General features: G+C 40.7%; 3 protein-coding genes and 1 non-coding gene across 7 annotated transcripts; 2 read left to right on the top strand and 2 right to left on the bottom strand.

Annotated features, from left to right (window-relative positions):
- Window positions 1-7,687: 7,687 nt before the first annotated feature.
- On the top strand, window positions 7,688-7,759 carry trnap-ugg (transfer RNA proline (anticodon UGG)). The gene has a single exon. It is a non-coding gene; the product is annotated as a tRNA-Pro (tRNA).
- A 3,760-nt stretch (window positions 7,760-11,519) lies between these two features.
- Window positions 11,520-30,522, bottom strand: nt5c3a (5'-nucleotidase, cytosolic IIIA). 2 transcript variants are annotated; one of them, XM_033980911.2, is made up of 8 exons: window positions 30,305-30,522; window positions 17,721-17,819; window positions 16,572-16,641; window positions 15,976-16,108; window positions 15,360-15,449; window positions 15,095-15,257; window positions 14,767-14,967; window positions 11,520-13,574 (listed from the first exon to the last, which is right to left on the bottom strand). In XM_033980911.2, exons 1-8 carry the CDS (start codon window positions 30,440-30,442, stop codon window positions 13,473-13,475), a joined length of 996 nt encoding a protein of 331 aa, XP_033836802.1. In that variant the 5' UTR covers window positions 30,443-30,522; the 3' UTR covers window positions 11,520-13,472. The 2 variants fall into 2 exon arrangements, with proteins under 2 accessions (XP_033836802.1, XP_033836803.1); XM_033980912.2 differs by lacking the exon at window positions 30,305-30,522 and adding an exon at window positions 20,598-20,661.
- Window positions 30,523-31,042: 520 nt separating this feature from the next.
- On the bottom strand, window positions 31,043-36,153 carry dctn3 (dynactin 3 (p22)). Its single transcript, XM_033981327.2, has 7 exons — window positions 35,966-36,153; window positions 34,769-34,853; window positions 33,936-34,022; window positions 33,352-33,435; window positions 32,810-32,868; window positions 32,676-32,735; window positions 31,043-31,566 (listed from the first exon to the last, which is right to left on the bottom strand). Exons 1-7 carry the CDS (start codon window positions 36,053-36,055, stop codon window positions 31,480-31,482), a joined length of 552 nt encoding a protein of 183 aa, XP_033837218.1. The 5' UTR covers window positions 36,056-36,153; the 3' UTR covers window positions 31,043-31,479.
- Window positions 36,138-65,272, top strand: atg5 (ATG5 autophagy related 5 homolog (S. cerevisiae)). Of its 3 annotated transcripts, none has more exons than XM_033981326.2 (8): window positions 36,138-36,214; window positions 37,506-37,690; window positions 38,948-39,075; window positions 39,581-39,659; window positions 40,014-40,176; window positions 43,267-43,361; window positions 54,961-55,078; window positions 62,354-65,272. In XM_033981326.2, exons 2-8 carry the CDS (start codon window positions 37,583-37,585, stop codon window positions 62,488-62,490), a joined length of 828 nt encoding a protein of 275 aa, XP_033837217.1. In that variant the 5' UTR covers window positions 36,138-36,214; window positions 37,506-37,582; the 3' UTR covers window positions 62,491-65,272. The 3 variants fall into 3 exon arrangements, with proteins under 3 accessions (XP_033837217.1, XP_033837216.1, XP_055084107.1); XM_033981325.2 differs by having other exon boundaries at window positions 36,145-36,214; window positions 37,503-37,690; XM_055228132.1 differs by having other exon boundaries at window positions 36,145-36,392; window positions 62,354-65,271.
- Window positions 65,273-71,768: the final 6,496 nt, after the last annotated feature.

Genomic DNA, 71,768 nt, shown 5'->3' with positions numbered 1-71,768 from the left:
TTCAGATGAATGCCCACTGCTCCTGACAGATTTGATACTCAATACTGACTCCAATACTACAATGATAATTAAAAAACACTCTTTCTTTAGACAATAAAATGTAATTTTCAACATTAAATCATAGTAGTTTCTTTTCTGTTCCCATGTGGCTTTATATCTGTGTCATCCAGTTGGTGGTTCCATCGTGGTCGTAGTGTGTGGTCTTATACTTGTTCTGATACAGCTCAAGATCATTCTAAAGCTTTTCAGGAAAGATTCATTTCTGTCATGTGAATGTGACATTTTTAGATACCTACACAAATGAGTATCTAGTTTCAATACTAGTTTTAGCATCAGTATCTGAGTTTTGATACTATTGACAACCCTAATACGTCATAATTATACAAAAATAGACAAACAAATTTTTATTGTTTTTAATGCTCATCAAAGGTAAAGATGGTCTCTGTGTGTTTACGTCCTCTGCTTCTTGTTGTTGGAAGTCTGAGGCCGGTTAGAACTGTGAGAGGCAGACCTCCTCTGCTGAAGGATCATTCCTATTTTTACAGCCTGAGCGACGTACCGGCCTTTTACACCCTCAGGTAGACGCTCCCACTGTGGAGAACACAAGCACATACATTTGTTAATATCATTTCATGCATTTCTGATCACTCCAAGTTTTGCAGTCAATGAACTTTGAAAGTGGGACTAAACACATAAACTCCGCCCACAACCACAAACAGAAGCTGAGGGTAAAAGGAACAGTGTGATTGGTCAAACAGGAGTGCACACTTCAAACCTCGCTCCTGCAGAGAGGTGTTTGTGATCACACACTCCTGGCATAAGTGTTTAGTTCCACTTTAAAGGCCCCGTACCTGATCATTTTCATGTATTAGAGCAAAATTCATACGGATAAATTGTTTGAGCAGATCTTGAGGTCAAAATAAGTCTGCTGTCTACTTATCTATCTGCATCTAATTATAAAGCATTATATTGTCTGTTAATCAGGAAGTACACAGTACACATGCTAGTTGTTGTAAATGTGATGGCGAAACTGAAAAGCGGGTATAAATTCATCGTGGTGAATAATTAGGATGTTCAGAAAGTATAAGGTAAGTGAGGAATAACTTTGGATTGCTGCAAACAGTTTCAAATGAATTAGTTCTGTTTTTCTTGTTTTTGGACAGTGAAAATCAGGTACAGCGCCTTTAGCATTTGTCTTTAGGTTAAGCCTGATTGTAATAATCTTTCACTCATCACATTAAGTTTTACATAAGGTTCTTCAGCACTTTGAATTATTTTGTATTAGCATGTTAGCATTAGCAAAGGCATTTTATAGGAAGAACATAGAAAAGACTTGTTTCAGACTTACTCTTTTTTGCAGCACAGCGTTCAGGACCATCGTGTTTTTGGTCCGGAGCTCAGTCTTGACCTTCTCCCACTGATGCTTTTTGAAAACAGAAAAGGCTGTGGGGGCCTCAGCAAGAGGTGTGGGGCCCATGGATGCAGGAGCAGGGGCTGTGGGGGCCTCAGCAAGAGGTGTGGGGCCCATGGATGCAGGAGCAGGGGCTGTGGGGGCCTCAGCAAGAGGTGTGGGGCCCATGGATGCAGGAGCAGGGGCTGGACGCTTTGACTCTGTAAGTTTGGCTGTCAAGGGTCTAGAAAACGCAGAGTCCAGCCGGTGGAGAGGAGGGGTGTGAAGTATGGAATCTGTGGGCTCCAACGCAGTATCATGGGCCTCAACCAAAGAGCGAGGCTCCTCAAACATAAAGTCCAGGACCTCAAATCCAGGGGTCTCAAACACAACAGTTGGGTCCACGGACACAGGAGGAGGGTCGATGGACAGAGGAGTGGGGTCCACGGACACAGGAGAAGGGTCGATGGACACAGGAGGGTCCACGGATACAGGATTGGGCAGAGAACAGATGGCCTTAAACATAAAGTCAAGGACGTCAAATCCAGCGTCCACAGACACAGGAGCGGGGTCCATGGACACAGAAGAGAGGGCCGGGCGTTTGGACTCAGGACCCTCATCATCAGAAATTTCACGTTTTCTTTTCCCTCGACAGTGCGGAGACTTGGGAGGAGGGACGTCAAACACAGGAGTAGGGTCCATGGACACAGGAGCGGGGTCCATGGACACAGGAGCGGGGTCCATGGACACAGGAGCTGGGTCCATGGACACAGGAGCGGGGTCCATGGACACAGGAGCGGGGTCCATGGACACAGGAGCGGGGTCCATGGACACAGGGTTGGGTCTCATGGACACAGAAGAGAGGGCAGGGCGTTTGGACTCAGGACCCTCATCATCAGAAATTTTACGTTTTCTCGTCCCTCGACAGTGCGGAGACTTGGGAGGAGGGACGTCAAACACAGGAGTAGGGTCCATGGACACAGGAGTGGGGTCCATGGACACAGGGTTGGGGCTCATGGACACAGGAGTGGGGTCCATGGACACAGGAGCGGGGTCCATGGACACAGAAGAGATGGCCTTAAGCATAGAGTCAAGGACATCAAATCCAGGGTCCACAGACACAGGAGCAGGGTCCATGAACACAGAAGAAAGGGCCAGGCGTTTGGACCCAGGACCCTCATCATCAGAAATTTTACGTTTTCTCGTCCCTCGACAGTGCGGAGACTTGGGAGGAGGGACGTCAAACAATGGAGTAGGGTCCACGCACACAGCAGTAGGTGGAGCAGTAGGTGGACTGTCCTCTGTACGTATGTCCTCCTCCTCATCGCCAGGCGTAGGGATAATACAGGCGTCTTCATCCTCGTTATGGTCTACCCATGGATAAGATAGAGGGTATTTAGTAGCGCAGAAGACGTCAAGCAGGCGGTCTTCTACCACCTCGGGTTCGGCCAGTGGTACCTGAACATAGTCAGGTACAGGGTTTGGTTCTGGAGGACATGGGGACCGGAAATCACGGTCCACCTCAGCTTTGAGAAAGTCCTCGATGTCCAACCAGTGGTCCAGCTCTGTGGTGGACTCAGTATGGCCCATTTCTGGGATGAGTTCATTCTCTCGCGGGGCACTCAGGAGAGACATGATCTCTAACCTCAGGTTGAAGGAGGCCATGTTGGGCTCTTTGAGCGACAGACAGAGGTGAATCTGCAATGGAAACAAATGCATTTTAATACTGTGTTTAAAGTAAAGACGATGTTGATGTGTTTTGTGTTGTTTTAAGGTCAAACTTGTAGTAGTATGCACATGTCGTTCATGATTAAAGTTATAAAAAGTGAATCTAAGCTGTATCTTGTACATAAGACAGTAAAGGGCCTGCAATCAACTACACTTCAAGATGTGTTACTGTTCATTTACATAATTGTCAAATTCTAAATATAACAAAAATCGTTCTAAAATAGAAGAAATAGTAGGTTATTCAAGTTTAAGTTAAGTTAAACCAGGCTACAATTGTAGCTTTAGTTCACATTTTGATCTCAACTTTCTGCAGTAAACACTAGATTACTGTAAACTAAATGAATTTTAATGAAATGTACTGCTATGAAATTCCTAAAACCAGTCTAAAAATGTGCTCACAACACTGTCAACAAAGTTAAAATTGATATGGCAAAGAAATATCTGAGAAATTTGCGTTCACGTCTTTGGTACACTTCAGATCATGGTTAACAGTTTGCACTAAGTCAACGTGTATGTGCATAAACAAATGCAACAATCATATTCACCTGTAGTACTCAAAAATCTGTTTAGGAAGCTGAGGAGTTTTGGAGGAGTTTTGAACTAATGCTGTGTAAAGTCAGGAGCTGACGGGAAAAGGTGCTTTCAGTTCGCTGACTAGTCGAGAAATGAGCCAAGTCTGTGCCGTACAGCCCCTTATAAACTTTTAGGATTCTAGAATCCGATGCTGATGCACATCACCATAGCAACCCCCCCCCCCCCCCCCCCCCCCCGCGAGAAACTACTACTGCTACTACCTGCACATCACCATAGCAACGCTCTGACACAGCTGTGAGGGTGTGTGCAGGTGTGCACCCCCCCCACACACACACACGCCCCCCCCTCCCCCACACGCCCCCCCCCCACCCCCACACACACACATATATATATGTAAAATATAAAATGTGTTTTCCACACTTCACTATAATATTATTGTGGTTGGAGGATGGAATTAAAATGGGAATGCGTAATCTAAAAACATTTTCACAATTTCCATCTTTAATTTTTTTGAGCCTGTCTATTTATATATTCTAAATAAATGTATTTAATACATGATTTGCCTGTTGTTGAATAAATTGCAGTAACCTGAGAGTTGAAAAGAGACGTGACGCTGAAGTTCAACCCAGGACAAGTTTGTTTAGCATCAGTACAAGACCCAGCACCTGCAGACATGGACCCTCAGCACACTGAGATATATATATATATATATATATATATATATATATATATATATATATATATATATATATATATATATATATATATATATATATATATATATATATATATGGTTGAAGGTCACCCCCTGTGTTGCTTTGCCTGGGATGTTTCACAGTATGTTTTTACTGTAGTTTCCCTTCACTGGCCGCCTGGGTGTTTTAGAATTGATTTTAAGATTTTACTTATAACTTTTAAAGCACCAATTTTCATTTACACAGTTTATTAGCAACCAGAGAGTATACAACATGAAAGTACAATAAAAAAGTCCATATTATGTTTCCTGAATCACCACAGGGGCTAACTACATTTAAACTTGTTTAAAACAGCCAAGCAGACATGGTAGATCGAGAGGATGCGCTCGCAGCCATATAAGACGATAAATGAACATGTTAAGTCAGCGCCACCATCAAAGAACTTAGCACCTGCATAACTCCAACCAAAAATGTGCAGCGCCGCCCCTGCCTGTGAGCCCTCGTGCAGCCTCACATCCTCACATCCTCAGGCAGGTCTCTGGAGCTGTTCCAAAGTCAGATTTGAAACAATCTACCTGAAGAGATAAGGCTTGTGCCATCATTATCATGTTTTAAATTACTCTGTAAAACTCACTTATTGCCAGGCCTTTTTTTAAATTGTCCGGTTTTATGTGTGCATCTTTTCTTTGCATTTCTCTGTTTTGCATTTTATTTTTCCTTATTTTTATGTATTGTGTTTTTTTTACTTTGTTGTGAAGCCCTTTGTAACTCTGCTTTTTTGGGATGAGGTGAAGCCATTGACGACTTGGCCGACATCCAAACTAACCCTAACCCTAAACAACATCCATGGATATGACAATGAGTCTTATCACACGCACACAGAGGAAGAAAATAGGCCTGATGAGCAATCCTTAAACAAGGCAATGAAATACAGCGCACTCATGGATGGACTGTAAAAACACTCTTAAAAACTGTATAATGCTGTGGTTAAATCTTTTCTGAATCGCATGGGAGGGATGCGTCTGAGGGGCGTATTATGCATGTTATACCAACACAAACATATAAAATATAATGTTATCCTGTGGTTGCTATTTGTTAAGGTACTGTACTAGACATTATCTAAGCCCCGAGTGTCATGACCCATTTCCCCCTGAATTTTAACTTCAACAGAGGTGGGAATCAACTGTCCTTAAAAAAGCAAGCCAAGCAACATGGATACAAAACATCTGGATGTGTGTTACATTTTTTCAGAACATTTATAAACAATTGAAATCCGTTTTGTCTGTTAAACATCTTATAAACATCTTATTATGAACTTTCAACCCCGACTCCGTTTGTGAACTCTTCTTTTAAAGGTCTCAAAGAACTTTGATTAAAAACAAAAATCTGGCCATCAAATGTTTAAAAAAACATATAACTTATCAATAAATGTGCCTTTACAGTTTTGAGGTCACATAAAAAAAACAAAAAAACAATTCAAACCCTATCAAATAGGTGTTCTTTAGGTACCAGTGGTCGCCCCTATAGGCCTGTTCAGTTACTTCACTGTCCTGCATTCCTGTATAGGCTCGTAAGGGCAACCACTGGTACCTAAAGAAGAGCTTATTCTGCATTAGACCGACTGTACAGGCCACAGAACCTTATAGATTCTCTCTATTTTTTAAGAATTAATACATTCTACTGTTTAGGTTTAAAAGGAATTAGCTTCCCTGAATCTTTCAGAGTTTTGACCTTTTGCTCTACCTCAGCATCTTCAGAAAGAGCCAGTGAACACTGGGCTGTGAACACTGACAGCTTCACAGCTCTACTGTAAGTCTGCATCATTTGTTTGTACTTTTCTGGAGCGCCTATGTACAGTTTGGCAATTGGAGCAGTGATGACAACTGTACTACAGTCCACCCCATATTTTTTGAAGGCCCGAGCCGTGGTGCCACCTCGCTTGAATATCTTCAAAATCTTCTGGTATCTGGCCACCACTTCTCTTGGACCTTGAAGTGTAAATAAGAAAATGGAAAGAATAAAAGATAAAATATTTAAAATAGCAGTGTTCTACACTCAAATCTCCTTTACCCACATTCTAACACCCTAATTATTCACTGGATGAGTTCAAAAACATGTTTCACAATTTTCAGGGCAAAAATAGCGGGGAACCACGTTTATACACTTGTGAAGATGAAGACATCGCATAGCTGTTATTAGAATAATGTGTAATGAGGCCAAATAGATTTTATAGGGTTCAGCAGGTCTATGTTATGGATAGATCATTTAGAGTTCAGTATGTTGGTATGCACAGGGAAAAGAGTCAATACAATTTGCATTTAACCTCAATTTAAAACCATCATGGTCATGTGGATTTGGTTGTTTGGAAGATTGCACAGTGGAGAAATGCCACAAATGCCCAATGTCCAACCCTGCCTTGGCTCAGAAGTGACATGGTTAAATAAAGTAAGTATAAAGTAAAACCTTACCTCTCTGACAATACAATTTCAGTGACAGTGACTCTTCTCTTCTTCATTCTTCTTTTCTTCTTTTGTTCATCAGCTGATGAATTCTCAGTATCATTTTCTGATGATATTGCATTGACACTTTCTGCTTCTGTGTCAGAAGTGTCATTTGCTTCATCAGAAACCTGACTGCAGCCAGTGGAGCTGAAACCTGGGTCAGTTTTCCTGAGAGCTGTAATGTAAACAAATACAAATGAATATTTACCACCATTTTCAGATGACTCTCAGATTGTCAAACCAATTTTAATATTTCACAGGACAACACAAGTGAATATTCTGGAATGATTATGAACATTTTTAAAAATGAAAGGACCTGTTGCCAGTTGTTCTTTTAAGAAGTCATTGTTTCTCATTATGAAGATCTACTTTCATTTCCAACATTTTCAATTCTTTCAATTGTCTTTGGTTTGTTAATGATGCTGTTGGGGCTGACAAACCAAAAACACATAAATAAATTAGTAAAAAGCTAAATTACTCTACATTCAAACACTTTCACAATTTATTTCCAATTCCTGAGTAAATATTGTTTTCTCCAACTTTTCTTAACCCATATGAACTAGTAAGTTTTTTTAAGACAGAAAATCTATTTGGTAAGATATAGATGTAAACCGAGTAAGTTACATCCCCGGTCCCATTGATGACAATAAAATAAATAAAAAATAAATAACAAAACGGAGCAGGACTCTTGGGGCGGGGTAGGAGGGAGAAAGATGAAACACGGGGCTCCCCAAACGCCCGAGGTTTGGAAATTCATAAAATGTCCTCCAAAACACACCCCTCTCACCGGGTTCGGCTCTGGGACAGATTTTGTAGACGTCATCATGTACTTTCTGTGTGGCTCGTTGGTCTAGGGGTATGATTCTCGCTTTGGGTGCGAGAGGTCCCGGGTTCAAATCCCGGACGAGCCCAGACATGTTTTAGTGACAACAGTAAACACAAATGTAACTGTGCGACTTTGAATGAGAATAAATCACTTCTTTCACTCAAAAAAGAGCAGTGTTTGTTTTGGGAGAGTCACAGACAAAGTGCTCCTCTCTGTTGTAAGCTGCATCTGCGTTTAACTCAAACATATAAACCTCCATAATGTGAATATTACAGAAAACATCACTGATAAGAGACTATTACTTTAAGAACAAATATGTCACCATCTAGTGGCCTACATCTGTGAAATGAACCAGGACTGAACCAGGACTAAACCAGAACTGAACTAGGACTAAACCAGGACTAAGCCAGGACTAAACCAGAATTAAACTAGGATTAAAGTAGGAATAAACCAGGACTAAAACAGAACTAAATGAGGACTAAACCAGGACTGAACCAGGACTAAACCAGGACTAAACCAGGACTGAACTAGGACTAAACCAGGACTAAACCAGGACTGAACCAGGACTAAAGCAGGACTAAACCAGGACTAAACCAGGACTAAGCCAGGACTAAACCAGGACTAAACCAGGACTAAACCAGGACTAAACTGGGTCTTAACCGGGACTAAACAAGAACTAAGCCAGGACTAAAACAGGACTAAACCAGAACTAAAGCGGGACTAAAAATAACTAAATTAGGACTAACCCAGGACAAAACCAGAATTAAACCAGGATTAAAGCAGGACCAAACCACAACTAAACCAGGACTAAACCAGGACTAAACCAGGACTAAACCAGGACTAAACCAGGACTAAACCAAAACTAAACGCGGACTAAATCAGGACTAAACTAGGACTCAAACAGGAGGAAATCCATTCGAATAGTACGGACTCAGACTTTCACCACATGTTCATATTGATCTCAGTGAACACGAGAAGAATCAAACTGAGACCTACAAACTTAAAGCTACAGTATGTAACTTTGGAGCCTGTTTTCATGGAATCATATATGTGACATGACACCTCCAGAAAGTTACATATTGTGCCTTTAAAATATCCAAGGTCCAGTCTCTGTCAGGGCAATGATCCATTACATCTGAGTTTTAAAGGGAAATGCTGAACTAGTGCTGTCACGATATTAAAACTTCATTGTGATACTGAGAAATAGACTCAGTACAGATTCTGAAACAGCTCAACATGATTCTAAAACTATCCAGGAAAGGTTCATTTCTGTCCTGTGAATGGGACTATTTTTTAGTATCAATACCTGCTCAAATGAGTATCTGACTTTCGATACTTTTATCTACCCCAATGAGAACACGGACGTCACACAGATTCACAAAATTAGTTCTTTATTGCATTTTGGTTCACACTAAAGTTCAACACTTCTGACATTAGAGAATACAACTGGACACAGGTAACCACGCCCCATCCGCAGGGCATTTTCTGTGTTTTCATAAGAGTGATAGATTTGAGACTTTTTTAAAAGACAAAATCAGTAAAAGGCAACATGCAGAGCAGCAGCAGCAGCAGTAGAACATTCACACAGGAGTCGGATCAGAGGTAGAACAAAACCAGGGCTTCGTTTGAGAGACAATCAGAAGAAAAAACTAACTTAAAGGGCCCATATTTACACTGTTTTCCGATCTATGTTCTAATGTTGTTTTTGCATTTTGTGTAATATAAGACCTTTAAGCTTTAACTGGTGTATGTGCTGCTGGTGAACACTAGAGTGCGCCCTAAATCCAAATATAATGTGTTTTACAATGAAGCAGTTCAAAAAGGTGTTAAAGTTAAACAAAATAAAATAAAATAAAAAGGACTCTGAGCTATAACTATGTAATAATGTACTTTAGATCCACCCCAAGGCCAAATTACACACAAATACAACACAGATGTAATTAGGGTAAAATGAACAAAACATAACCCAGCACTGAACCAGGACTAACCCAGGATTAAGTAAGGACTAAACCAGCTAGGGATACACTAGGACTAAACTAGAACTGAACCAGGACAGAACCAGACAAAGACTAAACCAAAACTAAACCTGGACTAAAATGTGTCATCAAATCATGCATAAACCAGGACTAAACCAGGACTAAACCAGGACTAAACCAGGACTAAACCAGGACTAAGTCAGGACTAAGTCAGGACTAAGTCAGTGCTACGTCAGGGCTAAGCCAGGGCTAAACCAGGACTAAACTAAGACTGACCCAGGACTGAACTCAGGACTAACTAAGAACCAAACCAGGTAACCTTGGGCTAAACCAGGACTAAACCAGGACTGACCCAGGACTAAAGCAGGACTAAACCAGGACTGAACCAGACCAAGACTAAACCAAAACTAAATCAAGTCAAGAATAGGTCTTGGACTAAACCAGAACTAAACCCGGACAAAGGTGCGTCATCAAATCACGCATAAACCAGGACTAAACCAGGACTAAACCAGGACTAAGTCAGGACTAAGTCAGGACTAAGTCAGGACTAAGTCAGGGCTAAGCCAGGACTCAACTAAGACTGACCCAGGACTAACCCAGGACTCAACTAAGACTGACCCAGGACTAACCCAGGACTGAACTCAGGACTAAGAACCAAACCAGCTAACCTTGGGCTAAACCAGGACTAAACCAGGACTGACCCAGGACTAAAGCAGGACTGAACCAGGACTGAACCAGACCAAGACTAAACCAAAACTAAATCAAGTCAAGAATAGGTCTTGGACTAAACCAGAACTAAACCCGGACTAAGGTGCGTCATCAAATCATGCATAAACCAGGACTAAACCAGGACTAAACCAGGACTAAACCAGGACTTAACCAGGACTAAACCAGGACTAAACCAGGACTAAACCAGGTCACTGACTAATGCACTGGATTAGGATGAAACAAAACCAAACCAAGACTAAACCAAGACTAAAGGTGCGTTCACAGTTGGTTTTGGTTTGAGCTCGCTTTAGTCCTGATGAAGCTATGTCCATTTATATAAACAGTTTATGGTCTTATATTTTAAGAACTTAATTAGTCAACCAACCAGGTCTGACCTGGGACTCTCTGAACATAAGAAACCAAACCTGGACCAGCCCAAAACACCATGTATTCTAAAAACACTCACAGGTCAAATGTAAACATGGCTATTCAGTAAAAGCTCTCCAACAGATGGGGGGCGCTAGAGAGCAACTTTAAAGTGCTTTCTAAAAACTACAGGGATGTAACAACAGCCTCCTACCATATTATAACGTAGTTCCCTCATCATAGACATGCCTGAAGAAGTGTTAGATGTCGTCCGTGCACGTCTGAACTAATCAAATCTCTCCCGGGCCCTTTTCAAACCCTCCTTATTGTCAGCTGTGAGATTCTGTGCAAAGCTCCGCCCACAAGTTTCTGTCACCCATGGACATTTTTCATAAATATATAAAAATATGATACAAAACAATACTCTACATCTTGACAAACCTGATGCGATGTGCAGTAGTTTCATTAGCAGGATGCATGCCGATTGTGTTGTGATAGTGCTCTGAAGGGGGTGTAACTTAGCGCAGGGAGCAAAGGGAGGAGGGACTTAGAGCGGAGAATATAGCTTTGATTATGATGACAATACTATGAGACTCGATACTGCGTTATCCTTGGTTATTGTTACATCCCCAGTAAAATACCACAATTAAAAATCGAGTGAATACATTGTTTTATGAAGAAAGAAAAATAAATCTTGCAACCATCTCAAACAAGACGTTAAAATCCTGCCCAAAAGTAACACAAATGTGCAAATAATCAAAGATATGCTCAGCCCTCTCCTCTCCAGGCAGCATGGCACAGACCGTGTTCAGTGGTGGAAAATGTGAAGGCAATTTCAAAATAAAAGCACTTTTGTCACAATTTTAGGCACAATAAAAGTCAAATATTAATTATAAAATACATAAAATACAATATATTTGCCCATATTAAAATGTGATGGGCTACTCCAAATATTGTGTTTATTTTAAGACGTGAAAACGCAGATGGCACTGACATGATTTGATAAAAAGGAGTGGGGTGGGTACAGAAACTGACTGTTGATAGCAGTAACAGTACACACCAGCTTAGAAGTCAATTATCTTCAATTAAAGCCACGATATGTAACTTTTTAGCCAAAAAATAGACTATAGATGCATGTTCTTTTTTCATTTTGGTTGTGTTCATTGCACTGAAAAACATACATCCTTACTGTGAGGCTTGCATCTCTACAAAGCTGATTCGTATTTGGCCTGGACAAGGGCCTCCTAATGCTTGTTTCCATGGAAATGTCGTCTCTTTATAAAAATAATAAAATCATCTTTTGTAGTATGGCATAAAACGTATCTCTCTCCATGGACAATGGTGCTAAGTATGGTTTTGTATGGGTTTCTATGGTATGGATTCATGCTACCTCCAACTTGGGATGGGACGATATACAATAATAACGCTAATCGCGACCAAAAAGGTCCACAATTAAATGTTTGTGGCATTTTTTAATAATCTTGATCATTGCACATGATTATAATCGGCCTTACGACACCAGACTGACTCATGTTTCTGGGTTCAATACAATGTTTAGATGTTAGTTCTGTGTTTGTCCACAAGGGGTCGCTCTGTCATAACAATGACACTTGTTAGCTTCTGTGCCTGTTCTGAATTGGGGATGATTCTTCACCTCAGTCACCATCATGGCTCGTGGGCAGTGGATCTGCATTCGGATGACATCCTCCACTCTAGAAGGTGAAGTCTGATGTGTGGAAGTATTATATTATTATTAGCTTTGAAAAACAAGACCAACAAGATGAGCCACCGAAAAAAAGCAACGGCTCCAAGGACAAACACCAGTTACTTACACGTACATTTACTACACAACCATCCTGCTTTGTTTGACAAACTTGAGCCGAAAATATCCATTGTAGATAAAATAACATGTGAAATAAACTATAGAATGTAGTATTTTAGTTTGGATTTGTATGAATAATGGGTATGTGTTTTTGTCGACTTTCTATCGCTCGGTTGGCACTAGTTAATAGCTAGTATCAACCATTTTGCACAGCTGATGGTTGATGCAGCATGTCCTTCACCAGATCCTTTTTCTGGGGCTTTCTCAGGTTGGTTCATGTGTTTTTTATAGTTAAGAGTTATATAATTGACACATTTATTATTCATTTATTGTTAAACTGCAAATTGTATGGTATTTGATGTTTTAGTGATTTAAAAAAAACAAAAAAAACTAATGCTTGGTTTAATAATTATCGTGATAATATCGTTAATTGCAATTATTTTGGACAAAATAATCACGAGACTAAATTTGAATATCGTCCCGTCCCTACCTCCAAATAATAAGCCTTTACATCTGCCTACTCCTTTTGAGCACTGCTGTGGCGCCGTATCTTAAAATGTACTTTTACTACACAGAGTATTACTAACATGTTCCGGGATGGACTAGATCATCAAATGTATTCAATTTCACTTCACCACTTTTAAAAACCAGTCTGTGCCAAGCAGTAGATCCAAAGAGGGGAGAGAGCAGGAGTGACACAACCAGAGGAACTGTCTCCTCTCATTTAGACCTGTCCTAATGTCCTCCTCAGAAACATGTGTGTCTCCTCCCTCTCACCAGGAGGTTGTGGGTTAGACTCCTGATCTCTCTGAGTGGAGTGTGCACGTTCTCCCTGTGTGACTGTGGCAGAGTGGTTATCCTGTCTCCTCTCCGTTAGAGGCTGTGGGTTCGATCTCTCTGAGGCAGGGGTGGGCGGGGGGCTGGACTCAGAGCACTTTCTGCAGAATGGCGTTGGGCACCTCCAGCGTCTCGTCTCGAACAAGAACAATGTCGTAATGATCCAGGTATTTGTCCAACCGCTCCTCCACCTGCACAGCACAGGTTCATCGTGTTAACCTTTTCAACACAATTAAAGGGTATTTGAGGTGTATTTGAGCTAAATGTGTCCTGCCCCAGTACAGATATATATTGTATAAGCAGCTCTTGAGGTCAAAATAAGTCTGCTGTACTGTCTGCATCTAATTATAGTGTGTTATTGTCCAGTAATCAGTATTTTATTTATTTTATTTATTAGTTTATTTGAATAGGGACAATGCATATTAATCAACATTTCTGTAAATGCGCCAGTATTAGCTATACAGCTAGTTTCCAACTGCAGTCCCTATGGCAAGATGTAAAATGCCACCACACAAAATACAAAATTGTATAAAAAGTTAGTTTGGTAATTAGTAAAATGTTTTAAAAGTTAGTACAGGTAAGTAGGCAATTAGTAAAACACTGTGACAAAGACAGACAAAATCTACAGACATAACACAGAACACATGAGGCAGCAGTAGCAGCACATGGCAGCACAATTTCACATTTGATGATCACAGGCTTGATTCAGAAGTAACAATTTTTTCACCATGATTTTAAAAGTCCTGAGTGACTCCACGCTTCTGATGTGAGGCGGGACAGTGTTCCAAAACTGGACCGCTCGAACTGAGAAAGCAGATGAGCTTTTTCTCAGAGACACGACTAGATTGTTTGAGGCAGCGGCTCTGGTGTTTCTACCACTCTGTGTAAAAAATTTAGAGAGTGGAGGAGGAGCAAGGCCATGAAGGATTTTGAAGACCAAGTTAGCATCCAGTAAGTGTGTGTTAGAAGTGTGTGTTAGTATGCTACTGTTGTTAGCTTAACCGTCACTGGTCTCAGAGTTGTGAAAAGTGCTTATAAGCTCATCGTGGTGAATAATTAGGATGTTCAGAATGCATAAGGTTAAGTGAAGAATAACATTGGACCACTGCAAACTGTTTACTGTTAAAGTTACATAGTGGAGCTTTGACTTGACATCCGAGTCCAGCGTATGTGTTGAATACATGTTTTTCAGCGTATTATTCATCAAGAGAAACACTAGAATAATTCAAAGACGACATAGCCACCAGCCACACCACTTTCATACATAGGCAAGTTGGGTGAAGTTGCTTAAAGATGCAACGACAGAACTCAGTGTGAGGGGGAATCAACCATTGCTCTAAACACTGAAGCACCAAACCAAGTGCACTTTGACCTCACTGTTACCTTGTCGTTGAGGAAGCCGATCTTGAGGATATTCTCGACATTGGGGACTCCATCAGCCATGCTCAGGTCTCCCAGTGAATCTCCCATTAGAATGATATTACAGTTTTCCTTTAACTGTTTAAAATACTCTGTGTTCCTCAAAGCACCATCATGTTTGTTATAGACGTGGATCAGCTCTCCTTTAAAACCTCGGATCACTCCCTGAGCACAAACAAGAGAAGCAAAGCAGACTTTTACAAGACACTGTGTTACTGTGGCAGAGTGGTTAATCCATCTCCTCCGCTCAGTAAGGAGGTTGTGGGTGAGATTCCCCAGTGGTTGGACTCACGTTGTCGTCGAAGTCCATAAAGTTGGAGACCACTTTGACGTTAGGGAGGTAGACTCCGGACTGTCTGAGAATCTCCTCAAGGACGTCTCCCAAACCAGCAGAAAAAATGAACACGGGAACATTGTGCTGATGCAGACGATCGAAGAACTGCTCATATCCGTCTCTGCAAAAACGGGAAAACACTTTGGCATTTAGGGAAAATTCAAATGAAAGACATTATTCACCTTTTATTAATAACCTCCATTGCCTATTCAAAACTGCTCACCTGAGTGCAGCGTCTGAGTCTCGCACAGCCTCGGGCAGTTTGTCCTTCTGTAGCCGCTGCTCCACCAGAAGAGTGTGGGACTTAAAGTACCTACAGACAGAGACAGAAGTAAGGACCTACAGACACAGAGACAGACGTAAGGACCTACAGACACAGAGACAGACGTAAGGACCTACAGACACAGAGACAGACGTAAGGACCTACAGACACAGAGACAGACGTAAGGACCTACAGACACAGAGACAGACGTAAGGAACTACAGACACAGAGACAGACGTAAGGACCTACAGGCACAAATATTCAACCTTTTAAAAACAAGGTCCACTAAAAATAATCGAAGTTTCTGCATTGCATTCACTCCACGCACCCAGCCCTAGCGCGTTGTCACGTTTTTTCCTGATATCGATCGATCTTGCTGATGATTTTACAAAGCAGAGCTGGCCAAGTCCATCAGCTGAGTGAGGGGACACTCACACAATAATCTTCACTTTTACAAGTTTACAAGTTTCGTACTGTAGCCACAGCTGCCCTGCGGCTCACTGACAGAGGTGTGACTGCCTGTCTCCTGTGTGTGTGTGTGTGTGTGGGGCGCCCCCTGGTGGAAGCGTGTGCATACCATTCGACCATAAAGGGATACTTCTCCTCCATGGTGAGCTGGGGGTCGATCTCGATGGGGTAGTACTGGTTCTTCAACTGCACCAACTTCTGTCTGCACTCGTCTGTCACCAGCTTTGAGTAGTCAATAATATCTGCACACACCAAGGTTTAGTCCTGGTTTAGTCCTGGTTTAGTCCTGGTTTAGTCCCGGTTTAGTCCTGGTTTAGTCCTGGTTTAGTCCTGGTCCAGTCCTGGTCCAGTCCTGGTCCAGTCCTGGTCTTGTCCTGCTTCAGTCCTGCTTCAGTCCTGCTTCAGTCCTGGTTCAGTCCTGGTTCAGTCCTGGTTCAGTCCTGGTTCAGTCCTGGTTCAGTCCCGGTTTAGTCCCGGTTTAGTCCCGGTTCAGTCCTGGTTCAGTCCTGGTTCAGTCCTGGTTTAGTCCTGGTTTAGTCCCGGTTTAGTCCCGGTTTAGTCCCGGTTTAGTCCCGGTTCAGTCCCGGTTCAGTCCTGGTTCAGTCCTGGTTCAGTCCTGGTTCAGTCCTGGTTTAGTCCTGGTTTAGTCCCGGTTTAGTCCCGGTTTAGTCCCGGTTTAGTCCCAGTTTAGTCCTGGTTTCTTACTGTGGCAGGTGGGGCAGCGTTTTCCGTTGACTTGGAACTTGGATAACGTCATGTCGAAGTCTGTGATGATCTGAGGAGCACAGAGAAGAAACCAGGAACGTCATAAATCATTTTATTTTAGTTTATTATAGTTTTCTCATTGGGCACATAGAAAGTTAGGAATACAGTGGGATTCTTCTGTCACCGCCGTGTCTTTATGTCCATCTTTAATCTGAAGTCAAATCATCTAAAACTGTTAGTAAATCCTTTTGGATGAAGAAACATGCAAACCTTTTTATTTTATTTTTCTCAAAAGGATGGATTCATATTAAAGATGTTCTATGTTTTATGTGCCCCTCCCCCTGTGTCTCACCTGTAGTTTATAACCCCTCCCCCTGTGTCTCACCTGTAGTTTATAACCCCTCCCCCTGTGTCTCACCTGTAGTTTATTTGCCCCTCCCCGTGTCTCACCTGTAGTTTATTTGCCCCTCCCCCTGTGTCTCACCTGTAGTTTATAACCCCTCCCCCTGTGTCTCACCTGTAGTTTATAACCCCTCCCCCTGCGTCTCACCTGTAGTTTATTAGCCCCTCCTCCTGTGTCTCACCTGTAGTATATGTCCCCTCCCCCTGTGTCTCACCTGTAGTTTATAACCCCTCCCCCTGTGTCTCACCTGTAGTTTATAACCCCTCCCCTTGTGTCTCACCTGTAGTTTATTAGTCCCTCCCCGTGTCTCACCTGTAGTTTATTAGCCCCTCCCCTGTGTCTCACCTGTAGTGTATTAGCCCCTCCCCCCGTGTCTCACCTGTAGTTTATAACCCCTCCCCTTGTGTCTCACCTGTAGTTTATAACCCCTCCCCTTGTGTCTCACCTGTAGTTTATAACCCCTCCCCCTGTGTCTCACCTGTAGTTTATAACCCCTCCCCCTGTGTCTCACCTGTAGTTTATAACCCCTCCCCCTGTGTCTCACCTGTAGTTTATTAGTCCCTCCCCCTGTATCTCACAAGTAGTGTATTAGCCCCTCCCCCTGTATCTCACCTGTAGTTTATAACCCCTCCCCCTGTGTCTCACCTGTAGTTTATTAGTCCCTCCCCCTGTATCTCACAAGTAGTGTATTAGCCCCTCCCCCTGTGTCTCACCTGTAGTTTATAACCCCTCCCCCTGTGTCTCACCTGTAGTTTATTAGCTCCGCCCTTGATGAGGCCACAGATGATCTGCTCCACTCTCTCAGGGTCCTTCATGTGGACTGTGTTCTTCTCAAACTGCGGCATCTGTACAAAAACAGCACAGACGTGGCACTGATCAGAGTTTAGTTCATGTTTCACATTTATTTATCGGGATAATCCTTCGTTTTGTGTGTGTTTGTACTTTATTTGCCCCACGGTGGGACAGATAAAGAGGAGTAGTTATAGTAAGGACCTCACTTTTCACTTAGTCAATTTAAATAAACGGTTCAAGCGGGGTATTTCACTACTTTGGGGTATTAACTACTAGATCAGTCCCTCCTCCCTTTGCTCTCCGTGCTAAGTGACTCCCCCTTCACAGCGCACATTGCATCCTGCTAATGAAACTACTGCACATCACATCAGGTTTGTCAAGTTGCTGTGTACAGTTATGCATCATGTTTTTTTGTATTTTTATTGAAAACTGTCGTGTGGGAGCATGAGTGACATATTTGTGGGAGGAGCCTTGTACAGAATCTTACAGGTAACCATAAGGAGGGTTCGGATACGGCCCGGGAGAGACTTCTAGATTACTCAAACTATTATTGAGTACTAAAATATATTCCAGTGTATGAGGTACTGTATGGGTCACACCAAAATAATCTTTCTTTTTTGCACTGTGGAACTCCCGCCTACTTTATAAACGCCACTGACAAAGTTCCAGTGCCGTTGGGAGTTTGGTGGGACACGGCAGAGGAGGGAGCATTCCTCTGAGCAGAAGAGCTGTGTTGAAACAGGATCTAAACTCTTACTTAACTCATTTAGAGCCCCCCCCTCCCCTGCACAACACTGTACGACACTGTACAACTGTGCAACAACAACAACACAACAACACAACCTCGAGGGTTACGGAAATCAAGGGTTACGAAAGTTAGCAGACAAAATGATGAAAGGGCCCGTGGTGCAGACTGACAGCCTCTTCTAGGGTCGTCAAAAGTATCAAAAATCAAATACTAATCAAAACTAAAAGTAGTAGCGAGACTAGATACTCATTTGAGCAGGTATCAGTACTAAAAAACTCACATTGACAGAACAGAAATGAACCTTTCCTGAATATCTTTAGACTGATGTTGATTTGTATCTTTCACAAGTATAAGACACACAGACTCATACACACTACTATGAACCTACTGCACACTGAGGGAGTACACACACGTAACACACATGGGAACAGAAGAGAAAGTACTACCATTTAATGTGGAAAATCACAGTATTTTGTCTAAAGAGAGAGTGTAGAGTGGAGAGAAATCCCACTCGTCCTGATTGTTTTTTTGGAAGTTTAAAGCAGTTCTTGGAAAGAGTACCTAGTGTTCCCTCCTTGGCTGTGGCCCGTTTTGGGGTCGGCCCTCCTCCCCCTCCTCCTCCCTCCTCCTCCTCCCTCCTCTCTCCTTCAGTCTGGGTTCATGGGGGGAGCCGTTTGCAGAGTTACATAATCAGGATTTTAGCACCTCGTAAAGACACAGATCCTGCCCCAGCGTGATGCCAAAACTCAAATAAGAATCTGCAAATTATTATGTTAACTTTAGGATCCACGCACACTTAGAATAGTTTTGTAAAGAAACTAAACTGCTCCACTGTGTCGTGATTGAAATGTCAAACCCGATTTTGATACTAAGGAATAGACTCGATACCGATTCCGATTCCACGATGATAATAAAAAGACAATAGAATGTGATTTTCAACATTAAATTCAGGAAAGGTTCATTTCTGTCCTGTGAATGTGACTTTTTTAGTATCGATACCTGCGAACAAGGAGTTTTCTAGTTTCGCTACTGGCTTTAGTATCAATTAGCATCTGATTTTCGATACTTTTGACAACCCTACGCTTTATGATCCAGGCAGGAATGGGAACGATCCTCATTTTTCCTTTTGGGACCTACACAAAATTCCAATAGAGTCATGTTTTCATCTGCACGGGTGTATCTGCAGTTGGGTCGTCAAAAGTATCAAAAATCAGATACTAATCAATACCAAAACTATTATTGAAACTAGATACGTGATTTTCCCAGTATCGATACCCGCTCAGACGAGTAACTGTATAAAATTTGAGCGTTCCTGAACAGTTTTAGTTTAATTTGAGCTTTATCAAAACAAACATAAGATAAAGAAAATGACATCCTCTTACTAAAAAAGAGCAGGTTTTATATTCATAGAGGTATTGTAAATCTTTATCAAGGCAAAGCAAAAAAATCAGGAAAAATAAATGATGAATCTTTACTTTTATTTTATTTTAGTTGTATATATTACTTTCTTATCACATAGAAACTAAACTATGCAATTATAGAGCAATTTTTATGTATAACTTTCTGGAGGTGGCACGATTCCACGCAAATACAAAGATAAAACCATACTTCGGAACATTCCCCATGGAGATAGACATAGTTGTAGGTCATACTGTGGAATATTATAGCCAAAAGAACAACATTTCCATGGAAACCAGCAGCAGGCCCTCCCCTAGGCCAAATGAGAGTTAGGTTTGTGGAGATGCGAGCCTGCTCACAGTGAGAACATATGTTTTTCAATGTTTTTAACAATAACAACAACAAAAGATGCTTTATTTTTCGTCTATTTCTAGTCTAAAATGTTACGTACTGTGGCTTTAAAGTGTTCCTTAGGTTACCCTTCATATTCTGCTGGCGTGAAATTATGTGCATTTTTCTAACCCATCAGATCATTTAGCTTGAATTAAATACATATAAAATAACTGCATAAAAAAACAGACATAACAACAAAAATATAGAATGTGACAGAATTTTGATATTGTTTTTTAAGCCACAGAGAGCAGCCTGAAAAGTCCTAAAGATGGCCGCCTGTTCTGAGCCTTACCTCGCCTGTTGTTTTCGCGTCGAGCAGCAAAGTGGGGAAAAGATTGTTTGTGCGAGCGAGGCTTTTATAGCAGCGCTGACACGGAGGGGAGGGGCTAAAGGCAGGGGGGAGGGGCTACGGCTGAAAGAGAGGGGAGGGGCTGAGAGAGGGAGAGATAGGGAGGGCGAGAAAGAGAGGGGTTTAGACAGAAAAGAGGGAGAGAAAAAGAGAGGGTGCGAGAGGAGATTCGGGGAGGGAAGGACAGAGGGGAAGAGGATGAGGGTGGGAGAGAGATGGGGAATGGGGTTGTAGAAAGAGAGGGGAGATACGAAAAGAGGGAAAGGGAGAGCAGGGTGAATAGAGAAAAAGAAGATAGAGGGAGGAAAGAAGGAGAGGGGGGGTTGTAGGGAGAAAGGGAAAGAGAGAAGGGGTGAAGAGAGAGAGATATAGTGAGGGAGAGAAAGAGAGGGAGAGCGAGATGAGGTGTAGAGAGAGGGACAGAGAAGAGGGGGACAGACAGAAAGAGAGAGGGAGAGGTGGTATAGAGAGACAGAAAGAGAAAAAGAGGGACAGACAGAAAGAGAGAAAAGGAGAGGAGGGTGAATAGAAAAAGAAGAAGATAGAGAGAGGAAAGAAAGAGAGAGAGGGGGCTTGTAGGGAGAAAGGGAAAGGGAGACGGGGTAAAGAGAGAGAGATATATAGGGAGAAAGAGAAAGAGAGGGAGAGCGAGATGAGGTGTAGAGAGAGGGACAGAGAAGAGGGGGACAGACAGAAAGAGAAAGAGGGAGTATAGAGAGAGAGAAAAAGAAAAAAGAGAGAAGGAAGGAGAGGGTAGAAGGAGGACGAGAGGGGGGGAGGAGGGTGTGTATGTAGCTCAAAATAAGCATCATAACAGATCAGCTGAGCGGCGTCAACACGGGTCAAAATAACCAGGCCACAGCGCTGTAAAAAGTCAAACACAAATACACACGACACGAAGGAGCTCATTGGTCACTCATCATTTTGAACAAAATCACATTTCCCTCCCATCAGATGAACAGTTTACTGCTTCTCATCGATTCTACAGAAATCCTCCATGTTTTTCAGTCCTGTGATATTTTCTGTCCTTTCTTTTTTCCTCGTAAGCAGCCATTTTTGTTTTGATATACACTGACCGAACAAGTCTCTGATTGGCTAAACCACCTGTCAATCACGCCCATGTGAACTCTGGGAGATTCAACAATGATTAGACTCACATCTTCAGAAAGTATCGAAAAAGTGTGGATTCTGGATTCCAGGCAAACTAAAGCGCTAGTCGGAGTGACCTCGCAGTAAGAAGTCGCCTGATTTGTCTGTTATTAATGTTCATATTTGAATTTGCAGACATAAAATAACGAGATAAAACACCAGCATCTGCAGTTGGAGCCATGTCGATGTGTAAACAGTCTGTGAGTTTGCTCCATAAGCTGCTCCTCTGTGCCCTTTGACCTCACCAAGAGAAACATGCATTCTTAAATCAATTAGCGCCTGTACGGTCAGCTGTTACGATCGCTACGGCTGACTCTGCATTTTCATCATCCTCCCCTCCCGCGCTAGCAAACACGCCGGCTAAAAACACGCTAGCACCAGGATCGGCAAAGGTCAAGGTTCGACAATAGTAAATAGGAAGCGCTAAACAGCTCATAAACACATAAAAAAACAGTTAGATTCTAAACATGGACAAGATTAATGACAATATGAATGGACATAATTTTCTTTAGACTTATTCTGTATAAAAACAGCTAACCTCGTAGAGTAGATCTGTACAAACATGTTCTGAAATATGATTCTTGTGTTTGTTTGTCAGTTTCGATTTCAGTCTTTTTGTCAAATCTTCTGGGTGTGTTTAAAATGTGAAGCAGTTTCACGAGCTACAGGTACCAAACCAGTTTAGTTCCACGTTTATTTAGGTTTATTTACAAGGAATTAGGGCACAATAGTGAAATAAAAACCCCAGGATCATCATATGCACAGTAGAACTACCCGCCATGAGACTTTGAGCGACGGGAGCGAGCGAAGCGGCCGCGAAGGAGGCAAGGGAATAATAAATAAATGACAAATTATAATGTTTGTGCTTCCAGGAGCTTCTGAACCAAAAAACCTGTGGCTCATTCACAACAGTGTGGCTCGTTCAGTCGGCTCACACGCTCGTTCATGTCGTACCACGTGACGTTTTTTAGGACAACAGACGGATTTCGAGCTGACAAAAACTTTACGATCTAAAAATAGGTAAAAATCGCCACAAAATTTGACCTTTGTGAAAATTGTAGTTGCCCTGTCAGCTGAACATGAGCAGTTTGTGATTACGCTGCTCTTTATGAGATTTTGTCGTTGTAGTACCAGTGAGTGGCCACTAATCCAACTTGAGACAGCTCTGAGCAGTCCAGTTATTTGGAACGTGGCAGCTAGCAGGTTAGCTATGTCCATTTCCATCATCTCCATCTCCGTCTTTCCCACCAAAAATCCCTCCTTTCACAATTATCGCAGTGTTGTTAAAACTCATCATGACCTATGCATTTTTCAGGGGTCTGGATGCCGTTTTGATTACGCTCTCGTCCCTCGCCTCAAGCCTAAATAAAAACAATTGAGTCCATAAGAGCTTACCTGCAGTAGCGCCCCCTGTGGTGAATTTGAATGCTACATATACTTATATAAAGGTTTTGAGAGAGTTGTATTCGGTCTGACTGAGGAAGCACATTCCTGAGTCTGAAACTAGGCCAAAGAGCTCCAGTTACACAGAACCACAGTGACCAGTGGCTCACTTTAGACCAGTACACACAGTACACACAGTGATACTCATATTTTTACTGCAGTAGCCTTTTCTGCCAGAGCTAATACTACTCCCCCTTTTGCATTGACTACGTGTTTCATTGATTACAAATGTAGAGAGAGGTGACTGTGCGAGGCTCCACCGGGGCAGCGAGACAATCACAACTGAAATCGCAATTTGAATGAACACAATCAGTGAATCGTAACGGCTGCCATTTTTGAAGTACCATCACTTCCTCCCCAAACGCAATCTCCCGTGTTATTGTGCGTACAGAGAGACTAAAGACATTTTAGTAGAATTTAGTGTGCAAAGAAAAATCTATAAACTAGGATGGTGTTGAATTTGATGTCGTTAAAATCTCAGATGGAGCAGGGGCCTACGTAACTCTATGGGAGATTCACTGTTTTTAAAGAAATCTCCAAACATATGAGCCACAAATGTTGAACCTTCTCATTATTAGTTTGGGATTGGCTCCACAAACTCATCATATTAATCTTATGGCTTAAAGTCCTTTGAACGTCTAATCCTGCAGTGTAGATGTGTCCAAACATGTTCTGAAATGTGATTCTTTTATTTGTTTGTCATGTGAACTTTGAACAGAATGCTGTTATGAAAATCTCAAATCTAATCGTAACGTCAAAGCGTGTCAGAAAAAAACGCTACTGATATTTGACATTTAGCTGATATTTTCTGATAAAATGATTTACCATAATGCCCCATATTTAACAAATGCCCTAAAGCCTCGGCTCCTTCGTGGTCCGTGCAGTGGTCAGTTGGTCAGTCGTGAGTCACAGAGATATAAACAGTTAGACACACTCTGAGCGTCGGGTTGCAGAAAAAGTTCAAAGGGCGACTTTAATGAACATGTTGATAACGTTTGGTGCGGCACGGTTCTGTGGGGTCAGAGGTCGGGCAGGAGGGCACAAAATGGCTGCCTTCCTGACCCCTGTGCACAGTTACAGTTCTAACAGGTGACAAATAAACAAGCAACAAAACTGCAGTACTGTCACAGAATAATAATGTAAAAGACTCCAAACAATACTCATGTAATGTAATGAAAGAGAGTAACCCATCACTACTACTACTACTACTACTACTACTACACCTACTACATCTATGAAAACTACACTTACAATTACAACTTCTACTACAACAATTACTACCACTACTGCGCCTACTACTTCTATTATAACCAAAACTACTATTACTACTACAACAACTACTACTACACCTACTATTACAACTACTGCTGTTACTCCTACTATACATGCAACTACTATTACGACTAATACACATACCACTTCTATTAGAACTACACCGACTATTACTACAACTCCTATTACTACTACAACTTCACCTACTACTACAATTACTATTACAACTACTACAACCATTTTTACACCTACTGTTACTACTACTACTACTATTACTATCACTACTGCACCTAATACTTCTATTACTACTAATACACCTACCACTTCTATTACAACTGCACGGACTATTACTACAACTCTTGTTACTACTACTACTACTACTACTACTACAACTCTTGTTACTACTACTACTACTACTACAACTCTTGTTACTACTACTACTACAACTCTTGTTACTACTACTACTACAACTCTTGTTACTACTACTACTACTACTACAACTCTTGTTACTACTACTACTACTACTACTACAACTCTTGTTACTACTACTACTACTACGACAACTCTTGTTACTACTACTACTACTACGACAACTCTTGTTACTACTACTACTACTACGACAACTCTTGTTACTACTACTACTACTACGACAACTCTTGTTACTACTACTACTACTACGACAACTCTTGTTACTACTACTACTACTACGACAACTCTTGTTACTACTACTACTACTACGACTCTTGTTACTACTACGACTCTTGTTACTACGACGACTCTTGTTACTACGACGACTCTTGTTACTACGACGACTCTTGTTACTACGACGACTCTTGTTACTACGACGACTCTTGTTACTACGACGACTCTTGTTACTACGACGACTCTTGTTACGACGACGACTCTTGTTACTACGACGACTCTTGTTACTACGACGACTCTTGTTACGACGACGACTCTTGTTACGACGACGACTCTTGTTACGACGACGACGACGACGACGACGACGACGACGACGACTACGACGACTACGACGACTACGACGACTACGACGACTACGACGACTACGACTACGACTACGACTACGACTACGACTACTACTACTACTACTACTACATCTACAGCTACTACTACACCTACTATTACTTCTACTACTACTGCTATTACTTTTACTACTATAAACTGCTATAACTACTACAAATACTAATACTACAACTACTTACACATCTACTACTACGTCTGCTACTAGGCCTACTATAACTAGCTCAACTCTTAAAGTAAAAGGCCTCCTCCTCTTCCTGGGGTCACTGCTCTGCAGCAGCCGGTCTGACTGATAACAGCAGTGACTCTGCCCTGTTCACTCTGGCTCTACTCATTTGTCTGGAGTAGAGTGTAACATGTGACACCTCTACAGTTTAGGAAAGTATTTATAAAGTGAATCTGCTCCTGAAAATACCACCGGAATTCTGTAGTGGAAACATTCAACACTCTGATGACCTCTAGTGGACACATCGTGGTAATACATGAAACAAAGTGTGATTATCCTATAGACTTGGTTTAGTCCTGGTTTAGTCCTGGTTTAGTCCTGGTTTAGTCCTACTGTAAACCTGGTTTAGTCCTACTGTAAACCTGGTTTAGTCCTACTGTAAACCTGGTTTAGTCCTACTGTAAACCTGGTTTAGTCCTGGTTTAGACATGGTTTATACCTGATCTTTTTAGATCTGGTTCATCCTGCTTCTGTCATGGTTTAGTCCTGGTGTAGTCCTGGTGTAGTCCTGGTGTAGTCCCGGTTCAGTCCTGGTTCAGTCCTGGTTCAGTCCTGGTTCAGTCCTGGTTCAGTCCTGGTTCAGTCCTGGTTCAGTCTTGGTTCAGTCTTGGTTCAGTCTTGGTTCAGTCTTGGTTCAGTCTTGGTTCAGTCTTGGTTTAGACCTGGTTTAGTTCTGATTTAGTCCTAGTTTAGTCCAGTAGCTTGGTCCTAGTTATACAGAGTGTACAGCCTAGAATAGAAAATCACAGGAGAAAAACAGTTTTAGTGTGTATCAACAAAGACTTGTTTAAACCTGTAATAAAGTAAAGTGACCACATTCTTATCTGATAGAAACATCAAAGGCGACGCAAATTATTTAATTAACCACAACAAAATGATTCAAATGGCTTCATAAGCAAGAAGTCAATAAGCTAGTGTTGTCACGATACAAAAATTTCAAACTCAATTTCGATAATAAAGAATTACTCTGAATCAAAGACCACGATGATAACAAAAAACTCTCTTTCTTTAGACTATATAATGTGATGGTACTTTCTTTTCTATTCCCATGTGTGTTATATGTGTGTAATCCCTCAGTGTCTAGTAGGTTCATAGTGGTCCATGGGTGTAAACTAGTCTATTTTCTATATATTTACTATATAATTGATGTTGCCATAGTAGCATAAAGCAAAACCCTGGTTCTAGGCGTTTACTTTAAAACACACAACATACAGATATGAGCTCGTCCCTCCTCCTTAGAACAACATGCCAGAGGTGGAGCAGAATACCTCACAAATGAATCACCATGTGTGTCTGTGACCTCTGACCTTATTCTATACTGAAGATAGATCAGGAGTCTAACCCACAACCTCCTTACTAGATCACAGGACTCTTGATTTTATGCCAGATGCCCTTCCTGTTACTACTCTCTGCAAATACCCAGGACAGAACTGTTATGAACTATTATCATCAGATATTATCATTGTGGTATCGGATTAGTATCGAGTATCGAGTCTATTGCTCAGTATTGGAATGAGCTTGAAATTTTAGTATTTAAACTACATCAAAAAGCAAAATATTTTTGTCAATTCTTCTGGATGTGTTTAAAATGTGAACTTTGAACAGAATCCCACGATTAAAACATAAATCTCAAATCGAGTCCCAGTGTTTGACAGAAAAATCTGAACTAGATTTTTTTTCCCAAAATTGTTCAGACCTACAACATTTACAACATTTACAACATTTACAACACGGTTTAATCTGGAACTAAGGCAGAACAAAAAGACCATTCTGGGACAGAAACACAGAGACTAAACCAGGGCTTGGACCATGGACACAGAGGATGGGGGACAGGTCTGGGGATAGGACAGAGGAGAGGCCAGGGGACAGGACATGGGACAGGACAGGGGAGAGGCCAGAGGACAGGGGGCAGGATAAGGGAGAGGCCAGGGAACAGGACAGGGGACAGGGCAGGGGGGAAGACAGGGGACAGGACAACAAGGGACAGGGAACAGGACAGGAGACAAGAACAGGGGACAGACCAGGGAACAGACCAGGGGACAGGACAGGGGGCAGAACAGAGAACAGGACAGGGGACAGGACATGGGACAGGACAGGGGACAGGGCAGGGGACAGGACAGGGGACAGGACAGGGGACAGGGCAGGGGACAGGACAGGGGACAGGACAGGGGACAGGGCATGGGACAGGACAGGGGATAGGCAGGAGGCAGGACAGGGGACAGGCCGGGGCACAGGACAAGGTGGGGGACAAGCCGGGGACAGGACAGAGGGCAGTACAGGCTACAGGCCAGGGGACAGGCCAGGGGACAGGCCAGGAGACAGGCCAGGCTACAGGACAGGGACAGGACAGTTACAAGCGACAGGAAGGGGGACAGGAAGGGGGGCAGGACAGGGTATATGCCGAAGGACAGGTAAGACAGTGGACAGAGGGCAGAGTCATGAGATGGATTTAACCTCTCACTCGTCGTTTGTGAAAAGGACAAAACAAAGTGTGACCTCTACAGCTGCAGTTTGAAACACCAGCCACCGCAGAGCAGCACTTCCTGTGAGGATTTCACAATAAAAGCACAAAGATACACTTAAACACTGTAGACCGTTTTTGCCTTATTACATCAACTTATAACTCATCATTGATACAGTGCCTGACCCCAGGAGAGTCTAAACTATGGCCCGGGAGATAAATGCAGCTCAATAAACAATAATATGGTTTATCGTGATAAAAAGGGTCAACAATAATCGTTCACGGGACATTTGATATAATTGTGAGAATCGCCAAGAAAGACAATCACCATTTTGTCTTCAGAATGTGCAGAAAGCTACTTATCCATAATGTTCTCTTCTAGCTCTGTGTTTTTGTCACTTATAACAAAGTCCAGCGCTATAGTGACGTGCTGATGTTGTTTAAATATGGAAACTGTTCATAACATTAAAATTATACATATCCAGAACATTTTTAAACTGACAGGAACTAATAATTATCGTGATATAATCGTTAATCGCAATTATTTTGGGAATCGTGACGCCAAATTTCAATATTGTCCAATGTCCACTGGAAGTTGACCGATATGAGATTGTTTAGAATCCAGAGGAAACATTAGATAATGTTTTGGGGGTGATATGCAGGACAGATTTGGATTATTTTCCCTGGATTATGCGATTTAAATGTTTTACAAACTCAGCCACAGCCATTTTGTTTTTACCACGCACCTTTAAGAGCGCTGTGTAGTCATGTGTGTGTTCTTTAGGCAGCAGGTCGCCCAAAACAATCCCTCGGCCTGTGCTGTAGCTTCAAGGCCAACAGCCGATATGATAAAAGGGCAAATATCGGCCTGAAATATCGGTCTATCTCTTCCTCGAACCTCTTGCTGAACTGGCCCGAACGATCATAAGTAAACCCTTTGTGCGGCAAATGTAAGTAAAGTTCTATAAACTCAAAGATAAAGTGTTGCTAGGCCTGTCACAATCACACATTTGGAAGTGCAATATGCTGCTTAAGTCAAACTTGATGAGAAACGATAATATTGAAACGAATTTATTCCAAACAGCCCTAAATACAACCTTAAAGCAGGATTATCTAAACAGACATTATTGTTAAAAATTATGAGCTGCAATAAAAGTACTTAGTTTGCATCTGTAATGAGTTATGACTGTACTTTTATTTATTTTTGTCATGTATTGAACAATAAGTTGATATATTGATTATTGTGACAGGCCAAAACACTGCACTGGGAAACAGAAATAAATTAAAAGCTACAAGCCTTAAAGGTGCATCGATACTGTATGTGGGCCCCTGCTTTGAGTATGTGTAAATATGCGGCCCCTCGACACCCCTGCTAGGCTGTAATGACAAGAACTTTACTAAAATCTTGAATGTTTGGTGTCAGAATAAGTCAAACTGAAAAACTTTGACATTCAACTAATGTTCCTATTGATTGGGCCATTTGCAGTGATGGAAGAACACTTTGAAAATCTATTTAGTTAGAGAAAACTGAACACCTGCAGTAAAATGTATTTATAAAGTATTCTGATACATGGTCTAATCAGCATACTGTGTTCTGAATACTCTGAATACTTTTACATTGAGTTGTATTTAAATTATAGTGTAAAGATGTAATACAGGATTAAAAACAGCTTTATATTTGTTTCACTGTTTGTTCTGCATTTCCATCACTCTGTGGAGAAGGAAAAATCTCACATGTTCTAACCAGACGAGCAGTTTTATAGTTTGAAGACTAAATTGTGTGACCAAATGCTGAAATGTGCCTTTGATTTTATATAATGATGATGATGATGAAGTGCAGGTTCATTCTTCCAGACTTCCCCAGGACTCCAAAACACATGTAATTATAATCACTTCACATTATGGGTATTGTGAATAAATTAGAATTGTTAAACTATTCTGTTGTTGCCAAAGAGGTTGACTTTCTGAAACTCTTGTCCTTCTTTTTGTCCGTGCTTTTATTCTGCCCACTTCCGGGTCTGTGCGTACGTAATGACGCAGTGGTTCGTTTTCACTCACCATCTCGATGATACGCGTCTTCTTTCCCGCTCGCTTCTTTTTGGCCACGATGTACTGCGCCAGGACCACTCCTCCGAACAGCGCGCACACACTGGCACTGGCCGCGGCCCCTACCTTCACCACGGCCGCTCGGTCCATGCTGTAGCGGGCCGTGGAGCTCCGGAGCTGCTCTGTGCTCCTCTGTCCGCCGGGCAGGTCCACAGCGGCGGCACTTCCGGTTCAGTGACGCAGGAGGGGCCGCGCCGGAGCGTCGTTACGCACAGACACTTATCTTTGGGTCAGGATTGGACACTTTTTCCATTATCAAAGCGTGCACACTCAGGGTTAGAGTAAACAGTAATTAATAGCCGTTTAAATGTGTTTTTCCACTTCTGATTTGGTGGTAAAAACTGTTATAAAAGACACTATGTAGGCAAAATTAAGTTATAATAAAGTTATAAATAAACCCCTATGTTGAGCTCAACCACTGTGAGAATAACTAAAATATAATGTTGCGTGCAAAATGACTAAAGTGTCAGTTGCTGTTTATAGAGTGCTTGGCAATCTCTGTGTGGATTTTATTATGCATTATTATCATGGCACATATTTGAGGAGCTGTGTATTTGTTCAGGGTGTGTAGAGTTCCTTAATGACCAGGATCATTACAACATCAGTTCTTCATACAAATACTTATCACCTGTCTGATGTACGTTAAATAATAGCCGCTTTGCTGGTTGAATGATGGTTAAAAACAATACTACGCAGTTCAGTACTTTATTGTATCTATTATACCTGCGGGACAAGTATTACCACATGACATCACAAAGTGGAACAGAGTGTTTTCTGTTTGAGAGTTTGTGTGTTAAACATGTGAATGAAACAAAACAACTCCAGGTCTGTTTTGATGAGGAAACAACATTATCCTAACAGTGTAATATGGCCCTTTAAGTAAGAGACTGCAGAGGAAGTGAATGATTTATAGAGTTTAATTTAAATGTTTAAATAATATACAAAAGGATTGAATGAGTGGGTACTTGTAGCTAGTTTGCATGTATGTAGCAGACAGAAACCAGATAAGATGAATTTGAAATAATCTAGACATAATATATAAACAAATCCAAAACTTAATAATACAGTGAATGGCAGAGTTGTAGTGAGCTCCTATCAGCCACATGGGGGCGTTGTGTTTTGGGGCGTCACTCCACTGGTTTGATTCCTTTGGCTTCCTCCAGCGTTCGGAGCGTCTCGTCCCACTGAGTGAACTGTTTTGACAGCAGAAACATCTGAAAAGCACAAAATCAATCACATAAAATCAGCTATTGATACTTGCAGCTGACGTCATGAACATTCATTTGGGGAGTGAGGCTAAATGGAGGCTTTGCTCTGTCTGAAGCTGTTTTAAACTTTAATCTGAGCGTTGTTTTAACACAACCTCACTGGAAAGAACTGAACTACCTGTTTATTGAAAATCTAAATATTTAAGCAGGATCATGAACGCTCGAATTGATCAACTTTTTTAGCCTGTGTTTACTAATGTTTGCATTGTGTCGTCAAGTCAACTCATGAGCCATAGACATACATATAGAAGCCCCCCAACGTGATGTCATTGCTGTGAGCACCGCCGTCGTCACTGCGGTCGTATTATGTTGCATGGGGCTGATCGTAACAGTAAATAAGTTGTATATGGTCTACAGAGCCGTTCTCCGTAGAATCAGTTCAGTCTTCATGTGACCAACACGTTAACACTAAACATTTTACAGAAATCAACACGACTTTATATCAGATTTCAGCTTTTCCCAAATTCTCTATTGGAACAAATGGGATTCCCAATTAACCAGAAGTGCAACCACAATGAAAGTGCGGTTTAGGGGCCCAAATGAGGGCAATAAAATCTACATTGTATTTGTTTTAAAGGCGCGCTATGTAACTTTTCTGGTATAAGGGCACTACCTGCTTGTCTCCATGGCGATCTTACTGCTTTGCCTAGAACAGTGTTTCTCAAACTGTGGTACGTGTATCACTGGTGGTAAACGAGGTCCTTTACAGTTTTAATATCTTTAGAGTCAAATGTACCCACTTTTTGGCCTTCCTTTGGGTAGTTTCTTGGTTATAGGTGCTATAGCAATGATCTCCACGGAGACAAGCAGGTGACAGTGATGTTATATAGTGCATCTTTAATCACTAAATTAATTATTTTTTACTCAATTGGTGGCAGTTGCTCCAGAAAACTTACCCTCTAGTTCAACCCAAGTATCAACCTTGTAACTCAAAGATGAATATACTAAGTTACTACACAATAGTACATGAATTAAATATCCATTCCTGCTTAAACCCCTTCATGGTAAAAATACAGTCTGTCAGATGTTTGAACACAAAAACACAAAGTCAGTACCATTTTGTTGTATTCGTCAAAGAGTTTCTTGACCTCCATGGCCTGAGCATCACTTTGGTCCTGTCCATAAAGCACACTCAGTTAAAATGGTTCCTAAACATCGACTTTATTCAAACATGGATGTTAAGAGGCACCTGTTGTTTAATGTGGAGCTGGGACAGACGCTGAAGCTTTGCGGCGTGCTCTGGAACGTCTGCAAACAAGAAAGTACTTATGGTCAGCTGTGGGCGATATGGCAAAAATATGATGATTTTCTTGATGCCAGATCGCAGTTCGTTCACTATCCATGTACGCTTTTGTATTTTTATATTGCCTTTAAGAACTAAAAATAAAGTCATTTGCATCTTCTGAACACGTGCGTTATTGAAAACTCATTGCTGGTAACAGTGATGTTTTAGCAACCAGCAAGCTAACAAAATAATCCATTGTTATTTTCTGCAGTTTAAAAGGAATACCATCATATATGTGCATGAGGGCTGCCAGGTTTCAAAAGAGCTCTGACCAAACCTTATATTTTTAACCCCCATAACACTGTTATGAATTAAATAAAACTGAAGATGTGTTTTCAATGGGAACCACGCTCAAAAAAGTGAAATCAGCTTTATAAATCTTTCTTGAACTAGATAATAACAATAATAATAATCTGTAAAAAATACTAATATTAAGTGGAAGATACCTCTGATGTAGGTACTGTCCAGCAGGGGCTGGAGAGAGTTCACCTGCTCCAGTAACGCTGCCTGGGATGTCAAAAACTCCTCCTCTGGGAAACAACAAAGAAAATAAACAAAACGTTGTTCTACAACAAGTGTTCCTCAAACTGTGGTCTGTAAGCTCCTTTAGGTGGTACAGCTCTTCAGTTTTTGGCTTTGTCTCATTCGGAGCTCATTTTAGCTACCGTTCCGCCCTCCTTTGAATCATTTCTTGTTTAGAGCTAGTGAAACTTATGTTTCAGGAGGTCTAAAAACTCCACTTTTAGACCTGGTTTAGTCCTAGATTAGACCTAGAATAGTCCTTTTATAGACCTGGTTTAGTTCTGGTGGTACTTGGAAAGCCAAATCTTTTCTTTGGTGGTACTTGGTGTGAAAAGTTTAAGAGCCACTAGTCTAAACTGATTACTTTAGTTTGAACTAGTTGTCTATCCTTTCACTGCTTGATCAATTATTTTTAATGCTTATCACTATATAACTATATAAACTATAAACTATATAAATAAAATAATATGTATAATATGTTCAAATCTGTTCAGAGTTTGGGTCTGACCTGCGAGGATAAACTCCAGCTTCATGGTGTCTGGGAGCGAGATGTGATCCGTGAACTGAGGGTCCAGGTACTTCACCAGGTCCTCAACTGGAAACAACACACACAAATAATAAATGTATAATGTTAAATAAGCTACAGATTTACAAACTCTAGGGAGGCACATTCTGTAATTTCTTTAATCTATTGATACTTTGCAGCCGATGTCATCAACATTCTCTGGGGTGTGATGCTAAGTGTAAGCACTGCTCTGTCTGAAGCTCTGTCAAGTTACAATTTAATCTGAGCTTTATTTTAACACAATCTGATCGGAAAGAACTGACTTGGTTTGAACTACAATAGGTGAGCGGATTTGTGCTGTTATACAAGTCCCTCTCAAATAACATTAGTCAACGTTAAGTAGCATTAACCAACAGTTTTTCAGTTAGTTACTCTCACCTCAGTAGGACCATGAACGCTTGTATTGACCACAGATTCCTGAAAATGTCTTGTTTTTGACAGTGTTTAACATTCTGCCATAGGAGTACATCTAGAACACCTCGAGAGTGATGTCCCTGCAAAGTATCAGTTGATTGCTTTCTTATGAAGCAATGTTAACCGCCGGCTTGGCATTGTAAATTACATTTCACATTTTATAATACATGAAATATTATAAAAACTGGCTTCATTAACTTAAAAACAAACAGGACTGTATAATTTAATTTTATGTTTCTTAATTTGATGTTCTCTGTTCTGGTTTTCGTCTGTAAAGTATATGCACATTGATAGCTCTCTACTTAAATCATGAGTTTGTTGCATTCTCCTGTAAAGAACAGGGTGTAATTTTTTGGACTCACTCTTTTTATGCAGGATCTTGACTCGCTCCCGTTTGTTGGCAGTAGATCCCAGAGCAGTTTGGATCCTGGAGATGGACTCTGCACACTGAGGATACAAAGAGGAGACGAGCCTCAGGTCAGACAGAGGAAACATTTAAGAGCATCACGTGAGCTCAGGCTTCGATTTTTATCACCACATTGAACAACCCCTTGGGCATTATATAACCCAAATAAATCCAGCATTTACAGTGTGCCAGTTCCAAATATTCTCAAATTCAGTTTGTTTGCTTAAATTTATGAACTTTTCACACAATATCATCTATTGATTATAGTTTTCATCTTTCCTCAAAGTCAACATTTTTCTGGAGGGCAAATTTCCAACTATGGAGAATAGAGAGCTCCTTGTTTAATCAAGGAGTGGTTGTATTGTGTGTGATGCTCTTTTGATACGAGTTTGAGACTTGGAATAGTTTGGAAGATGGACAATTTGGCTCCAAAATTAATAGAAAAACAAAACAAAAACAGTCAAATGTCAGTCAAAATTCCAGTTAACTGAAGTTATAATTCAGTAACAATTCATTTACAACCTGTCTGCCTGTAAGGTCTAAAATAGGGTGACCATATTTTCAAAATTAGAAACTGGGACACACCCGTGTTGGTGTGGTTAAGCATTAATAAAATAGTGAAAATCACTTGTAATTGTTAATTGTTACTAAAAATAAAAATACGGACACCTGGGACATTTTTGTATAAAACTGGGACAAATCAATGGTTTTGGATACATCTACTGGGACACGGGAAAAAGAGCCCAGAACTGGAACTGTCCCGGGTAAATAGGGACGTCTGATCACCCTAGACTAGAAGAGAAGACTTTACCAACCTTACACATGGTTTGAGAGCAAATACAGAAATTGCACAATCAAGTGGTGCGCAATAATTGTATGGCTTTCCTAAAAGTTTAATTATTTTCTCTCCATGGGTTTCAGAATGATGAAAAGTTAGGACCGTAGACACCACAATTAACATTTCAAAGCTAAATATTAGATCTTCAGAATGGTCAATCGTCCTTAAAATGGCACGATATAACAGGAATCGAAATCCATGAATATAGGTTTATTTTACACATTATCCTAAAGGGCGTTGACAGCGTTAGCATCACTGTGCTAACATCGGCTAACCCATCACTCTCCGTCATTTGAAAACTCATTATAAACCCACCTTCACCGGTTTACCACTTTTACTCTTCCTGTCGCCGTACACGCGACTCTCCAGAGCCTGCAGCCGCGTGTCTAGATCGTTCGTGTCCATTTTCTACGATTTTTCACCGCAAAATGAAAAAACAAAACAAGCTAAAGAGCAGCGGCTGCATACGTCATCCAGAAGCGACGGCGCGTTCTGATGGCGACACACGTGACACCAGGGAATTCGCCCATCTTTCAGGAAGCTAAGAGCAACACAACGAGGAAAGTGCGTATTTTCGGCTTTTATTTCAAGTTATAGCCTCAGAATTTACAGTATTCAAAAGGAAAGATCCAGGGACAGCAGATTTGACTCATATTTGTGTATCGCGTGGATTGTTTTGGACAGAAAAGTCGGCTCAGTTAGCCTGCGAGCTAACGTCAGATTTGGCTGCGCATTTTGACAGGTGACAGTCTGCTTCCGTGAATGTTTTGCTCTAACATGGGTTTTGTATTATTTCTATATAAAATAGAAAGTAATTTTTTAAATTGTGCATGATATTGTTGACTGTTGAGGATGGTATTGCGGGCAAAAACAGCAACTGAGAACATATTTAGGGGTTTTGAAAAGAGATCGTTACACTATTGGATGGATGTTATTAAGTTTGAACTGCTCTGTCCTCATTGAAAAGTAGCCTGTCAATTGTAGAAAGGTCACAAAAACAATTCCTACTAAAAGTTTTGCTTTATCAGTCAAAATAGTGCAGGACTCCAGGAGCACAAACATTTGAAAAAAGACTGTAATCTGACCTGGAAAACGAATACAAGAATCCCATTGCCTGGCCAGCCCAAATCCAGCTGTTAGAGTCTAAGCGCTGGTATTGTCTAAGCCTTAGACAATACTAATTTGACAGAATGAAGGATGGACTCACTGCTCAGACAAAGAATTCAATGCATTTCTAAACTTGCTTGTAGAGGTCCTGTCACAATAACACATTTTGAAACACTACAGAGATGTATAACGATTAATGATAATATTGAAACATTTTTTTGCCACTGACACTAAAACAATAATGCAAGATAATCGCGTCTCATTAAGGCCTTTTAATGAGCTGCAGCCCAAAAATAACAGAATGAAGCAATAATTAGGCATAGAAATCACTTATTCTTATTCTTATTCTTATTCTTATTCTTATTCCTAGTTTGTGAACTGTGTTCACAGACTATGGCAATAAAAGTCTTCTGATTCTGATTCTGATTCTGATTATTCTATTCTCTACAGCTCAAATATTATGTTATTACACCTAAAAGAACACAAATATCACTTTCAATATTGAGCCCCAAAAAATATTTTTTCCAGCTTTTATATATCGAATGATAAGTCGATATAGTAATTATCAGGCCTAGCCTAAAGTTAACTACAGTGTTGGATATGTAGTTCCTTTATGTGTCATATATTTATCTGGAAAAAATCTAATTTAAACTGAAGAGAGTTCTGCCCTAGATTAAAAAAGCAGCAAGTTCAACACAAAACCCGGTACTCCTTTTCTATAATAATTAATTGCACTCTTTGACAGCAGCAGTCTACCAGGTGTCAGATCTGGTTTGGAGACCTGGTTCTGTATGTGCCGCTGGGAGCAGGAGCTGAGGCTGAACCATGGCAGATGACAAAGATGTTCTGAGGGATGTTTGGTATGGACGAATCCCCGCCTGCTTCACACTGCACCAGGACGAGGTCACGGAGAGGGAGGCCGAGCCGTACTATGTGAGTGCTGATCATAGGGGTCTGGAGTTAAATATGAAATAATGTCTTGTAGTCAGTGGTGGAAAAAACATGAAAAAATGAAAAAATCTACTCAAGTAAAAGTATTTAAGTACCTCTTCTCCCTCAGCAAACCAGTTACATGACGGCCTGTCATGATAATTACTTTAAAATCAAAACTCAGCCCTTAAGTGTTGCATTCAGCTGTTAATGTATTGCATCTCATGCATGTTTTTACTGGTTTTGTACATTTACTATATATATATATATATATATATATATATATATATATATATATATATATATATATATATATATATATATATATATATATATATATATATATATATATATATATATATGAGAGAGAGAGAGAGACAGACAGGGTGAGAGAGAGAGAGAGAGAGAGAGAGAGAGACCAAAGGCATACATTAGTTTCATTGTTTATCATCTATTCATCTGTATCTATCTATATTTTTCTTCAGTAATATATCACACTTCAAAATTTGTTATTGTGACAGGCCTAGTTACATGATGATGATCACTTGGTTTCGGTTTAACGTTCCGAATGTGACTTTTCTAAAGCGCAGCTGATTTTCCTCTCAGTTGTAAGGAAAACCAGACAGAGATGCTGTTATATTTTTATGTACTTTGCCTAGAGCAACTTTAACCTTGTCTATGAAGGCTCTTACAGAAAGGATGTGAGGAGTGGAAGTAGAACTTATAACTTAAATTATAAAAATATTCTAAATACTACCATAAGGGTTGATTTGTAGACTCCAGACTGGTGCCACCCTATTGCAAGCTGTGGTGAAACATAGTTTAACATAGGGTACTCTTGCTAAAACTTTTACAGACATTAGATCATTAATTGATATATCCTGTCAGAGATCGTATTGAAGACGGGAAACTTTGATCAAACAAGTACCGTAATCTCAGCTATTTTACATGAACAAATGTAACGTTTCAGGCTTTAGTCTGTTAGTGTGAGATTAAGAGAGATTAAGAACACTTCTGACCTTGTTGCTTTTTGTGGAAGTAACACCAACTTCTTAGCTCTGGGTACAAATCATTTTGGTGCACTAGATGTTGTTTGATGAAAAATGCATATTACAGACTTTGTGAGGGGCCCCTCCCTGCCCTGGGCCCTGGGTAAACAGTACCTTTTACCCCCCAGTCCAATGCCCCTGCTGCTTTTATCATAATGTGGAGCTATATGATGTGTTATTTTTTTCTGTATACATTTCTTTTGTTTTTTAGCTGCTGTTGCCCCGAGTGAGTTACCTGACGCTGGTCACAGACAAAGTGAAGAAGCATTTCCTTAAAGTGATGAGAGCCGAGGACGTGGAGGAGATGTGGTTTGAGTACGAGGGAACCCCACTAAAATGGTCAGACTCACTAAAATACTTAAAAATTATGTTTACAAATCTTTAAAACTGCTGTTACCAGGTTCCACCACATGGTGTAAGTGTTAGGCTGTTGTCCATGATTAAACTGATCCTAGTTTATGATTTTATAGTGGAGATATTCACTTATAAAAGCTCATGCACATCAAATCATCTAATATTTTCACTACTTCAAAATAAAAAAAACAAAACAAAGAGAAATCCTCCAAGATCTGAGATGGGTCCCACTGCTCCTTCAGAAACACTGAAGGATGGGTCAAATGCAGAGGATGCATTTTTCCACCGGAAAAATAAAGACCTTCAGTATATAAACCAACCAAATGTACAATTATTATAGCTGAGAATCAAACAAACATTTGTAGTGTTGTCGTCAAAGATAAAGTATAGGAATTAATAGTACTAAAAGGCTTTGAAATAAGTAACATTAAAAAGAATCAGTGAAGAGCAAATCCTCTTCATGATGTTTTGTTGTGTTTTCTGTCCAAAGGCATTACCCAATCGGAGTCCTGTTCGACCTCCACGGCTCCAACAGCATCCTGCCCTGGAGCATCACTGTGCACTTTAAGGTATCGGTCTTTTCTTGTATATTCTCTTTATTCAAACATTAACCGAAACTTCAGTTGTATTTTGTTTAATGTAAAGGATTTTCTTCTACTGGGAGGATGGAGGAATTTATTTTTCTAGTATGAATTATTGAGAAATGGCCATGAATCTACAGAATTATCAGAAATATTTTACTGTGAATGCATGTATGTGCAGGACATGTGAGCTCGCCTACCTGCCAGATGTACTGTGTTTAAAACTCATGAACATTACTAACAAATGATAATATGTTCAGTTTAACATTACAACATACATTTAAAACTGGATTATGATCATTCTATATTCAGCCTTAATGAATATATATTGTCGCATTTCAGAATTTCCCGGAGCGCGACCTGCTGCATTGCCTCTCGAACTCTGTGATCGAAGCTCATTTTATGTCGAGTATCAAAGAAGCCGACGCCCTGAAACACAAGAGTCAAGTGGTGAATGACATGCAGAAGAAGGACCACAAACAGCTGTGGATGGGCCTGCAGAACGGTACTGAGCCGGGGCTGGGCCGGGACTGGGCTGGGACTAGGCCAGTACTAAAAGGGGACTAAAAGGAGAATAAAAAGGGGACTAAAACCAGCACTCGGCCAGGGCTAAAATGGAACTAAAACAGGACTAAACTGTTAATGAAAAAGGATGGGTTATTCAAAAGTGAAATAGTTAATTTGATATAACACAGATCATATTCCAGATTGATCTATAATAATATTCAGATTTAATTCAAAAACACAGATTTACAATAAGTTAATATTTAATAGTGATTTAATTGATATATTCTTACTTAAAATCAGAAAACAAGTAATTTTCTTTCAATTGTAGCACCAGATATTTTCTCCCATAGATGGCGCTGGTCCTCTGTGATCCAAATAGGTTTTTCGAAAGATAAACATCCTGATTTGAAGAAGGCTGTGCTATGAGGCAGTGGTTGCGGTTACAGGCACACTCTGAATCTGATATTATTGGACTTTCTCAGTTCTATTAATTAATCATCTGAGTTCCCCTGATCATGCCCTCTCTGTTTCCTCACATCACACTTTGTGGTTTACATGTGATTTAACTCATCTTAAGGTCCAGATTTTTGGTGTGCTTGTGAACATGGCTAATGTTAAACATGTTGTCAGCTAGACGAACAATGTGAGTTTTAACAAAAATGAAAGATTTGATGTGGCAGCGTCAAAGCAAAGGAGTGAAAACTGGATCTACTGCCTGGACATGTTTCATCTGTGATTCGTAGCTGCATCCACAACTAGGCCTGTCACCATAAAAAATGTTGATGTGTGATATATTGCTACATAAGCATAAAACGATAACCAACCGTATCAGCACTATTCTATAGCACTGACACAGTGACCTTAAAGAAGATAATCCCTGATCATTTATCAGTGCATCATATTGTTAAAAACGCAGAGCTACAATACACAAAGGGCAGAATGAAATGCTAGCACCTAGGGGAGTGCAAAAATATCAAAATATCAATATATAGTATAGTTTAATGTAATGATACAGTATCGATTGTGGGCTACTGCATCTTTTTTTTTTTTTTTTTATCAAATTATTCTGTCACAGCACTATTGTGTGGCTTGTTTAGAGGAAAGAAACTTTATGCAGAACATTTGAGATTTGATTCACTGTTTAGATTTTTAAAACGGGTGTATTTCATATTAGCTTTGCACAGGTAGTGGCTTAACAAAAACGTTTAGTAATACAGTTGTGATTTAGTAGATATGTTGTGATCCTTCAGAGCAGTTAAACTGCACATGTCTCTGTGTACAAATGTGGAGCTTGTATAAGCTGTGGATGAATAATAGTGCCCAATGAAAAAGTCTGATGTGTTCTAGTTCATCACATGCACTAAACAAAACAGTTATGTTCATTCATCTTCAGTAAACAGAAGGTAAATGCACCATTAATGTTTATTTTTTGTGAAAATGGGGCTGATCATTAAGGGTCACAAAAGCCTTTTCGTATTGTATCAAATCGAAAAAGTACTGTATCGAGAAATCTATCGTATTGTAACCTATGTATCGAAGTATGTATCGTATCGGTATAATCCTAATGATACCCAACCTTACTAGTACCTGGCATCTATAATCAGACAAATAAGTCACTTATTTGATCCTCTACAGATCAAATCTCATGGTACTACAAAATAAAATAATATTTCACAGCAACAGAGGAAAATGTATTGAGCCCCCCAAAAATATTGTTCCATCTTTTCATATATTAGGCCTATTGACGACATTAATCTTTCAACCCTAGTATGCACTAGTGCAACACTGGAGTATTGCAGTAGTGGAGTAGTGATGTAGTGCAGTACTTGAGTGGTGCAGGTGGGATCAGAAATAGCAGTGAACAGTTGTTGCCTTTCTCCAAGTGTTTATGGAGCTTAGATCAATCAGTGGTTTTGCACTGTGTGGGTTCAGAGCAGCTGTCAGAGAGGGCAAAGGTGAACGATGCAGCAAATGAGATTCTAGTGCACAAGATTATTCATAATAATACATTTGTAATCATGTAATCATACTGTGCAGCTGATGTCACCAACATTCTATTCCAAACTAATAATGAGAAGATTGAATGTTTGTGGATCAGAAGTTTTGAGCAGAATTTCTTGCAGAACCTTCTCTTTACTAGTTTGGGATTGGCTCCACAAACTTGTCATATTAATCTTGTGTCTCAAAGTCCTTTCAATATGACACAAACACATCTTTGGGGTTGAATAATGGCTCCACTTTCTGAGGCTGCTACGATAAAATGATTTGACTTTTGTTTATTTACACTGACAGAGAAGACGCTGAACTTTGTGTCAGTGTTTGTTTCATGTGGAAAGGTCCAGTAATGGCAGAGGTATGAACCATAATCCAGGTCAACACATCCGTAATCTAACAGTTAAACAGAGAACTCCACCTGAGGATTCTAACCTTTCAGAGTCTGAGCAGCTCAGGTTAAACTAGAGGTATTCTCGAGTATGCAGGATTCTTCATCTATATTAGCGCTCTGTGGAGTTGTTAATGTGTTTGGAGCAGGTCATATTTAACATAGTGAACTCTGAAGTGAGAGATTCCTCAACTCTCTAAATTAAACTTGAAATGAAAGCAGCAGTTAACACTGTTCACTGCAACACATGTTTGAGCCAGGCAAGACAGGTTTATTTGTATAGCACAACGTGTACACCAAGTAATTCAAAGTGCTTTACTGAATAAGGAAGAAGAAATCACAATACAGCAAATCAAAACATAAATAATCACAAATAATCAACATAAAATGAACATTAAAAGAAAAGAGTGCAGTATAAAAACCTTTCAGTCATATGCACAGCTAAACACTGTTTTGAGCCTGGATTTAAACATTGTCAAAGTAGAGGCCTGTCTCACATCTTCAGGAGGAATGTCCCAGGTTTTAGCTGCAGAAAACTGAAACACTGATTCCTCATGTTTAGTCCTGACTCTGGCACCAGCAGGAGCGAGTGTGAGATGGTTCATGTGGTTCTAGCACATTAAGGCGTACAGTTCTCTTCTAGTCTATATTTAGTGCAAGATACATATTTATTATGTTGTTTACATTAAGCTTCTGTGTTTTCAGATAAGTTTGATCAGTTCTGGGCAATAAACAGGAAGTTGATGGAGTATTCCACAGAAGACGGAGGCTTCAGATACATCCCCTTCAGGATATACCAGGTATGACAGATGTCCACCAATAATAATACTACTACTGCCACAAAGTACTACAACTTTTACGACTATTTTACCTCCTCCCAGTGGGGGATGAAGTACTCAATTGTGTTATTTAGGGGAAAAAGATACAGTAGCAAAATAAATACTTGTGTAAAAGAACTGAAGTACTGTTTAAAACTATACTAAAAAGACAGAATTTAAGAAGTATTACAGCTTTATCTTCTTCTTTATCTATATATTTATATTTTGTATGTCCAGTAGAGGGAGCCATAGTCTGTCTAATGGTGTGTTCACTGCACTAGACAAATGGGTTATCTCCTAGAAGTGGTGTTGTCACATACTAAAATTTCAAACTCTATTTAGATATTCAGGAATCTTCCTTTAGCCAATATACTCTCATTTTCCACTTTGAATGGTAGTACTTTCTTTTCTATTCACATGTGCCTTATATGTGTGTAATCCCTCAGTGTGCAGTAGGTTCATAGTGGTCCATGGGTGTATACTAGTCTGTGTCTTATACTTGTGAAAGATACAGCTCAAGATCATTCTAAACATATTCAGGAAAGGTTCATTTCTGTTCTGTCAATGGGACTTTTTTAGTATCAAAACCTGCTCAAGTGAGTATCTAGTGTTGACTCTAGTTGTGTTGATTCTTATCTGATTTCTGATACTTTTGACAACCCTACAGAACACATATTGCTTGTATGAATGATTCGAGCTGAGTGAGTGACTGCATTCTCTGCTGAAGCCTCTGACTCACTGTTGACATAGATATGATAATCCAGGTTTAAGTGTTTCCATTGAGATTAATGTGATGAGTCTGATTTGTGGTCTGTGTATCTGTCTGTGTTGTAACGACTGAACCGGGACTAAAGCAGTACTAAAGCTGAACTGAACCAGGTCCGAATCAGAACTAAGCCAGGACTGAACCACGTCTGAATCAGGACTGACCCAGGTCCGAACCAGGACTGAGCGAGGCCCTCTGCTGTGACTGTGTGATTTATGGTCTGCATTTCCGCCTGTTATAACGGCTCTTTACCTACAGTGGTGTTGTATACATTGTGTAATCAGGGCTTTTTCTGACATTTTCACCTCCATTTGAGCTGGATCTGCTCCAAATCAGACCTGTCTCAACACAAACCCAAAAGTCAGACAGAGATTTGTCATCGAGTCAGGAGATTAAAGATGTATTATGTAACTTCTCTTTCTTCCATTAACTCTGTGTCATTAGCTCAAGTACAAATACATTTTATCTTGTAGTAGGTTTCACCCCCCCCCCCCCCCCCCCCCCCCTCCCATATTGTTTGTTTTATTATAAAACAAATCAAAATGGCCTTCACAGACTTTCAATAATTGGCACAAAAAACGGCCTAAAAATATTGTATTTCTTTAAAGTCATGGTTTTAGTGGCAGAGGACTGGCCTCTCCATTCAAAAGACACAAGCTGATCACCGAAAAAGAGGAGAGGAATTAATATCACATTTTAGTTTGATGCTCAGAGTATAGATTATATTCTCTTTTACTCTTTCATTTTTTATATTTGATTACAAGTAAATTTGTGATTTTGATGAAAAATACTATAGTTCTAATACTAGTCAGTAGTAATAATTTAGTGCAGCTTTATGATGCAGTATATCTGTGGTGCCTTAGACCTGGTTTTGTCCTGGTTTTGTCCTGGGTTACACCTGGTTTAGTCCCGTTTCTTTTCTTTTTTTTTAAACCTTTATTTAACCAGGAAAGTCCCATTGAGATTACTAATCTCTTTTTCAAGGCAGTCCTGGCCAAGACAGCAGCGCAGTTACAGTTACATCACACACACACACACATTTCAACACAAAAAGGATTCTTAAAAGCAATTACAAATCATAGACTTCATTTCCAAACCTTTCAACATAGATTTAAACTGAACTATTGAAGTCAGTTCTTGTCATTTCAAGGCTTTTTGTAAATTATTCCATGTTGAAGGTGCAGAATATTGAAATGCCACATTACCAGTCTCTGTGCGACACTTGGGACAGAAAGAAGCTGCAGTTTTGTGATGGCAGAGCATAATGTCCATCTGTTTTATGTTGAATATACATACATAGATATGGAGGGAGCAGACCCATAATCCCTTTATAAATGAGCATGTACCAGTGACTTGGCCTGCGAGTGTCCAGTGCTGCCCAACAACACGTGTGTACAGTTCACAGTGGTGTGTCCGAGGCTTACAGTTTGTGATAAATCGCAGAGAGGCATGATGGTAAACGGAGTCCAGCAATTTTAGTGCTTGTGTTGGGGTATTCATATAAATAATCTCTATAATCTAGAATCAGTAAAAACGTTGCTGCAACAAGTCTCTTCTTTGCATTAAAAGAGAAACATAACTTGTTCCTAAAATAAAAGCCAATTGTTAGTCTTAGCTTTTTAATCAGTTGTTCAATCTGTGTTTTAAAAGAAAGACTATCATCACTGAAAATACCTAAGTATTTAAATGATTTAACTGCTTCTATTTTTGTCCCTTGAAGAGTAACAACAGAAGGAATGTTCTGGGAATTACTCTTTGTCTTTGTGAATAGCATTAGTTTGGTCTTGTCTGCATTTAAAGAGAGGTCTTTATTCCTGGTTTAGTCCTGGTTTAGTCCTGGTTTAGTCCTGGTTTAGTCCTGGTTTAGTCCTGGTTTAGTCCTTGCTTTGTCCCCTTTTTTGTCTTGGTTTTCACTCTCATTCTTCACCTTTAGGTCATAAACTACAGAGTTGGCAGCAGCAGGTGGGATATTTCCTTGTTTGTCGACTTATGTGACTTAAATACATGTTTTCATCTTTTGCACTAATTACACCATTTTAAAGCAGTCATTTAGTTGCAATAAATCTTCAGCCCCATTTCGATTACACCTGCATCTTCCGGAAGCAAGCACCTTTGATGCGTCTAGACGTGTAGCTCCTATTTTTAGCCCGAGTCAAAGCCAAAACAATGCCTCACCTGTACACGTCTACCTGTGTTACTCACCACTTCACCTTTATTGATTCAAACTTGGCTATTACGCTATACTCCTCCTTCAGACATGTCCCGAGCTGCTGTCCATTTGAGTCAGGTGAAATTCCCTGTTTTTTAGTAGATATTCCCACCTGGAAAACATTAGCTGGGACAGATCCAGACAGCAGAGGAGATACGGACAACTTTGAGTCAGATTTTGGGAACGACCATTGATTATTTTCGGTAAACAGCGCGTGGGATTTTGATTTGATTTATTGCCATCATCAAAGGACTTCCATGTATTGCAAATCTTGTTATGAAATCGTGAGCAGATCTGGACACGGTTAAAATTCTGATTAAAACGAAGGTTGGACAATACTTCGGTGATAGTATTGGGTGTTTTGCCGTAATTTTTCAAATACTGTTACGAGAAAATGATACGGTATTTTCCAAGCTGACCAAATCTGTGTGGCCATGAATCATTCCCAGTTTGTTCTTATTACATTAGAATTTGTATTTGTAATGGGCCACCGTGCTTTTTAATCTAAGAATTGAAGATTATAGGCCCTGTACTTGATTTTTACCGTCTTAAAATGTAAAAAAACAGAACTGGTTTATTTCAAAGGGTTTGCAGTGGTTACTATTCACTTTAACTTATTCAGAGCGTCCTTCTGCAATGAGTTTAGAAACGCTTTTCAAAACTTTTAGAGACAGAAGTTTTATTGTCACAGCAAAGCCAACTACAACTAGCATGCTAATGTTTTCTAATTAGATTCAGACAGTGCACAGCAGACTTATTTTGACCTCAAGAGCTGCTTATCCAATGTATCTGTGCAGCCAGGACAAGTTTTTACTTAAATACATGGAAAAACTTGGGTGTAGGCGCTTTAATCTAAGAACTTGAAGCTTAAAATCACATGTCCATGGGTCTCAGAATGATGAGAATCTAAGACCGTTTCCATAGCGATTAGTGACATTAGCGACAATTTAAAACAGAATATTAAATCTTTTGAATGAGAAAAGTCAAATGTTGCATGTAACCAGATTAAATACTGATTATTATTATTATTCTTGCCAGTTAATGTATGTTTACTTTTGTTAACATTAACTACCAACTAGAATAACACGGCAGCAGGTGGTGTTTTCAGCACAATATTGGCATTAATATCAACAAATATCAGTTATTATTGATACTTTGCAGCTGATGTCATACCTTCCTTGGGTGTGTGATGCTAGCTGTAGGCTCTGCTCTGACTGAAGCTCTTTTAGACTTTAATCTGAGCTTTATTTGAACACAATCTGACCATAAAGAGCTGACTTATCCGAACTCCAACAGGTGATGTGCTGTCAAACAACTCCCTCTCACATAACATTACAGTCACAAGCGTCCTGTTTAAACCCATTTAGTCTGTTTTGCTAATGAGTGCATTGTGTCACCATGGTAACCTGCTGAAATCTTGCGCCCTCTGCTGGTGTTTCATATATATACACAGGGACAAGGCCACAAAATGAACTTGTTTTCCAAATGTATAGAACAGGGATGTCCAAACTATGGCCCAGGGGTCACATTTAGCCCTCAGAACATTTTTATTGGCCCATTTACTCATAGGCATAGGTTATTTTGACAGGAAATATAAGTAATTCCACCACTATACCCTCCATAACATCACACCGCATTATTTTCACATCTAAAATGAATGTTCAAAGCCTCATTGAAGGTAGGCAGCTCCGTCAAAACTATGTAAAATGCACCGATCTGAGTGATACACGGCGTAGATGATTCAAATATGTTTTATGTGGCAGTGCATAGAGTTTGCACATCCTTGACATAAAGCTTTTTTTGTATGTTTTATGTTTTATGTTTTAGACCAAGCACATCATTTGAATATTGCAAAAGGTTCAGAAAATATATTGAGATCAATTTTAGTTCACAGTGCTTATTTTAAACCCTCCTGTAGCTGTGACATTTGAGAGAAATATGAACTTTGAACTAATCCAGAACATGTTTGTAGAGGTTTAAACTACAGGATTAGCAGCTTTTACACAAAAAAAAGACCCCATGGACACACGGAGAGGGCATCTGACACATGGGGACATCTCAGAACATGTTTGTAGAGGTCTAAACTACAATATTAGCATTTTTTTTACACAGAAGACCCCATAGAGACACAGAGACATTGAAAACCATTGAAATTCCAATTGAGTTAAGCCTTGCAGCCCTAAATGATGCACTTTGTTGTTTCGCCACAACATTTGAAGCTCTCTCATGGACAAGTCATTACATTTTTGTCCTAGACCAAGACAAGACAACACTCGTAAATCCTCTTTGTTTTTACTTTCACATGTTTGGCGCTTATATAACTTAAAACAAAGGACATTCCGCTTTCAGACAATAAACTCTTTTTTTTTTCTGTGAAGTGGTAGAATGCAATGTTATTTGAGAGAGCAGACATGCAGTTGTAGCATCTGTCAAACCACATAAACCCAAACCCAGTCACGCCTCAGTAGAAAGTTTGCATTGTCGTTTATTAGAGCAGAAAATCAAAGTCAGTGTTCATGTCTTATATTTTATGTGAAATGTGAGAAAGACAAATTCTTGGCAAATTAGAAGTTTGTTGTGGTTTTTTAGAAAGAAAAGTATTGAAAATGGCTGCGAGGAACCTAAAACTGTTTTTTTGTTTTTTTTGTTTTGCAATATTTTTGTTGCCTGGGATGCAGAATACACACTTCTTCAGTACTAAACGATTATGTCAGTCTCCTCCAGTTCAGATGGACAGGCGGATTAGCCAGTCAGGGACATGCATGGTCTGTCCGTATCAAAACAAATATGGCAGATTTCTGCAGAATCATCTGAAAAGAAGGAAATTTGATTTTGTTCAAAATGATAGGGATGTAATGAGCTCCTTCGTTTCACATGTGGCACTGAAAAAAAACAAAAAAAAAACAAAACCAAATGTGATTGGACGATGTTGTGGTTCTGGCTCGAGACACGACGGAGGGAGTGTGGACCAGACTGACATCCCTCTGTGTAAAAAATGCAGACAGATCAGTCTGGATCATAGGTAAATATTTGTGTAACTTGTCGAGACAAATTAGATCAGATTAATTTGAAAGGAATTTGAGCAAGGTTAAGTTAAGGTACACTTTAAAGGTGGGTTGATATGTGGTTTTTTTTTCATAGCCGATATGTAGGGCCAATTTTGATTATAATTATTAATATCAGCCTGTTATATGTGGGCCAACTGATATATCTGCACTTTATGGAGTGTGCATGTCCTCCCCATGTTACTGTGGCAGAGTGATTATCCTGTCTGCTCCCTCTCTCCAGGAGGTTGTGGGATAGACTCCTGATCTCTGAGTGGAGTGTGCATGTCCTCTCTGTGTGACTGTGGCAGAGTGGTTATCCTTTAGCGTGTGGATGCGATGAGTGAGTTTGGGGTTAGACTTTTTCCCATTTGCTGTGAATGTGACTCTTTGAAGAAAACAGCTGCTTTCAATGTGACCGTGTTAGGAAATGTTTCGCCAGATGTTAAAAATGTTTGTCTGGAAGTCAAGTCTCAATGGAGTTGTTTTTGTGTTGTCTATGACATCTGTCTTGGACATGGGTCTTTTAGTTGGTTCAATTCTGGATTAATATTAAAGTGAAGCTACAGCTTGTATCTCAAATGAATTTCTGTTGTCCCTTAAACTAGTCCAAGAAATATGGGCTTATTAACCCCTGTCATTCCTAACCCCTGTTTCCAGCTACATAAAATATTATAAGCGTATAAAGTGAAAATGTGAAAAGGGATGAGCAAAATGATCGATTTTACAATAATCTTTAACACAATATCTCCATCGCAGGATGTAACGCTCATGTTTTTTTATTTGATACATTTTTATGTTCCTCTAAAATGTCATTACATTTTTTGTCCAATTTGAACCTTGTTTTGGTCTTGGTTCAGTCTCTTTTAACAGTGGTGTTCAAACTATGGCCTGGGGTCCAAATGCGGCCCTCAGGTTGTCCGTCAAACCTTCTGCTGAACTGTCCCAATTGATGGTAGTCTTTAATTTTTACAGCAAATGTAAATAATGTATCCACTATAACATGAATACCATCCCACTGCAATGTGATATAAACTCAAGTGAATGTTTCAAGTCTTAATAGTTGTATGTCGGCTCTGTAAAACGCAGCTGTCTGAACAATCCACTGTCCACCAGTCTATGGCCCTGCACTCCCAATATGTTTAAAGATGTGCCTTCTCTGAAAATAGGTTGGACACCACTGCCTTAGAACATACAAACAACAGAAACCTGTATTGTTGCGTCCCTGGTAAACATGCAGATGAGGGTCTGGTTTGACTTGAGCAGATCCCATCCCATTAGCCTCCTGTGCGATACTTGACCCTGAGAGCGTGAGTGAAACCGAGGCGTCAAAACGAGAGTCGGACACCGGAGCCGCTCTCAAAATGGCCGCCGCGAAAAGGAAACCACGGCGACGAGGCTCAGGTGACACAGAGCAGGTAACCCGACAGGTAACCCGACAGGTAGACAACAGGACAGGCGCCGCGCAGCCAGAGAGAGGTGTGAAGAAGCGGCTTCAGTTACCCCCAAGCCCTGAGTCACGGAGGAAGAGAGAGTGGCTAAGTGACAGCTCTCAAATGCATTTTTAAAGAGATCCATCTATAATTCAGTATGGCCAACACGCACTGAAGAGACAATAGAGAGATGTGAAGGGGGGGACTAAACCTGGGACTAAACCTGCTCTAAAGTTTAAAGCAACACTTTCTGGAGTTGGCACGTCACCTGTATGATTCCATCGAAGTAAAAAATTAAAACCATACTTTGAAACATTCTCCATGGAGATTGATGGTTTTTCATGCCATACTGGAAAAGTATAGCCATTAGCCAAAAAAAAACAAAAAAAACATTTTTATGGAAACAAGCTGGAGTAGGCCCTCTTCCAGGCTAAATAAGAGTCAGGTTTGTGGAGGTGCAAGCCCGCTCACAGTAAGGACGAATGGTTTTCAGTGCAATATACACGACCAAAGGGAAAAAGTTACATTTTTGTCTCTTTTGTGGCTAAAAATTTACACACTGGGGCTTTAAGGTTGTCAAAAACAGTAAACATAGTAAAATGTAGACACCAGCCCATTTGAGAATTTGGCTGTTTTGACTTGAAAAACATTAGATCAGGTCACTCCATATATATATATTTCCCAACAATCAACACAAATCCCACTAAACTCGTATAACTTGCTATCAGGCTCACCTCTCTCCACAGATGTATTATAAACAGTTTCTTTTGTTTTTCATTTGGGTGCGTCATTAGTATGAACAGTACTTTCCATTGCCTTAAGTCTCAGGCCTGTGCTTCATAGAGTCCCATTATGTCCCCTCTCTCTTTAAGTGCAGGAAACCCAGCAGCTGTCGTGTTTTCGCAGAAATCTAATCTTTAGGTGAAAACTTCTCCGTGTTGAATATTTAACACTGAAGAGGTGAGCGATCCTCCGTGACTCCTCGTCAGGACGACACTTTCTATTGAAAAGCTCTGACACTGAAGCCTTGGAAGAGGAGAGAGAGAGCGGAGGAACTCAAGCCTAATCGCACCACGCTGCTTCAATCGCGCTAATGAAGCTAAAACTATAGAGCGGAGCTGCACGTACCAGGCAGAGAAAGCCTTTTCCACTGTAAGCTAACACGCTAACCTGCTTTACGATCCTTCACACCTTTAGAGACAGAATTAAAGTCTAAATTATTCAAAGCTTTGGACCGGTATTAGATGAAGCAATTATAACTCAATATGTCACTGATACAACTCCTGTTTGACAATCCGCAGAGGGACTGTTAACCCGGGAAGTGTTTTTGGTGCAGTGGCAGAGTGGTTAACCTCGTATGAAGGTCCCAGATATATGGACTGATATGCATCTTGTCAGCCAACAATATCCAAAATCTGTTGTGGCAATTAGTCACTATCAGTTTATCAAATTTAAAAAATCTAAACTGAATCACAAACGGTTTTTTTTGCAATTTGATGCTGATGTTTCCTCCAGTCTCCTCTTTATCTTTGTTGCTCTTCTATTTCCATTTTTGCTTATGAGTCTGTTTAAAAAAAAACAAAAAACAGACTGATTCACTGAGGACAAACTGGGAATTAAAAAAAATAATGATGATGATGATGATAACGCTCGACTGGCAAAAAAGAGAGACTGCCAATCCGCGCCAATCTCCCACCACCAACACTCACACTCCACATTCATACAAGGCAGTGTGGGTGAAGTGTCTTGCCTAAGGGTTTAACAACAGTTTTGCCACTCCTGCTCCACTGTGGCACCTGTTTTTTTTCCAGTGGTCTCCCATGTGAGTACTAACCAGGCCCAGCTCTGCTCAGCCTCTGAGATCAGATGAGGTCAGGCTTTGATCAGGAGGTTTGGCCTTGAGGAATGGTCCAGCTTAGAACTAAATATTTGTGCCAGAAATTGATGATTTTTTGTTCAATACTGGACTGACATGATCGAATAAAAAAGCACATATATCGTTGATTCAGAGTGTGGGGTTTGCAACTCCTGTTTGACTCCACACAGTTTTTACTTTTATATATATTTAATGTTACAAAAATTGCACTGATTTAGCATTTTTCTAGTTTTAGTCGATTTTTGGGTCTTGGCTGCAGTTTTACTATTGTTGTTTTGTCTGTTTTTTTCCCTACATGCAAAACAGGGAATGCTCCAGCTAGGTACTCCTGACCAAGATCTAGCCCCTCTCTCACTGTGGTCTTATTAAAATGAAGAACACACATTTCATTTCCTTGGAACAACAGTGAAAAGTGTGCAGATAAATGATAAATATTTGAGTTGATTTACTGGGGCAGGAAAGGGAGAGAAAGCTGGAGACAGTCCAGGGGTAAATTAAAACCTGCTTGAGGTGTGAACTTAACACCTGAAGCAGAGACATCACACGAGTCTCAGCTCAAATTGTGTCCGAGGGAAGAACAAAAACACATTTTATTTACCAAATCTGCTTCAAAGATTAACCATATAATTAAAGAGGGTATTACACTTCTATGGGGTATTAACTGCTAACACACATTTGCATCGTCATGTTACCTTTTATGATATATTTGCCTAAAACAATGTAATAAGGTGTAGTTTTGAGTAGGTATAGTTTCTGAGTCTCCCCTCCTTTTGCTCCCTGTGCTAAGTATCTCCCCTTTCAGAGCGCTATCACAACACGATCAGTGTGCATCCCGCTGAAACTACTGCACATCACATCAGGATTGTCAAGTTGCTGTGTAGAGTTTTACAGTCTACAGGTTTTTGCATATTTATGGTGATGTAGGCGTGGGTTTGAATAGGACCCAGGAGAGATCACTAGATTACTCAGACATGCATGGATGACATCTAAAACCTCTTCAGGCATGTTTTTGACAACTATGCTAATGTGCACTTTGATTTGAAATATCTGTACTGCTCAAAATACATGGGGAAAATGTAAAATTATTATTACTATTATTATTTTTACAGCTTTGTTCCGGTGTTTCACTCATTCATCTTTTTAAATATTGTGTCTAGACTTGTCACGTCACGCAAGAATAAAATGCTTGTGAAATCAGGGTTGTCAAAAGTACTGAAAATTTTATGCGAATCGATACTAAATGTAGTATCGAAACTAGATACTCATTTGAGCAGGTATCAGTATTAAAAAAAGTGCACGAAAGACACAGGGATTACACACACATAAGACACATGGGAATAGAAAAAAAGTACTATAAGTTAATGATGAAAATATATATTGTCTGAAGAATGAGTGTTTTTATCATCATGTTATCGGAATCAGTATTGAGTCTTTTCCTTAGAGCTGAAAAACAAAACAAAAAACCCTCTGTTCCCGCTCATGCTCAGTACAATCTGGTGGGGTTTTCCGGGCCTCGTTTCTCTCTCTGTTGTTCAGCCCTGCGGCGTTCTGTTGTAATGGCTGTAACATTACAACTCATTTAGACTTGAGAGGAAGCGCTGACTCATGATTTACCTGAACCACGCTCTGTCATTTTCACTTTTCACACGACAGACTGCCCCGGGGCACGTGGAGCGGCCAGAGGAAGTCATCAACACAACCAGATCTGCAGCATAAACAAAAGACACGACACACAAGGACCGGTTTAAATCTACTTCTGTCGTTACTGTCTGAATGCCATTTTTAAAGCGACACTATGCAGCTTTCCTGGTGGAGTGTCTGCTACCTACCTGTCTCCATGAACATGTCATAATTTTGCCTGGGATGTTTCACAGTACGGCTTTAATCTTTCTAATCTCGGTTTAGTTGCTGAAAAATAATAACTTGAATAGTAAAAATGTGTGTTGTTTGGGTATTTTTTAGCAATAAAAACAAAATGAAATAAAGATGGAACTACAGAACATTCTTGGCAAAGCAATGATATTTCAAGATGTGCAGGTGGCCCACCAGAAAAGTTACATAGTGCAACTTTACATCTATAGCTCAAGGGCTACTCATTATGGACTGAACTGCAAACCTCCCCGTCAGAGGTCAAATGGCTCTAAAAACAGAGCACTGCCACTTGGTTTAAATTGTATTTTTAAGTGTCAGGAATTACAAAATTGTCCTCACAGATTCTGCTACAGCTCAGTGTTTCTTGTTTTGTTTTTTCAGACGACAGGTGAGCGGCCGTTCATCCAGAAGCTGTTCCGCCCTTTGTCTGCAGAGGGCGCTGTCCACACTCTGGGAGACCTGCTCAGAGAAATGTACCCAGCAGCTGTGCCCCAAGAAGGTACTCTCCTGCTCTCTTTCACTCTCCCCTCTCCCTCACTCCTCTCTCTCTTATCTTACTCCCTCCCTCACTCCGCTTTCTCCTCTTACTCCTTCTCTCTCCCTCACTGCTCTTTTTCTCTTCTCTTACTCCCTCTCTTTCCTGCACTATTCTTTCCCTCGTTCTCTCCTCTTACTCCCTCTCTCTTCACTCCTTTTTCTTTCCTCTTACTTCTCCTCTCTATCACTCCTCTTTCTCCTCTTACTCCCTCTCTCTTCACTCCTTTTTCTCTCCTCTTACTTCTCCTCTCTATTTCTCCTCTTACTCCTTCTCTCTCCCTCACTCCTCTCTTTCTCTCCTCTTACTCTCTCTTTCCCTCACTCATTTCTTTCTCCTCTTATTCCCCCTCTCTCCCTCCCTCATCTCTCTTTCTCTTCTCTTACTCCCTCTCCCTCCCTCACTATTCTCTCTCTCTTTCTCTCTATCTTACTCCCTCTCTCTTCCTCACTATTCTCTCTCTTTCTCTCCTCTTACTCCCTCTCTCTTCCTCACTATTCTCTCTCTTTCTCTCCTCTTACTCCCTCTCTCCCTCACTCATTTCTCTCTCCTCTTACTCCCTCTCTCTCCCTCACTATTCTCTCTCTTTCTCTCCTCTTACTCCCTCTCTCTTCCTCACTATTCTCTCTCTTTCTCTCCTCTTACTCCCTCTCTCTTCCTCACTATCCTCTCTCTTTCTCTCCTCTTACTCCCTCTCTCTTCCTCACTCCTCTCTCTTTCTCTTACTCCCTCTCTCCCTCACTCATTTCTCTCTCCTCTTACTCCCTCTTCCTCACTCCTCTCTCCTCTTACTCCCTCTCTCCCCCTCACTCCTTTGTTTCTCTCCTTGCTCTCCCTCTCTCCCTCCTTTCTCACTCTCCCTCACTCCTCTTTTTCTCTTCTCTTACTCACTCTCTCTGTCACTATTCTCTCTCTCTTTCTCTCCTCTTACTCCCTCTCTCTCCCTCACTCCTCTCTCTCCTCTTATTCCCTCTCTCTCCTTTTACTCCCTCTCTCTCCCTCACTCCTTTCTCTCTCTCCCTCACTCCTCTTTTGCTCTTCTCTTACTCCCTCTCTTTCCTGCACTATTCTTTCCCTCTTTCTCTCCTCTTACTCCCTCTCTTCACTCCTTCTCTCTCCCTCACTCCTCTCTTTCTCTCCTCTTACTCCCTCTTTCCCTCACTCATTTCTCTCTCCTCTTATTCCCTCTCTCTCCCTCCCTCATCTCTCTTTCTCTTCTCTTACTCCCTCTCCCTCCCTCACTATTCTCTCTCTCTTTCTCTCCTCTTACTCCCTCTCTCTTTCTCTTACTCCCTCTCTCCCTCACTATTCTCTCTCTCTTTCTCTCCTCTTACTCCCTCTCCCTCCCTCACTCCTCTCTCTTCTCTCTCTCCTCCCTCATCTCTCTGTCTCACTCCCTCTCCTCTCCCTCTGTCCTCTCTCTCTCTTCTCTTTGTTCTCTCTCCTCCCTCTCCTCTTCCTCCCTGAGTCTCAGTTTTGTCTTTTAGCTGTGTGTGATTCTCATAGAGCTGTGTAACTTGATCTAGGATTATTCTGTTGTTCTGTCATTGTGTCCTTTGGCAAGACACTTCACTCGCATTGCCCAGTGTGCACGTGGTGGTGGGAGGGGCAGATGGCACAGACTGGCAGACTCACTTCCTTCAGTCTGTCCCAGGGCAGCTGTGACTACAATAATAACTTACCACCAAGTGTAAAGCATTATTATTTTTATTATTTTTTAATTTATTATTATTACTATTATTATTATTATTATTATTATTATTATTATTATTATTATTATTATTATTATTATTATTATTAAAATCAAATAAAACATTTTCTGATAACAAACATCTAAAACATTTTTTATTTTTTTTTTATTATTATTATTTTTTTTAATATAACTGACTAAAATCCGCTCTACTGATTTTGCTGCTCAGTTTGCGTGTGATTTTTGGACCACACCCGTTTCCACCTGCGCAGAGCCTTCAGTGCGTTTGTGACGTTTGAAGCCTAATCTCCGGCGGGGCCTTTAGAGCGCGGACGTCCCCGTGTCCCTGATCCACCGGGATAACCTCCCTGTGTCTCCCTGTCTCCGTCTCACCACATGAGACACGGAGACACAACCCAGAGACACAACACGGCATTTGAACTGTCGCGTCCTCCTAACCCCCCTGTCTCCTGCTTTAACAGCACCCACCCTCTCCTCCTCCTCCTCCTCCTCCTCTTCTTCTTCTCCTTCTTCTCCAGAGCCAGTCCAAACACGGGGCGTAATCCGAGTGATCAGCAGCGCAGTGACAAAAGAGCAACTTTCACTCTGATCTGAGAGAAAAGAAAAGATTTGACTTTAAACTAACCACAGACGACACCTGAGCTTCAAAGGGACGAGACTTTGGTCCAAATGTGGAGGAGAGGAGTGGGTGGTGCTGTTGTCACGATACTAACAAAAAAACAACTCAAACTCTAAATCCATACTAAGAAATAGACCTGATACTCAATATGATGATAGGAAACACTTTTAGATAAAACTCTTTAGAGGATACAATGAGATTTTCAACGTCAAGTCGTAGTAACATCAAAAATCAGACGTTAATCGTTACTAAAACTGTATCCAACCCATGGACCACTATGAACAAATATAAAACACATGGGAATAGATAAGAAAGTACTACCATTTAATGTTAAAATCACATTCTATTGTTTAAAGAAAGAGTGTTTTGTATTATTATCGTGGAGTATCGAAGTGAATGAAAGGCAGGACTCTCTGTTGTCCCTCTTGTTGTTTCTTCTGAAGTGCTCCCCTCATAGATGTTTGCAGATGTTTGCAGACGTTAGCTGCAGGTAGCGTGCTGCTGTGGGCCCTCTGTCTCTATCTCTCTGTCTCTTTTGTGTTGTTATCTACTTCCTGTCTCCTGTTTAGACTTGACTCTCTCCTCTGTTTCCTCTGAAGTTTGGCTCCTCCTCCTCCTCAGACCTTCTGTTAAATTTACTTTCAGAATGAGGTGAACAGAAACAGACCCCAGTCACGATAATTACTACATGGACTTTTTCGTTCAATATACGCTAGACGAACATTATTTTTCATTTGATGTAGTATTAGTCTATAGAATGAACTAACTACTGTAGTGTTTCATTAGACTATTTATATATCTCTGGCCACATTATGTTTAAAGTCATATTACACTTTTTGTTTTTCTGATCTGTTCTAATGTCGTTTCCATCACAAACAGACCTGGAGTCGTGTTTTGTTTCATTCACACATGTTTAACGCACAAACCCTGCATACTTAGGCTGAGTTCTTCTCTCAAAACACACTGAAAACACTCCGTTCCACCTTGTGATGTCATCATGTGGCGATACAGGAAGTGCTCCACTGTGTTTTTTTAACTCGATACACCTTCACTAGAATCATTTGGATCATTTCAGCTCCTGCAACTGACAATCTCTACTGAGTAAAAGGTAAAAGGAGCTGTTAAAAACTACCACTTTATGACATCACGAGGTGGAACGTTGCATTTTGAGCTTTGGAGATGTTACAGACTAATAATAAAGTGTTACTCAAACATGTGAATGAAACAAAACATAACTCCAGGTCTGTTTTTGAGGAGGTAACAGGATTATAACGCAGCTTAAACCTCACAAGAGTTAAATTTGTGTAATATACGACCTTTAAAAAATCTTTAATAACTTCCATTTAATACATTTTTTCTCCATTTCTCCAAACCACACATTTTTCCTGACAGGCCTGGCTGTTGACCTCTGCATTAAAAAAACACCACAGCTGATCACTGACCACCTCACAGGGCTGGATCTCGTTGGAAATGTGACTAATCGCACATCCCCGGGGTTATGTATTTCTAAATAAGAACGCGTCTGGTGCAGTTTGCGTGAGAGTGAGCGACTCGGCGTCCGGTCGGCTCGGGTTTTTGTCCACGTAATTTCAAGAGAACGGTTTGAGCTCCACCCGACACCTGCTGCACTTTCAACCTACAGCCTCCTCCTCCTTCTCCTCTGCCGATACGAGCGCTCTATAGGCTGTTCTGAGTGGGTTCTGGTACACGGTCTACTGCCAGTCATTCAGATACATAAGGCCTGCACCTATATTTACAAAAATCTATCTCATCTTATCTTAGTATCTTAATAATGACATGTATTCAGAATGTATTAGTAATCTGCTAAAATGTCAAAAAAAGTGCAGTAAATGTCTTTGTTGCGGTTCAAGTATTGCACAAAACTTGAAGGAACCAAAAAGTAAACTACAAAAATGCACATATATGTCACTTTACACACTCGTTTGGGGGATTGGACTTGACCTTTTACTGCTTTCTAAACTTTATATACACACTAAACACATCAAATATATGTAAGTAAGGTATATGGAATCATATTAGCGAAGAAAAAACGAAATATTTGTTATATTTTATATTCGAATCCTCAGAGTATCTTCCCTTTGCTTTGTCGACAGCGCTGTATTTACCCGACTACACCACAATATCTGGGAGGGCATCTGACACAACACATCTGCAGATTAACTAGACACATTTGACCCGCCCCCATCTCAGTCTAACACAAAGATACAGGAGGACGGGAGGGCATCTGACACACAGGGGTATAGATAAGCACTGATCAAAGCAAAGGGTAAAGGATGTTTTTTCAAATCTAAAACATATTTGGAGTAATTTTAGGTTTATTTTCTGTGTTCTGCGTGTGTCCTTCATAGTTCTGATGCTTCAGTGAGAGTTTTGAGTGGAGTTTGAATTGTTGTGTTGTGAGAGCAGTAACCGTCTGATATTAGTAAGCACACGGAGGGGTCAAAAGTTGAGGTCTGGGTTCGTCTTGAGTCGATTCATAAAGAAACTGGAGTCAGTTAAAATCACAGACAACAACTAATACGACGTGTGTGTGTGTTCCACGATCTCCTGATATGACAAGGCCCTTTAACACACTCCAACAGCACAAGGGCACTTTGAATACGGCTCTTTCATATAATTAAAGGGCCCGTATCACGCCGTTTTCTGATCTACGTTATAATGTCGTTTCCTCGTCACAAACAGACCTGGAGTTGTGTTTTTGTTTCATTCACACCATGTTTAACACACAAACCCAGCAGATTTAGGCTGAGTTCTTCTCTCAAACAGGAAACACTCTGTTCCACCTTGTGATGTCATCATGTGGTGATACAGGAAGTGCTCCACTGTGTGTTTAAACTCCACAAAATTTCACTAGAATCATTTCATTTCACTAGATTATTTCAAACCTGGAATTGTCAATCTACTACTGAACTAAAGGTAAAAGGAGCTGTTAATTTGAAAAAAAAAACTATCACTTCATGACATCACAAGGTGGAACAGAGCGTTTTGAGCTTTGGAGATGTAACAGACTAATAATAAAGTGTGTGAATGAAACAAAACACAACTCCAGGTCTGTTTTTGAGGAAGCAACAGCCTTAATAGAGTCAGTTCCACATAATATAGAACCTTTAAGTCAAATGTGTCTCGCCTCAGTACAGATTTACCGAAAAAGTGGCACCAAAAATCAAAATGAGACCGCCGTGTGCCGTCTGCGTCTAACTATGAGGCATTTTTAACTGTGAACTAGGAAGTAATGCCCGGTTACCACGGTAGTTGTTATTATAGCATCACCGTGACGACAAAACTGCACCCCCGTCGCTGAAAGTTGCGAAAAAAGCTCTTATAAACTCATCCTGGTGAATACTTAGGACGTTCAGAATGCATAAGATCAGTGAGGCAAACCGTTTAAAATGAACTAGTTTTGTTTTTCATGTTCAAAAATCAGGTACAGCACCTGCACGTCCTGTTTTTCTAGTGAATTCATTTGGTTGAGCCGTACGAATTTAACCACAACATAGTCAAAATAAAAATACATCTTGACCTTTGAGTTATTTTTGCATATTCGGTGTAAGAGCTCGCGTGTGGTCTCAGGGCGGCGGCGGCAGTCCATGTGAAAGTGTGATTGTCAGAGCGGAAGTCAACCTCGGAGACAAAGAAAAACTGTCACTTTTAGACTGGAACAGAACAATACGAGCCTCTCTCTGTGGTCTGTCTCATTCTCTAGGATTTTAGATAAACATCTGACACGCGGCGGTATAGATGGGAGGAGGGAAGGGCATCTGACACACAGGGATACAGGAGGATGGGAGGGCCACACAGGAGCACTCTCTCCGCTGCGTGTATATTAGATGTGGGTTTGTACTTCCTGTGCGTCCTCTGAAGTGGCTGCTCTGTGGCTTTTGAATCGAGCTGTGTGCAAACCACCCGACAGTACATGTTACCTCTGTTTTTTACACATGTGAAACAGGCAGAAAAAAAAAAAACATAACGCTGAAACTGATCCAGAAGAGGAGAAACGTTATGATGAATATTTGGATCTGATTGGTCGAAGCGCCACGACAGCGGTCAGGGTCTGGTCTGGGTTTCTGTGAAAAGTCATGGAAGTGTAATAAGATCAGGAAGAAGAACCAAAGATTGCGTCGTGTTTTTGGGTTGTGTGGGGGCTAGGATTAATTTTACGAAGTGCTTTGAGAATAAAAATGTTGCGAAACTCCAGAAGGATCTCGACAAAACCACACTTCAGAGTCGGGTCAGGAGGATTTCCGTGACAGTGGTCGTTTTAACCCTCTGGTGCACAGCGGTCACTGCAGTGGACAGCTACTAAAACATGACTTTCTCTTTAATGCATTGGTTTATGTGGTGGAGCTGCATATCAGCCTGTAGAGTGCTCTCTGCTGCCACACTCCATTGAGGTCAATCCAGTGGTCAGTCGGTGTAACTGCAAGTAAATTTCCTTGTTTTTTTTTTTTTAATTGGTTTTCTTATTCAGGCCTAAACATTGCATCTAAACAGTATTGAAATTTCCCAAAAATTGTTGAAATGTTTTTCAAAGCATAAAAAGAAACATGTGTTTGTATATTTACAATAGAACACAAGTTAATTCATTTTTACAGGCAGCTCACAATGTTGTTTCATGTCCTGAGAAGAATTAAAACACTTCAGAATCTTGACCAAGGCTTTCATAATTCATGCATCAGAGGGTTAAACAAGACTGAAATATGAACTGATAAACTAATACAAGAACCTACGTTACCTAAAACAGCCTGGCTCTGGATTGGCTCTTTGGTTGCTATGATACTTAATTCGATATTGATTTATTGCGCAGCCTGTGAACGTCATTTGTAAACCAGTATTGTTAAAATACGCCGTCAGGTAACAACATAATGACATTGTTCTGTCTCTGTTGCAGGAGAAGAGAAGCGCCTCCTGGTGGTGATCCATGGTATCGAGCCTCTGCTGGAGACTCCCGTGCAGTGGCTCAGCGAACACCTGAGTCACCCGGACAACTTCCTGCACATCTGCGTCGTGCCCACCCCCTCAGACTGAAGACACGCCCACTCCGACGAGACACGCCCCCGTAGACTGTACATATAAATGGACATATGTAGCCCACTTGTCTCCGCGTTGCAAATAGGAAGCGAGCGTGGGCGTGCTTCCGGCTCCATCGACTCTGGCTCCAGTTCACTTTCTATTGACAAACTGTGGCCCCTCTCTCTGTAACTCCTGCTGTCAGACTCGTTATTTTGATCTTAAAATATTAACCCGCCGTACGTGATCCTGGGGTTTTTATTTTTTCCGTGAATTAAGATACGAACATCAATAACAGACCAATCAGGTGCCATCCTTCCCCAAGGTCGCTCCCTGTAACATTAGCAACAGGTTTGATTGACAGTGTTGCTAAGCGCAGGGCGAAGGGGGGTTACATTCAACATCCTGGCTCCTTATTGGCTCTTTGGTTGCTATGATACGTGCGCTTGAATTTCCAAATGTGGAACCGAACGCCGCATCACAGTCAATCCACTTCTATAAACAATCTATGCATTACAGACACGCCCACTGACGCCAAGACTCCGCCCCTTCAGACTAAAGGCGCGCCCACTTAACGCTCTGGTTACTTCCTGTGTTTTCAGAGGCCACACCCACTTCATGAATCCAACGGAGCCCTAAAGTGAAAGTAAAATCCATATACATTTTTCATCGTGACTATAAACTCTCAAACATTTAAGTTGGATGCCCTTCCTTTCTCAACCACTGAGCATCATGGGGGTGAAGTGTTTCGCCAAGGGACACGACAAAAGTATGTGCTCAGGTGGGAATAGAACCAGTGACCTTCTGGACCTCTGTTGAGCGCTGAACCCACTGCACCACACAGCCACTGAACTCTCAATTTCATGGGTGAAAATCCATTTTACCAAGTTTTTTGAAGTTGTAATTTGATATTATAGTCAAACGTTTTTTTGTCTTTGGGAAAATATTTGGGAATTTTTGGGACAGAACCAGAAGCGGGCGGATGTGATTATTAACCCAAGAACCAAGGGGACATTTGACCCAGAGAAATGGACTCAATGGATCAGGAAACGGCAGAATGACAAAGGAGCATGATTCTACTTTCAAGTCTGACACTGACTGTTTTTGAGTGGAGGGGGGTCTGAAGAACAATGTTTTGACCCAGAACGAGAGCAAATTCTGGGGCAAACTCGTGCTGAAGCTGCCTTAGTGGAGAGACTTTAAAGGGCCCATATTACACTGTTTGCTGATCTGTGTTCTAATGTTGTTTCCTCATCACAAACACACCTGGAGTTGTGTTTTGTTTCATTCACACCTTTAACATTTAAACTCTGCACATTTAGGCTAAGTTAAGTTCTTCTCTCAAACTGAAAACACTCTGTTCCACCTTGTGATGTCATCAGGTGCTAATACAGGAAGTCCTCCGTTGTGTTTATAAACTCCATACACCTTCATTTCTAGAATCATTTGGATGTTTTCAGTCGTGGAATCGTCAATTTCTACTGAACTAAATGTTAAAGGAGCTATTAACTTAAAATATCGCTTCATGACATCACAAGGTGGAGCAGAGCATTTTGAGCTTTGGCGATGTTACAGACTAATAATAAAGTGTGTACTCATGTGTGAATGAAACAAAACACAACTCCAGGTCTGTTTTTGAGGAGGTAACGACATATATCACGGCTTAAAGCTCACAAAAGTCCATTTTGTGTAAAGTAGGACCTTTAAGCATCCAAAACTCGATGAGAGTTCTGATGAGGATATGCGACGGCCAAATGCAGCCAATGGTTTTCATACATTTTCCGGTTTAAAGAATCATTAAAGGCACACCATGTAATTTTTCTGATGAAGTGTCTGTCACCACCTGGGATTAGGGCTCAGATTAATCGCGTTCAAATCGAAATCACACTTTGAATGGACGCAATTATCAAATCGTAAAGGCTGCAGTTTCTGAATTTTCCTGTCTAATTCTGCATATAAACATCTAACCCTGTAGTTTCGATTTGTACAAACATGTTCTGCAATGTCCCAGTGTGTCAGATGCCCTCCCCGTGTCTCCATGGAGTGTTATTCTGCATATAAACGTCTAATCGTGTAAATTTCATCTGTACAAAAAACGTTCTGAAATGTGACTCTTGGATTAGTTCAGCCAAATCGTTGATAATTGAATAAATGCAAGATGGAGATTTTTAATGCTTAACTTTGGAACATTCCAGGGAAAGCAACAACATCTCCACGGAGACGAACAGCTGGCAGGCTCTACATCAGAAAAGTTACATAGTGCACCTTCCCTTCAACTTACTTACTAAATATATATTTCTTTGACTAAAATATATTAAAATAATGATTCAACTTAAAGGGCCCGTACCTGGTTAGAAGCCATTTTATTATTTGAGAATCAGGAAGTGTGCGTTAGCATGCTAGTTGATGTTAGCTTGACTCCACTCTAGCCTGTGAGAGTTGTGAAAAGTGCTTATAAACACATCCTGGTGAATAATTACAACGCTCTGAATGCGTAAGATAAGTGAGGAGTAACTTTGGACCACTGCAGACGCTTTAAAATGAGCTAGTTGCGTTTTTCACATTTTAAGACGGTAAAAATCAGGTACGGCGCCGTTAACCTTGGCTAAAATGTCGGGTATGTCTTTGAAGGACTCGTTAAGTTTGAACAAAATGAGCTGACAGTTACACGTGCTGCTTGTTCCTTGTCGTCGGCTATGAATTTTGACAGAATTCTTACCCATAATGAGAGTGATATTGGTTTTGTTTATGAAATAACATCATTATAAAACAGAGTGTCAATCATTTTAATAATTAATTAAAAAAAAACTTGAAAACATCCTGTCAACTTTTTTTTTCCTTCAAGCTAAAAATGTTATGTAAACCTATTTTAGCTCTTACATAATGCTAATTTGAGGTTGCGGGTTGAATTCCATCCGCTCATATCAATGTGACTGTGGCAGAGTGGTTATCCTGTCTCCTCCCTCTCACCAGGAGGTTGAGGGTTAGACTGCTGATCTCTCTGACTGCAGCGCGCATGTTCTCCCTGTGTCGCTGTGGCAGAGTGGTTAGCCTGTGTCTCTTTAGGCGAGCGGATAGTCGACATACCTGGGAGGCGTTGGAGCGTCGCGTCGTGGTTGGAGTTGTTTTGTCGCGTCACTTTTGGCCCGCGTTTGGGTCTGCGGCGCCTCGTCTGGTTTGCATTAGTGAATTTAAATTCTGGGCACAACAGATGGTGCTTTTTACAGACAAAAAACATGGGGCACCACCTCCAAATGAGACTGAATCAAGGGGAATGTGGGTGAAGAGGGTTTTCAAAGTCGGTCTATATATCAGAAATGCATTTGACCCATTCTTCAGTGTCTCTAAGTCATGGGTGTCAAACACATTTTCACCAAGGGCCACATCAGCAAAATGGCTGCTGTCAAAGGGCCAGAAGTAAAATAAATGTAGCTAGTTTTTTGACTTGTTAATTAACTGTTTCTGTATTTATTACTTATTCAAGTTACAAATATTGCATGTGTGTTTGCAAAGATTTAAAAGTATGTCTGTGTATCTGCATATCTCCTGCTAAAACGACATTTTAAGACCATCATACCTTTTAATTTACCCTGTCGAGGGCCACATAAAATGATGTGGAGGGCCACATTTTGCCCGCGGGCCTTGAGTTTGACACATGTGCTCTAAGTTAATCCTGTCAGGAGCAAGGGGGACCCATCTCTAAACCTTGAATCATTTTTAGTCAGGACCTTAGCTGGAGGATTTGACCTAGGTTTTAGGTTTTGGGGAGAAACTGGGGAAACCAGAGTGGCATAGTGGTTTGAACTCTCGCCTAACAAAGGTTCTAGGTTCAACTCCTGGACCTTTCTGTGTGGAGTCTGCATGTGTCTGGATAGTAAGGCTAACTCAGGATCTGGAGATGTTCTTGACAGGTTTAACCCAGCGACACCGAAGGATGAGTCAAATGCAGGTTTAACCCAGATACGCTGAATGATGGGTCAAAGTCACGCAACATATAAACTCCACACAGAAAGCAGCACCTGAGAATAAACCCCAGGACTGTCCTTCTTTGGTATAGGCCTGTCGTGGTAACACATTTTGAAGTGTGATATAGAGCAGAAGTAAATATATTGAAAAATGTGTACTGTATTTTTAAAAATCCATGAGCTACAAACAGTAGAATGAAACACTTTAGATGTTAATTTGAATCTATAATGAGCCATAGAAGTTATCAATTCAACTTTCTATAGCGTAAATCTGATTATATCGGCAAAAAATAACCAAAAAAATCTTGTTCCACGTGTCACGTATTGAACGATGAGTCGATATAGTGATTATCATGGCAGGCAGGTTACATCAGTCAGCCCCTGGGCAGCTATAACTACAGAGGTAAAGCCTAATGCGGGACTCTTTATTACACGGAGCGAATTAGCCCCAGACATCATGTAACACAACCATAATTACAGATAGGTGCTGCTTCGGGCTGGATGTGTCGGGTCGTGTTGTGTCAGGTCTGTGCGGTGAAAGTGCTCCTCTGCCGTGAGTCCCGCGAGTATCCGGCGCTGGTGTGAACGGGGCTTAAACGCAGTCAGCTCTGGCTCTGATGTGGCTCTGATGTGGCTCTGATGTGGCTCTGATGTGGCTCTGATGTGGCTCTGATGTGGCTCTGATGTGGCTCTGATGTGGTCGTATGCAGACTGTATGCAGACTGTATGAGGGCTGCTCCGTGGCCGTGATGGAGTGAATGAAGTCTAATTACAGAGAGAACCCCCTACCCCCCCCGCAGCGCCGTCTGAGCCCACTCATGGTGCCTCATCTCTGGGTAAACACAACCAGGCCTCTGCCCCTCTCCAGAACATCCATCTGAGCTCAGAGGAACCGCTCTCAGGATGGAGCACTGGGTTAAAGTTCACGTGACTTACAATCTTGTCTAGTCTTTTCTGGGTTTGTGATTTATAATTTGACTTCCTGGTTGGACACAGGAGCAGAGGTATTCCATAGCTGTTACCTAGCAACCATGATGTAAACAAGGGCCAAAACTTGTCTAAATTACACAATACAATTTTTAGTTATCTGCACTTTACTTACTATTGAATTGGGTACTTTTTACTTTTACTTCACTATATTTGAGAGCAGTATCTGTACTTTCTACTCCACTACATTTTTGAACAGGACTGAAAAGTAAAAGTACTTTTCATATGATTTGAGGGGTTATTTTGACTAAACTTTTCGAGTTCAATCTTCGGCTTTGAGCAAACAAAAATAAATACACAAAATTCATGAGAAAAATTCAGAAATGTATTCATATTTTTACTGTTGACCAAAATCTGTATAATTTTGAATCTGTATCACTACATTTACACTTTAACAAATTAACAACACTTTTACTTTTTAGTCTTAAAGTACATTTTTCAGGTGATATTTCAGGTGATTCGAAGTTGTGTTTTGTTTCATTCACACATGTTTAACACACAAACCAAACAAACACTCTGTTCCACCTTGTGATGTCATCATGTGGCGATACAGGAAGTGCTCCACTGTGTTTTTAAACTCCACACACCTTCACTAGAATCACTTGGATTAATCATCATTTGGATTTCAGCTCTGGAATCGCCCATCTCTGCTGGACTAACGGTAAAAGGAGCTGTTCACTTCAAAAACTACCCATTCATGACATCACGAGGTGGAACAGAGCATTTTGAGGTTTGGAGATGTAGACAGACTAATAATAAAGTGTGACTCAAACATGCGTGAATGAAACAAAACACAACTCCAGGTCTGTTTTTGATGACGTAATGGCATTATAACACGGGATAAAGCTCACGAGAGTCAGTTTAGTGTAATAATGGACCTTTAAATAGAGTTAAACTGTGAACTATAGATGACAAACGGCCAGTATCTCATTAGTTTATTTCGTATTATTTATTGTTTTGGTTTCATACTGTCCTGCCTTGCCTTCAGACTATTACCTTTATAAAACTCACCCATCCAAGAGGCATCCAGAACAGACGCCAGAAGCTCCTCTACTGCTTTGTTCCACGTGGAGGAGCAGCGTCTCTACTCTGAGCTCCTCCCCACAGAAAGAGTCTGCACCTCCCCTCCACTGGCAGCAATGACCTTTTGTAAGACCTGAAATCAAAGAGGACTCATTCCTCATACACGCAGGCCCATTACGACAACGCATTTTAACGTTCAGTATATCGCTGAAGAAAATATAGACGATAAACGATAAACTTGAAACTAATTTATGCCACTGACACAACCTCCTTGTATAGAGTTAATACAATACTCCTGCTCTTCTCCAGCGAACTACAGCTCACCTCAACCACACCTCTGATTACCCAGAAGCCCTGTTTGTGCAAGCCTGTGTTGTTAACGCCGTCTGTCTCCGCTCTCTTGACCCGTCCCTCCCACCGGCCTGAAGACCTCACCATCGACAGAGCCCCATCCTGAGTCCCTCCCCAGGCCCCACATCTCTCCATATCATAAATAAATATCCGTTTCATATGCTATTGTTGTGGTGTCTTTGCTAGTGGAAGGTTTGGACAGGCCTTTTCAGGTTTGATCTTCGTTTATTTGTTAGAAGCCGAAGTTAAATCTGTCAAGTTGATAAAAAAGTTGTAGGAGTGAAGACGTTTTGCTGTTCATCCAAGTCACTTCTTCAGTTCTGGTAAGATTGCTGCTGGACACTGAATTATATCTGTCTGAAGGGAGAAGCGAACAGTTTCAGCCTTAACACACCTACATTCAGCCGTATTTCCATGATTATTCACACTGTAGAATCTCGCTGAAGCATCATGATATGAACGACACATGTGGATGTCGCAAACAAACGTAAACTCCAAATGAATAAGTCCAAATATGTTTTAGGTTTTTAAAAATATCCTTTACCCGTCGCTTTGATCACTGCTCACCCCTGAGGCTCAGGTGTGAAGTGAAAACCATATCAGGGACTTCATCGTGAAGCTCATTGAGAAGGACAAGGGTTTACAGTGTGTCAGATGCCCTCCCATCCTCCTATCTACAGTGGGGTAAAAAAAAAGTATTTAGTCAGCCACCCATTGTACAAGTTCTCCCAATTAAAAAGATGAGAGAGGCCTGTAATTTTCATCATAGATTCACTTCAACTATGAGAGACAGAATGACAAAAAAATAAATAAAAAAAAAATCCAGAAAATCACACTGTCTGATTTTTAAAATGTTTATTTGCAAATTATGGTGGAAAATAAGGATTTGGTCAATAACAAAAGTTCATCTCAATAATGTTATATACCCTTTGTTGGCAATGACAGAGGTCAAACATTTTCTGTAAATCTCCACAAGGTTTTCACTGTTGCTGTTTGGCCCATTCCTCCTGCAGATCTCCTCTAGAGCAGTGATGCTTTGGGGCTGTCGCTGGGCACGGACTTTCAACTCCCTCCAAAGATTTTCTATGGGGTTGAGATTTGGAGACAGGCTAGGCCACTCCGGGACCTTGAAACCGCGTTTAATCTTCAATGCCCTTGCTGATCGAATGAGGTTTTCACTCAAAATCTCATTATATACGGCTCCATTCATTCTTTCCTTTACACGGGTCAGTCATCCTGGTCGTTTTGGAGAAAAGCAGACCCAAAGCATGATGTTTCCACCCTCATGCTTCACAGTGGTGTTCTTTGTAACTCAGCATTCTTCCTCCTCCAAACACGACAAGTTGAGCTTTTACCAAAAAGTTATATTTTGGTTTCATCTGACCATGTGACATTCTCCCAGTCCTCTTCTGGATCATCCAAATGCTCTGTAGCAAACTTCAGACGGGCCTGAACATGTCCTGGCTTAAGCAGGGGACACGTCTGGCACTGCAGGATTTGAGTCCCTGGTGGCGTAGTGTGTTACTGATGGTCGCCTTTGTTAACCTTTGGTCCCAGCTCTGTGCAGGTCATTCACTAGGTCCCCCCGTCACTGTTCTTGTGATCATTTTGACACCGCGGGATGAGATCTTGCGTGGAGCCCCAGATCAAGGGAGATTATCAGTGGTCTAGTTTGTCTGGTGTAGGTCTATAGTTTTGTTTCTGGCTTTGGTCTTGGCCATAGTGGAGTTTGCGTCTGACTGTTTGAGGTTGTGGGCAGGTGACTTTTATACTAATGAGTTCAAACAGGTGTCATTAATACAGGCAACGAGTGGAGGACAGAGGAGAAAAGCAGAGGAGGAGGATTTTTAAGTGGGAGAACTGTACAAATGGTGGCTGGATAAATACTTTTTTGCCCCACTGTATATCCCTGTGTGTCAGATGCCCTCCCGTCCTCCTGTATCTTTGTGTTAGACTGAGATGGGGGCGGGTCAAATGTGTCTAGTTAATCTGCAGATGTTGTGTTGTGTCAGATGCCCTCCCAGATGTTGTGGTGTGGTTGGATAAATACAGAGCTGTCGACAAAGCAAAGGGAAGATACTCTGAGGATTTGAATATAAGATATATTTAAAAAAAGTTTTTATCTTCACTACATAATTCCATATATATTGTTTCATATATTTGATGTGTTCTGTGTATATTTAAAATGTAGAAACTTGTCAAAATAAATAAAAATATGACTTTTTCTTTAAGACACAAGACCAGTCAAAGATTTCGACTGGTCTTGTGTCTTAAAGATAAATCCAGACCCTTGAACTCCCTGCATCACACCACACATCTGCGTGTTAATATCATACATTCGTGCTGCTCCATCTGTGTTAAATACGATTGGCCTATAGCACGCTGTGATGTCATCTCAAACCCACCAATCGTCTACATTCTTTAAGTGTGAAATGAAATTCCAAAGCTATAGAGTCCAAACTTAGTCAGACACATGTAGACTACAGAAAAGCCATTAGAGAGCCACATGTTTCAGATCAGAGCGCTGATTAAAAGCAGAACTACTTCCTGTGTCGTCCTGTAAGCCCCGCCCCCTCAGCGTGTGTCATACGTCTGAGTCTGTGTGAACTGAGGTCTGTGCATTACATTAGACCAAACATTACATTACACACAGACCGAACGCACAACCCTGAGTCAGACCAGCTCAGCTCCTACTACTACTACTACTACTACTACTACTACTACTACTACTACTATTACTACAACTCCCCTCTTTCCCATGTATTTGAGTAAAATGTGTCTTGCCCCAGTACAGATAAGTATAGTAATATAAGTATAAGTATATCTGCGTAATCCAGGTCTGATTCATCGCAAAAGACAAAGTTTAAATCTGTCAACTGGACAAAGCCTCTTCGATTTGTCCAGTTGACAGATTTAAACTTCGTCTTTTGCTAATTCAAGTATAATATTTTTAATATTAAAGCGTCCTGA

The sequence above is a fragment of the Periophthalmus magnuspinnatus genome, chromosome 16 (assembly GCF_009829125.3).
Source record: "Periophthalmus magnuspinnatus isolate fPerMag1 chromosome 16, fPerMag1.2.pri, whole genome shotgun sequence".
Classification (NCBI taxonomy): Eukaryota; Metazoa; Chordata; class Actinopteri; order Gobiiformes; family Gobiidae; genus Periophthalmus; species Periophthalmus magnuspinnatus.
This window is presented reverse-complemented; position numbering and strand designations above follow the sequence as displayed.

What these genes read in the sequence shown, in the direction of transcription:
- nt5c3a (XM_033980911.2), bottom strand. Translation starts at nt 30,442, where the DNA reads ATGGACCGAGCGGCCGTGGTGAAGGTAGGGGCCGCGGCCAGTGCCAGT. An exon ending in AGACGCGTATCATCGAGATG is followed by an intron (nt 17,820 to 30,304) that starts GTGAGTGAAAAC and finishes GTTTTTGTACAG; the next exon opens with ATGCCGCAGTTTGAGAAGAA. An exon ending in TCGGCTTCCTCAACGACAAG is followed by an intron (nt 13,575 to 14,766) that starts GTAACAGTGAGG and finishes TGTGCTGTGCAG; the next exon opens with GTGGAGGAGCGGTTGGACAA.
- dctn3 (XM_033981327.2), bottom strand. Translation starts at nt 36,055, where the DNA reads ATGGACACGAACGATCTAGACACGCGGCTGCAGGCTCTGGAGAGTCGC. An exon ending in CAAGATCCTGCATAAAAAGA is followed by an intron (nt 34,023 to 34,768) that starts GTGAGTCCAAAA and finishes TGTTGTTTCCAG; the next exon opens with TTGAGGACCTGGTGAAGTAC. An exon ending in GCTGGAGTTTATCCTCGCAG is followed by an intron (nt 33,436 to 33,935) that starts GTCAGACCCAAA and finishes GTTGTTTCCCAG; the next exon opens with AGGAGGAGTTTTTGACATCC.
- atg5 (XM_033981326.2), top strand. Translation starts at nt 37,583, where the DNA reads ATGGCAGATGACAAAGATGTTCTGAGGGATGTTTGGTATGGACGAATC. An exon ending in GTGGATGGGCCTGCAGAACG is followed by an intron (nt 40,177 to 43,266) that starts GTACTGAGCCGG and finishes CTGTGTTTTCAG; the next exon opens with ATAAGTTTGATCAGTTCTGG. An exon ending in TCCCCTTCAGGATATACCAG is followed by an intron (nt 43,362 to 54,960) that starts GTATGACAGATG and finishes TTGTTTTTTCAG; the next exon opens with ACGACAGGTGAGCGGCCGTT.